Source organism: Hordeum vulgare, chromosome 1H, assembly GCF_904849725.1.
Source record: "Hordeum vulgare subsp. vulgare chromosome 1H, MorexV3_pseudomolecules_assembly, whole genome shotgun sequence".
NCBI classification, from domain to species: Eukaryota; Viridiplantae; Streptophyta; class Magnoliopsida; order Poales; family Poaceae; genus Hordeum; species Hordeum vulgare.
The window spans coordinates 170656350-170728438 of NC_058518.1; positions in this window are offsets into that span (position 1 = coordinate 170656350).

The following is a 72089-nucleotide window of genomic DNA, read 5'->3' on the forward strand; positions in this document are numbered from 1 at the left end:
TGCTGAGTACTTTTGTACTCACGTTTGCTTAATGAATTATTGCACAGGTTGTTAATGACCCTAATGGAGGGTTCTACCTAGGCAACGACGGCGACGAGTAGCTGGTATCCCATCTACGATCTGGCCCTAGGATGGGTCTGTAGATAGTCAGGCCATGTGCCTTTATCTTTCCATATGTCTGTACTCAAACAATTTTAAATCTTCCGCTGGCTTGTAAGAATTGTGTGTATCACTTGTGATGATGGGCCGTGAGACCCCTACCTTGTAATATTATGTGTGATGCTCTTCTGAGCCTTCTAAATAAAGTTTGTATGTTTATGGTTATGTTGTGATGCTATCGATGTACCTATACATATCGGTATGACATGCGTACGTGTGTTGTACTTGATATGTATGGGGTTCGAATACCTAGTCATAGGCTTTAGTAGCACTCCTTACAGGGAAATGCCCCTTTGTGATTCCAACGAGCCATGGTAGTTCGCTACTGCTCCGGACACATTGGTTGACCGACATGTGTTCTTCTTGGCTGCTGTGTCTGTCCCCTTTGGGGAAATGTCACGCGATGTAATGGACTCCTTGTAGCTTGCTACGACTCGTCTACATTCGTTGTTGACCGACACCTGCTTTGCTGGGTCATGTATGCCTGTCCCTGTGCGGAACTGCCGCTTTGGTTTATGGCTAGACATGTCGATCTGGGTTCTTTTTCATTGGATTGCTAGCGACACAATTGCATACGTGAGTCAAAAGGCGCAAACGGTCCCGGCTAAGGTAAGGCTGCAACCGTGGGGATAACCGTGCGTGAGACCGCAAAGAGATGTGATGTGTTACAAGCTGGATTCCTATGGCTTAGGATCAGGGTCCCGACAGCGTTGGTATTAGAGCCTGACTGACTGTAGGATTACTAAGCCAAAATGGTCGAAGTTGAGTCTAGAATTTCTTTAGTTATATATAAGGGAATTGTTTGTGGAAGGCAACGTAATACTCTTGCTTCTCTTCTCAAGTTATTCTATTCTAGTCATCCTCGTCTTTTCTGCGGGGATTAAGGACTAGGTTACTTATCTTCTCTTAGGCTCGTGTTTCTGATCGGTAGATTATAGGACAACGGGTCGAGAGTTACTTCGGGTTTATTTTATCCAATGAAAAGGAAGTAAGTTTTGATGCTCAGAGAATTGAACTTGATAGTTGAGTGGTTATGCTATCCTACTTTTATGGGTTGTCTCAAAATTGTTTTTGAGCATTTACAGCCGTTATGCTGCCCAATTTTGTCTTTAGAGCTCTAATGCTTTTGCATTACTCTCTATTTTCAGATGGCTGGCCGTCCTTCTCGTCAGGTGGTTCGTCTGACTAGGTGCATTGATGTGCCGGGTCATACGGCCATGCTAGTCAGGATGACGTCAGTATCCGGCTACCGCTGGTACCCAAAGTACACAGTGGAGGAGCAGTACCGAGATTTTAATCACAGTCAGTACCTATGCACTGTTAGGGTATTCCCAGATTACCCTGGAGCTGAGGAGCTGATCCATTGGTCTTATGGATTGGGGGTCACTGTTGGCATGGCAGTACAAGATGCTGCCTATTCAATGCTGACCATCATGAGGGCTAGACATGCACTGCTGCAAAATTCAGAGTTCTGCTATGTTCCTGCCTCTTAGCTAGGTGAAGAAGGATACCTCAGTGGGGTCTACTTTGATTCCTCTATGGAGGATCCGCTGCTGCAGTCCACTGCTGAGATGCTAGAGAATAGAGACAGGGATGCTCGTGCCCTTTGTATTGAGCTCTATGCTACACGTGCCCGTCTGTGGACGGCTTTGACACAGCTGGCACCTGTAGTCCAGACAGGGTATGGAGATATGGAGATGCCGAACCCTGTTAGAACCCATCTTCCGGCTCATGTTGACTGGCTTGCTATAGGAGGAGTCACCCCTCTTCGGGGACCTCTACTACCAACAGTTAGGGGACCAAGGCCACACCCGTGTCCTTATGGATCCCAGGGGTCTCAGGCTGGAGTATTTCCTGATCCGCAGGTTGAGCTTCCAGGCCATGGAGGCAATCTTTATGAGATGTTCTATGCGGATGCCTGAACCGTGAGTGGAAGGATAGTATGGTAGTAGCTGTACTTTCACAGTCTTGTGTGACTTGTGAAGTATGCTTGTGTCGTGAAATGAATTCCGGAGGCATAGATAAATAATGTATAGGAAGCTTGGAAGCCTCTGATGAGTAGTTTCATGTTTTCAGTAGTTTGCTCTTCGGTTAAGGTTGTACTGAACTATGTAATGGTGTGTATGAACCATGGTGTATATATAGAAGTTGCTTGTTACCATGCTGTTCGGATATTCATTTCCGCATTCCATGTGTTCAGTGCATTCTTAATCCATAGTTAGTATTGATGTTGATATTGGTCTAAGCTGTGAGTTTGTTTGTCAGGATGGTGTTCACCAGGTTGAACCGTGCCCTTGCTCATGAGCAAGGCAAGGGTAGTCAAGCGTCGCAGGAGGAACTGCCTCACCCGCCCTCTCTGGCGGAAGTTATGCTTGAGGCAGAGAGAAACAAAAGGGAGACCAACCGTCTGTTAGAGCGTATTGAGCAAAATACGGCTCGTCAGCCTAGGAATGCTGCAGTGTCCCTCAATGACTTTGTGAACTTGAACCCTCCAAAGTTCCATCACTCCGTCGATCCCCTCGACGCTGATGATTGGCTGTGCAGTATTTCACGCAAGATTCGCTTTGTGAATGTTTCTGAGGCCGACAAGGTGACCTTTGCGGCGTACTTTCTAGAAGGACCCGACAATCTATGGTTGGAGAACTTTGAAGCTATGCGTCCTGCTGAACCAGCAGCCACATGGGCAGACTTTAGTGCAGCCTTCCGTCTGCACCATATCCCAGAGGGCCTGATGGACAGAAAGAGAGAGGAGTTCTGTGCATTCACCCAGGGAAAGTTGAACGTGGATGCCTATAGTCGCGAGTTCGGTAACCTCGCCCGCTATGCAACAGAGGAGGTGTCTACTGATGCCAAGAAGCAAGCAAGATTCCATAAGGGTCTGAGCCCTGAGCTTAGTCGTGATTTGCGCCTCCACGAATGTACAAGCTTCAAGCCCTGGTCAACAAGGTGATCAGTGCCGAGACTGGTCATACCGACTATGAAGCCACAAAGAAGCACTCCCGTGACTTTGGCTCGTCATCTGGTTCCGCGTTCCCAAAACGCAGGCTGTGGGGTCCAAATAGTTGTGTGCCGCCAAGATACACTCTGAGGGCATCCTATGGGGTGCCTCAGATGAATCAGACCAACCCCCAGCAAAAACCTATGGTGGTCCAGCAAGCAATGCTCCACCACGTGCCAATCAGGTGATCTGTTACAAGTGTGGAGAACCAGTGCACTATTCCCGAGATTGTCCTCAGAATGTGGGTGCCAAGCAACCCGGAAAGTCCGTTGGGCAAGGCAAGTCGGGCAAAGCTTATTATGTGAAGCCAACTCCTGCACGTGGTCGTGTGAACTATGTTTCAGCAAAAGAAGCTGCAGAAGATCCCGACGTCATACTGGGTACGCTCCTTGTTAATCATCACCGAGCGTCTGTTCTTTTTGACACTGGGTCATCTCATTCCTGCATTTCAGAAAGTTATGCACAGTTGCATAACATGTCTTTTTGTGATATGCCAATCCCATTGGTTGTCCAAACCCCTCGTAGTAAGTGGAAAACCTCCAGGATAACCTATGACAATGAAATTCTAGTAGACAGGCTAGTTTTTCTAGCATCCTTGATAGCCTTGAAATCTTCGGATATCAGTATCATCTTGGGTATGGACTGGATGTCAGCTCGCTATGCCAAGATTGATACTCATTCTAGAAATGTTCAGCTTACCCATCCCTCGAGTGAGATAGTCAATGTCCCTACTCGAGTTGCCAAATGCCAACTCTATTCCCTTAATGCCAATCCTCTTCCGGAACTTGAAGGCATTCCGGTAGTCTGTGACTATCCGGATGTTCTTCTAGAGGAACTGCCAGGAATTCCACCTGACAGAGATGTAGAGTTTGTGATAGATCTTGTTCCGAGAACTGTTTCAATAGCCAGAAGACCTTCTAAGATGGAACCCCTGGAGCTAGCCGAACTTAAAAAGCAACTAGATGAGGCCTTGAATAAAGGTTTCATTCGTCCTAGCTCTTCATCTTAGGCTTGTCCCGTCCTCTTCGTCAAGAAGAAAGACAGAACGGATGGGATGGTTGTAGATTACCGACCAGTTAACCTGGTCACCATAAAGAACAAATATCCGCTCCCCAGGATCAACGATCTATATGATCAGCTCGCTGGATCGTCAGTCTTCTCAAAAATGGATTTGAGGTTGGGATACCATCAAATCAAGATCAAGAACAGGGACATTCCAAAAACGGCTTTTGTCACTCGTTATGGCCAATACGAGTACACCGTCATGTCCTTCGGTTTAACTAATGCCCCAGCCACCTTCTCTCGCTTGATGAATTCAATCTTCATGGAGTATTTGGATACATTCGTCGTAGTATACCTCGACGATATTCTCATCTACTCGAAGAACGAACAAGAACATGCCGAGCATCTAAGGCTAGTATTGATGAAACTTCGAGACCATCGCCTTTATGCCAAGTTTTCAAAATGTGAATTTTGGTTACCAGAAGTGACCTATCTAGGTCACATAATCTCTGGTAAGGGTATTGCTGTCAATCCCGAGAGAGTTCAAGCTGTCCTTGATTGAACTCAACCTGAAACGGTTAAGCAAGTTAGGAGTTTTCTTGGTCTAGCGAGCTACTGTCGCCGCTTTGTCGACAATTTCTCCAAGGTGGCAAAGCCTCTAACTGAAGTCCTCAAGGAAGATAAAAGGTTCGAGTGGACACCACAGTGTGAGCATAGTTTTCAGGAACTGAAAAGACGCCTGACTTCAACACCTATGTTCCTACCACCAGATTTCTCTAAGGACTTTGTTATCTACTGCGATGCCTCGCGACAAGGATTAGGTTGCATTCTCATGCAAGACCGTCATGTGATTGCATACGCATCTCGACAGTTGCGTCCACATGAGGATTATTATCCCACACATGATCTTGAGCTTGCAGCTGTAGTCCATGCACTTAAAACCTGGCGACATTACCTTCTTGGTAATTGTTGCAAAATTTTCACCGATCACCAAAGTCTGAAATATATCTTCACCCAGCCGGATTTGAATCTCAGGAAATTAAGTGGGTTGAGTTGATCACGGATTACGACTTAGGGATAACTTACACCCCGGGGAAGGCCCTGATGCACTAAGTCGTAAGTCTTATTGTAACAATTTGATGCTACAACGAGGTCAACCACATCTCTATGAGGAATTTCGGAAGTTAAATCTTCATATTGTTCCTCAAGGATTCCTTTCTACCCTGGTGGCGAAGCCTACTCTTAAGGATCAAATCATAGCTGGACAGAAGCGTGATAAGGGTATATCACGGATCAGGGAGAATGTTATTAGCGGAAACACTAATGAAATCTCCATGAATGATCAAGGTGTTGTGTTCTTCCAGAATCGTCTAGTGGTTCCTAAGAATCCACATCTAAGGCAGTTAATCCTTAAGGAAGCTCATGATTCTCCTCTCACCATTGATCCTGGTAGTACTAAGATGTATCAGGACCTACGCCAGAGGTTTTGGTGGACTAGGACAAAGAGAGAAATTGTTGAGTTCGTTGCTAACTGCGACGTTTGTCGTCAAGTTAAGGCAGAATATCAAAGGCCTGCTGGCACCCTTCAACCCTTAGCTATTCCTGAATGGAAATGGGATAAAGTCAGTATGGATTTCATAACCGGATTTCCCAAGACCAAGAAAGGAAATAATGCTATCTTTGTGGTCATTGACCGTCTCCCCGAAGTAGCTCATTTTCTTCCATTTCGTGAGAGTATAACAGCTAGCCAGCTAGCAGAGTTATATCTCTCTTAAATAGTGTCTCTTCATGGTGTTCCCCTGGAGATTAACTCAGACCGTGGAAGTATCTTTACTTCTCGCTTCTGAGAAAGTTTTCAGAATGCTATGGGGACTCACTTATCTTTTAGCACTACTTTCCATCCTCAATCAAGTGGTCAAGTAGAAAGAGTGAATCAAGTCCTAGAAGATATGCTACGAGCTTGTGTTATATCGTTCGGTATGAATTGGGAGAAGTGCCTTCCATTCGCTGAATTTTCTTATAACAATAGTTATCCATCAAGCTTGGGCAAAGATCCTTTTGAAGTTCTCTATGGACGAAGATGTCGAACACCTCTTAATTGGTCAGAAACCGGAGACAGGCAACTCTTTGGCCTAGATATGATCCAGGATGCAGAACAACAGGTTCGCATTATTCGTGAATAGTTGAAAACATCCCAGTCTCGTCAAAAGCGCCAATATGATCGTCATCATAAGGCTGTGACCTTTGAAGTTGACGAGAAGGCTTATCTTCGGATTAAACCTTTGAAGGGTACCCATCGATTCGGTATCAAGGGCAAGTTGGCTCCTCGTTACATTGGTCCTTTTCGCATTCTTGCCAAACGAGGAGAAGTTGCTTACTAGTTGGAACTTCCTCCGCATCTTTCCAAGGTTCATGATGTTTTCCACGTCTCACAACTCAGGCGTTGCTTTTCGGATCCTATCCGTGAAGTGGACCACGAAACGCTTGATCTCCAAGATAACCTTTCATACCGAGAATACCCTATGCGTATTCTTGATCAAGCTGAGAGTACCACTCGACGTCAAAACCTCAAGTTTCTTAAAGTTCAATGGTCAAATCATTCCGAAAAGGAGGCAACATGGGAAAGAGAGGATCATGTCCGACTTGAGTATCCCACGCTATTCCCGACGACTTCTAAATCTCCGGACGAGATTCTTTTGAGTGGGGGTGAGTTGTCACATCCCTGGATCCCTAACTAGGGTTTAGCATTTGTGCTCATGTCTTTTTCCATTGCATTCAAGAAGTTGAAATAAAATCAAAGGAAGTGGTGAAACTCAAACCAAAAACCCTAGCCACTTGTTATTCAAAGGAAATTCAAATCTTGCCAAAATCAATGAACCCAAAATGGCCTTCTTAAAAGTTCAATATTTCTGATAAATATTGAAAACAAATTATCAGGGGAGAAAACTATTTTCAAAACACCCTTGGCATTTTATTTAAAATCAGAAAGTCCTTGAATTCAACCTTATATTTGAATTCAAAAATATTCAAGTTTTCAAAAATATTGAAAACTTTAGCAGTAGTTGGGAATATTCCAACTAACACTCAGGGCTATTCAAACTAATTTTTGAATTGCTTTTTGAAGCAAAAATAAATGGCAATCAATACCAGCAAGTAAAACAGAAAACAAAAACAGAAGAAAAAGAAAAAGCCTATCCTACGCTCACCTGTAGAGGCCGAGCCAACATGGGCAGGGTCGTCTTCTTCCTCTGCCTTCTGGCAGAGGAGAGATCGACCACGTCGGCCCCCTCTACCTCCCGCTTCGCCGTGGCGCTCCCCGGTGCCCCCAGGACAGCGCGACAACGAGGATGAGTTCCCCGAGCGCTCCCTTATCCTCTCTCGCTCTCCATTCTTCCCCTACTCTCGGTTCTCTTCCCCTCTCCTCCTGCCGCGATTAACACGAGCTTGAGCTCGAGCCAACCGAGCTCTCTGGCCACAGGGAAGCCTCCCCGAGTACTCCATCTTCTCCGCCTCATCGAGCTCGACGCGCACGCCAACGGAATCGACCTCCCCAAGCTCTGCAACGCCCCTTTGCCGTTGTCTTCAACCTCCGACCGCCGACAAATCGACGGTGGATCGCCGGCTACAACACCTCGCTGAGCCGTCTGAGCCCTCCATCGTCTCCACCATGAGCACAAGAGCATTTTCCCCCTATTTCCACCAGTTCTCCTGCACTCTAGCCACGAGCCCGACGAGCCCGAGCTCCGGCAGCCGCCTCGTCTCATCGCCGGCGTCCTCTGGCCACCCTTAGCCCCTCCTGATGCCTGTAGTGGATGAGGCCGAGCCTGGGGATCATCCCGGTGCTCTCGGCACTCAATTCCGAGCACCACAGCAAGCTCTGGTGCATCTTCGGTGAAGATCCGCCGTGGATCTGGTCGCCGCCGGTCAGTCTCCGGCAGGGGACGACGTGGCCGGCCTAATCCCCGTTAGTTAGCACTAATTAGTCACTGATAGTGGGCCCTAGCAGTGGGTCAAACGCACTTAGGGGCTGGTTAGCGCGGGATTATCTCCAGTGTCGCTGACCAGTGGCCCCCACCTGTCAGGTTTGACCTCACCAGGTCGGTTGACCTGCTGACGCAGTGTTGTCGTAGTTATGACGCAATTAAGAGATTTTCTGATTTAAAAGAATTCGAGAAAATGTCCAAAACTTCTAAAAAATCATAGAAAATAATATGTAACTGCAATGAAAATAATTTATATATGGAAAAGGATCAGAAAAATCCAAGGAATATGATTTTGATATTTTCAAACATGTTTGAAAATTTTAACATCACCAAACAGATAAAATGATGAATAGGATAACCTTATTAAATAATTTGGAGTTGGAATTTGAAATCTATTTGTATTCCACTTCAAATATTATGACCAAACCATGATCAAGCACAACCAGCAGCCCAACATACCATCATCATGCATGCTAAAACAAGATTACCTGAGCATCAGGTCGAATCAATTAAAAGGGTATTTGAAAATACCTTGTTTGTAGTGATATTTGAATCTTAATTCAAATCAACTTCAACTTAAGAAATGGTAGCTAGATTAGCCTACCACTTTTCATTTTCATGCCATGCTTGTGCATCATCTTGTTGCCTATGATTGTTATTGATTGATATTGTTTTTACCGGTAGGCCCCGCTCCTCCGGATTCCACCGAATATCCGACTCACGGATATTGTCCCTCTGCTGAGCAACAAGGCAAGCAACCATTTTGATCATCCCTATAAATCCCATGTTCTCGCTCCTGCTCTTACTTATTGCATTAGGTCAAAATGCTTTCATTGCTTTTACCATGTTAGTTGAACCCACTTCCTTTGCATGACTTGTCCTTGTCACAGTAAATAGTTGAACCTTGCAACCTAGCATACCTGGTAGATGCTTGAGCCAAGATGTGCCTTATCCTGCTATGCATGCTATGCTTAGAGTTGTGTATGGTCTGTCATCTGGGTGATGAACAGAATTGTGGAAATGTGATTCAGTAAGTAAAGGTTGTGTGTTGAACCTGTTTTGGTAAAGGTACCGGTGAAAGGCTGTGTAGGAGTACATGGCGGGTTGTTTCATTGGAACCGTCCTTAGGAACTCAGTTCTGTGTATGTAATCCAAGACGAGATACTACCACATGCTGGGCCCTGAAATATGACCCCACTCGACTTATTAATCGCTTAGTACTCGGTCCAGGAGTTGCAAGTAGTTTCTGGTGTTTATAGTCATGCCGGAGGCCGTGCGTAGCGCTGACCTTAGAGGTGGGCTATGATGCGGTAGGCAGTGGCACGGTGTACCAAATGGCACCCGGATGGTGGACTTGGGAACCCTGCGCACATCGTTTGGGGCCGTGGCGGAAACCTTGGCCGGACTTCCGTGCGGGTTACCCTCAGATAGGCGATAGACCTAGACTAAGTATTAGCGTGGTTAACGGTCGTGGCCGACTCCCTCGCTGGGCTTCCGCTTGAAGGTTGCCGAGGTGCATGACATGCACATGGCGATAAGTGGTGAGATCGTGTGTGAAGAAGTACACCCCTACAGGGTTATGATCTATTCGAATAGCCGCATCCACGGATATGGATTACTTGGAAGAATATGTTGTTCATAGATAACTATAATGGCTACTCATAAAATTGTCAAGATAAGCGTGAGTGTCGTGGACGGCATTTCCGTATGGAGATGGAATGATTCCACGATGGAGTATTGTTGTGGTGTTAGTGGACTCGTGTGCGAGAAATCAAAGTTGTCAAAACTATTTAAAAATGCAAGTTGTCTAGCCATGAGTCAAATGCTGGCTTTCTGCATGAAACCCCACAACTCCTTGTTGATACCTTGCATGAGTAGATAGTTTATCCTAAAGTCTTGCTGAGTACTTTTGTACTCACGTTTGCTTAATAAATTGTTGCAGAGGTTGTTAATGACCCTAATGGATGGTTCTACTTAGACATCGACGACGACGAGTAGCTGGTATCCCAGCTACGATCTAGCCCTAGGATGGGTCTGTAGATAGTCAGGCCATGTGCCTTTATATTTCCATCTGTCTATACTTAGACAGTTTTAAATCTTTCGCAGGCTTGTAAGAATTGTTGGGGAACGTCGCATGGGAAACAAAAATTTTCCTACGCGCACGAAGACCTATCATGGTGATGTCCATCTACGAGAGGGGATGAGTGATCTACGTACCCTTGTAGACCATACAGCAGAAGCGTTAGAGAACGCGGTTGATGTAGTGGAATGTCCTCACGTCCCTCGATCCGCCCCGCGAACAATCCCGCGATCAGTCCCACGATCTAGTACCGAACGGACGGCACCTCCGCGTTCAGCACACGTACAGCTCGACGATGATCTCGGCCTTCTTGATCCAGCAAGAGAGACGGAGAGGTAGAAGAGTTCTCCGGCAGCGTCACGGCGCTCCGGAGGTTGGTGATGACCTTGTCTCAGCAGGGCTCCGCCCGAGCTCCGCAGAAACGCGATCTAGAGGAAAAACTGCCGTGGAAAAGTCGTCTCAAATCAGCCCTAAAACCTCCGTATATATAGGTGGGAGGGAGGGAGCCTTGCCTTGGGGCTCAAGGATCCCCAAGGGGGTCGGCCGAGTCCAAGGGGGAGGACTCTCCCCCCCCAAACCGAGTTGGACTAGGTTTGGTGGGAGGGAGTCCCCTTTCCTTCCCACCTCCTCCTTTTTTTTCTTTCTCTCTTGATTTTCTTCTCCTTGGCGCATAGGGAACTTGTGGGCTGTCCCACCAGCCCACTAAGGGCTGGTGTGGCTCCCCCAATGCCTATGGGCTTCCCCGGGGTGGGTTGCCCCCCCGGTGAACTCCCGGAACCCATTCGTCATTCCCGATACATTCCCGGTAACTCCGAAAACCTTCCGGTAATCAAATGAGGTCATCCTATATATCAATCTTTGTTTCCGGACCATTCCGGAAACCCTCGTGACATCCGTGATCTCATCCGGGACTCCGAACAACATTCGGTAACCAACCATATAACTCAAATACGCATAAAACAACGTCGAACCTTAAGTGTGCAGACCCTGCGGGTTCGAGAACTATGTATACATGACCCGAGACACTCCTCGGTCAATATCCAATAGCGGGACCTGGATGCCCATATTGGATCCTACATATTCTACGAAGATCTTATCGTTTGAACCTCAGTGCCAAGGATTCGTATAATCCCGTATGTCATTCCCTTTGTCCTTCGGTATGTTACTTGCCCGAGATTCGATCGACAGTATCCGCATACCTATTTCAATCTCGTTTACCGGCAAGTCTCTTTACTCGTTCCGTAATACAAGATCCCGCAACTTACACTAAGTTACATTGCCTGCAAGGCTTGTGTGTGATGTTGTATTACCGAGTGGGCCCCGAGATACCTCTCCGTCACACGGAGTGACAAATCCCAGTCTTGATCCATACTAACTCAACTAACACCTTCGGAGATACCTGTAGAGCATCTTTATAGTCACCCAGTTACGTTGCGACGTTTGATACACACAAAGCATTCCTCCGGTGTCAGTGAGTTATATGATCTCATGGTCATAGGAATAAATACTTGACACGCAGAAAACAGTAGCAACAAAATGACACGATCAACATGCTACGTCTATTAGTTTGGGTCTAGTCCATCACGTGATTCTCCCAATGACGTGATCCAGTTATCAAGCAACAACACCTTGTTCATAATCAGAAGACACTGACTATCATTGATCAACTGGCTAGCCAACTAGAGGCATGCTAGGGACGGTGTTTTGTCTATGTATCCACACATGTAAATGAGTCTTCATTCAATACAATTATAGCATGGATAATAAACTATTATCTTGATACAGGAATTATAATAATAACCATATTTATTATTGCCTCTAGGGCATAATTCCAACAGTCTCCCACTTGCACTAGAGTCAATAATCCAGCCCTCACATCACCATGTGAATTACATTGTAATAAATCTAACACCCATACAGTTCTGGTGTCGATCATGTTTTGGCCGTGGAAGAGGTTTAGTCAGCGGGTCTGCTACATTCAGATCCGTGTGCACTTTGCATATATTTACGTCCTCTTCCTCGACGAAGTCGCGGATGAGGTTGAAGCGTCGTTTGATGTGTCTGGTCTTCTTGTGAAACCGTGGTTCCTTTGCTAAGGCAATGGCACCCGTGTTGTCACAGAACAAGGTTATTGGATCCAGTGCACTTGGCACTACTCGAAGATCCGTCATGAACTGCTTCATCCAGACACCCTCCTTAGCCGCCTCCGAGGCAGCCATGTACTCCGCTTCACATGTAGAATCTTCTACGACGCTTTGCTTGGAACTGCACCAGCTTACTACACCCCCATTAAGAATAAATACGTATCCGGTTTGCGACTTAGAGTCGTCCGGATCTGTGTTAAAGCTTGGATCGACGTAACCTTTTACGGCGAGCTCTTCGTCACCTCCATACACGAGAAACATCTCCTTAGTCCTTTTCAGGAACTTCAGGATATTCTTGACCGCTGTCCAGTGATCCACTCCTGGATTACTCTGGAACCTACATGCCATACTTATGGCCAGGCTAACATCCGGTCTAGTGCACAGCATTGCATACATGATAGAACCTATGGCTGAAGCATAGGGGACGGAGCGCATATGCTTTCTATCTTCATCAGTTGCTGGGCACTGAGTCTTACTCAATCTCGTACCTTGTAAAACTGGCAAGAACCCTTTCTTGGACTGTTCCATTTTGAACCTCTTCAAAACTTTATCAAGGTATGTGCTTTGTGAAAGTCCTATCAGGCGTTTTGATCTATCCCTATAGATCTTAATGCCTAGAATGTAAGCAGCTTCTCCTAGGTCCTTCATAGAGAAACTTTTATTCAAGTAACCTTTTATGCTCTCCAAAAGCTCTACGATGTTTCCAATCAGTAATATGTCATCCACATATAATATTAGAAACGCCACAGAGCTCCCACTCACTTTCTTGTAAATACAAGATTCTCCAACCACTTGTATAAACCCAAATGCTTTGATCACCTCATCAAAACGTTTGTTCCAACTCCGAGATGCTTGCACCAGTCCATAAATGGATCGCTGGAGCTTGCACACCTTGTTAGCACTCTTAGGATCGACAAAACCTTCGGGTTGCATCATATACAACTCTTCCTTAAGGAAACCGTTAAGGAACGCCGTTTTGACATCGATGTGCCAGATTTCATAATCGAAAAATGCAGCTATTGCTAACATGATTCTGACGGCCTTAAGCATCGCTACGGGTGAGAAAGTCTCATCGTAGTCAACTCCTGGAACTTGTGAAAAACCCTTTGCCACAAGTCGAGCTTTATAAACGGTCACATTGCCGTCAGCGTCCGTCTTCTTCTTAAAGATCCATTTGTTCTGAATAGCCTTGCGGCCCTCAGGTAGTATCTCCAAAGTCCACACTTTGTTCTCATACATGGATCCTATCTCGGACTTCATGGCTTCTAGCCATTTGTTGGAATCTGGGCCCACCATTGCTTCTTCATAATTTGCAGGTTCATTGTTGTCTAACAACATGATTGATAAGACGAGATTACCGTACCACTCTGGAGCAGCGCGTGATCTCGTCGACCTGCGTGGTTCAACATAAACTTGAACTGGAGTTTCATGATCACCATCATTAACTTCCTCCTCAACCGGCGTCTCAACGACAGAGGTTTCCCCTTGCCCTGCGCCACCATCCAGAGGGATGAGAGGTTCGACAACCTCGTCAAGTTCTATCTTCCTCCCACTCAATTCTCTCGAGAGAAACTCCTTCCCGAGAAAAGCTCCGTTCTTAGCAACAAACACTTTGCCCTCGGATTTGAGATAGAAGGTGTACCCAACTGTCTCTTTTGGGTAATCTATGAAGACGCACTTTTCCGCTTTGGGTTCCAGCTTTTCAGGCTAAAGCTTTTTGACATAAGCATCACATCCCCAAACTTTAAGAAACGACAACTTTGGCCTTTTGCCATACCTCAGTTCGTATGGTGTCGTCTCAACGGATTTTGATGGTGCCCTATTTAAAGTGAATGCAGCTGTTTCTAATGCATAACCCCAAAATGATAACGGCAAATCAGTAAGAGACATCATAGATCGCACCATCTCTAACAAAGTACGATTACGACGTTCAGACACACCATTACGCTGTGGTGTTCCAGGCGGTGTTAACTGTGAAACAATTCCACATTGTCTTAAGTGAGCACCAAACTCGAAACTCAGATATTCACCCCCACGATCAGAACGTAGGAACTTGATCTTCTTGTTATGATGATTTTCCGCTTCACTCTGAAATTGCTTGAACTTTTCAAATGTTTCAGACTTGTGCTTCATCAAGTAGACATAACCATATCTACTCAAATCGTCAATGAAGGTGAGAAAATAACGATATCCGCCGCGTGCCTCCACGCTCATCGGACCACACACATCGGTATGTATGATTTCCAACAAGTCACTTGCACGCTCCATTGTTACGGAGAACGGAGTCTTAGTCATCTTGCCCATGAGGCATGGTTCGCACGTGTCAAGTGAACCAAAGTCAAGTGACTCCAAAAGTCCATCAGCATGGAGTTTCTTCATGCGCTTTACACCAATATGACCCAAGCGGCAGTGCCACAAAAATATGGCGCTATCATTGTTTACTCTAACTCTTTTGGTCTCAATGTTATGTATATGCGTATCGCTATCAAGATTCAATATGAACAATCCTCTCACATTCGGTGCATGACCATAAAAGATGTTACTCATAGAAATAGAACAACCATTATTCTCAGACTTAAAAGAGTAACCGTCTCGCAATAAACAAGATCCAGATATAATGTTCATGCTCAACGCAGGCACTAAATAACAATGATTTAAGTTCATCACTAATCCCGATGGTAGCTGAAGTGACACTGTGCCGACGGCGATTGCATCAACCTTGGAACCATTTCCTACGCGCATCGTCACTTCGTCTTTCGCCAGCCTTCGTCTATTCCGCAGTTCCTGCTTCGAGTTGCAAATGTGAGCAACAGAACCGGTATCGAATACCCAGGCACTACTACGAGAGCCGGTTAAGTACACATCGATAACATGTATATCAAATATACCTGATTTTTCTTTGCCCGCCTTCTTATCTGCCAGATACTTGGGGCAATTGCGCTTCCAGTGACCCATACCCTTGCAATAGAAACACTCCGTTTCAGGCTTAGGTCCAGCTTTGGGTTTCTTCGACGGATTGGTAACAGGCTTGCCACTCTTCTTCGAATTGCCCTTCTTGCCTTTGCCGTTTCTCTTGAAACTAGTGGTCTTATTCACCATCAACACTTGATGCTCTTTGCGGAGTTCAGACTCTGCGACTTTCAACATCGCAAACTACTCGCCGGGAGACTTGTTCATCCCTTGCATGTTGTAGTTCAACACAAAGCCTTTGTAGCTTGGCGGCAGTGACTGAAGGATTCTGTCAGTGATAGCTTCTTGCGGGAGTTCAATCCCCAGTTCAGCCAGACGGTTTGAGTACCCAGACATTTTGAGCACATGTTCACTGACAGACGAGTTTTCCTCCATCTTGCAAGCATAGAATTTATCGGAGGTCTCATACCTCTCGATCCGGGCGTTCTTCTGAAAGATAAACTCCAACTCCTGGAACATCTCAAATGCTCCATGATGCTCAAAGCGACGTTGAAGTCCCGGTTCTAAGCCATACAAGACTGCACATTGAACTATTGAGTAGTCCTCCTTACGTGCTAACCAAGCGTTCTTAACATCCTGATCAGCCGTAGCGGGTGGTTCATCTCCTAGCGCAGCATTAAGGACATAATCCTTCTTCCCAGCTTGTAAGATTAGCTTAAGATTACGAGCCCAGTCTACAAAGTTGCTTCCATCATCTTTCAACTTAGCTTTCTCTAGGAACGTATTAAAATTCAGGATGACTGTCGCGTGAGCCATGATCTACAACACAAATATATTCAAAGTGGACTTAGACTATGTTCAAGATAATTAGAGTTCAACTTAATCAAATTATATGCTAAACTCCCACTCAAAAGGTACATCTCTCTAGTCATTTGAGTGGTTCATGATCCACTTACACTATCCCAAGTCCGATCATCACGTGAGTTGGGTATAGTTTCAGTGGTAAGCATCCCTATGCTAATCATATCAACTATATGATTCACGATCGACCTTTCGGTCTCATGTGTTCCGAGGCCATGTCTGCACATGCTAGGCTCGTCAAGCTTAACCCGAGTGTTCCGCGTGCGCAACTGTTTTCCACCCGTTGTATGTGAACGTTGAGTCTATCACACCCGATCATCACGTGGTGTCTCGAAACGACGAACTGTAGCAACGGTGCACAGTCGGGGAGAACACAATTTCGTCTTGAAATTTTAGTGAGAGATCACCTCATAATGCTACTGTCGTTCTAAGCAAAATAAGGTGCATAAAAGGATTAACATCACATGCAATTCATAAGTGACATGATATGGCCATCATCACGTGCTTCTCGATCTCCATCACCAAAGCACCGGCACAATCTTCTTGTCACCGGCGCCACACCATGATCATCCATCAACGTGTTGCCATCGGGGTTGTCGTGCTACTTATGCTATTACTACTAAAGCTACATCCTAGCAAAATAGTAAACGCATCTGCAAGCACAAACATTAGTATAAAGACAACCCTATGGCTCCTGCCGGTTGCCGTACCATCGACGTGCAAGTCGATATTTCTATTACAACATGATCATCTCATACATCCAATATATCGCATCACATCGTTGGCCATATCACATCACAATCATACCCTGCAAAAACAAGTTAGATGTCCTCTAATTTTCTTGTTGCATGTTTTACGTGGTGACCAAGGGTATCTAGTAGGATCGCATCTGACTTACGCAAACACCACAACGGAGATATATGAGTTGCTATTTAACCTCATCCAAGGACCTCCTCGGTCAAATCCAATTCAACTAAAGTTGGAGAAACCGACACTTGCCAGTCATCTTTAAGCAAAGGGGGTTACTCGTAACGATGAAACCAGTCTCTCGTAAGCGTACGAGTAATGTCGGTCCAAGCCGCTTCAATCCAACAATACCGCAGAATCAAGAAAAGACTAAGGAGGGCATCAAAACGCACATCACCGCCCACAAAAACTTTTGTGTTCTACTCGACAAGACATCTACGCATGAACCTAGCTCATGATTCCACTGTTGGGGAACGTCGCATGGGAAACAAAAAATTTCCTACGCGCACGAAGACCTATCATGGTGATGTCCATCTACGAGAGGGGATGAGTGATCTACGTACCCTTGTAGACCATACAGCAGAAGCGTTAGAGAACGCGGTTGATGTAGTGGAATGTCCTCACGTCCCTCGATCCGCCCCGCGAACAATCCCGCGATCAGTCCCACGATCTAGTACCGAACGGACGGCACCTCCGCATTCAGCACACGTACAGCTCGACGATGATCTCGGCCTTCTTGATCCAGCAAGAGAGACGGAGAGGTAGAAGAGTTCTCTGGCAGCATGACGGCGCTCCGGAGGTTGGTGATGACCTTGTCTCAGCAGGGCTCCGCCCGAGCTCCGCAGAAACGCGATCTAGAGGAAACACCGTGGAGGTATGTGGTCGGGCTGCCGTGGAAAAGTCGTCTCAAATCAGCCCTAAAACCTCCGTATATATAGGTGGGAGGGAGGGGGCCTTGCCTTGGGGCTCAAGGAGCCCCAAGGGGGTCGGCCGAGTCGAAGGGGGAGGACTCTCCCCCCCCCCCAAACCGAGTGGGACTAGGTTTGGTGGGAGGGCGTCCCCTTTCCTTCCCACCTCCTTCTTTTTTTTTCTTTCTCTCTTGATTTTCTTCTCCTTGGCGCATAGGGCACTTGTGGGCTGTCCCACCAGCCCACTAAGGGCTGGTGTGGCTCCCCCAATGCCTATGGTCTTCCCCGGGGTGGGTTGCCCCACCCGGTGAACTCCCGAAACCCATTCGTCATTCCCGGTACATTCCCGGTAACTCCGAAAACCTTCCGGTAATCAAATGAGGTCATCCTATATATCAATCTTCGTTTCCGGACCATTCCGGAAACCCTCGTGACGTCCGTGATCTCATCCGGGACTCCGAACAACATTCGGTAACCAACCATATAACTCAAATACGCATAAAACAACGTCGAACCTTAAGTGTGCAGACCCTGCGGGTTCGAGAACTATGTAGACATGACCCGAGAGACTCCTCGGTCAATATCCAATAGCGGGACCTGGATGCCCATATTGGATCCTACATATTCTATGAAGATCTTATCGTTTGAACCTCAGTGCCAAGGATTCGTATAATCCCGTATGTCATTCCCTTTGTCCTTCGGTATGTTACTTGCCCGAGATTCGATCGTCAGTATCCGCATACCTATTTCAATCTCGTTTACCGGCAAGTCTCTTTACTCGTTCCGTAATACAAGATCCCGCAACTTACACTAAGTTACATTGCCTGCAAGGCTTGTGTGTGATGTTGTATTACCGAGTGGGCCCCGAGATACCTCTCCGTCACACGGAGTGACAAATCCCAGTCTTGATCCATACTAACTCAACTAACACCTTCGGAGATACCTGTAGAGCATCTTTATAGTCACCCAGTTACCTTGCGACGTTTGATACACACAAAGCATTCCTCCGGTGTCAGTGAGTTATATGATCTCATGGTCATAGGAATAAATACTTGACACGCAGAAAACAGTAGCAACAAAATGACACGATCAACATGCTACGTCTATTAGTTTGGGTCTAGTCCATCACGTGATTCTCCCAATGACGTGATCCAGCTATCAAGCAACAACACCTTGTTCATAATCAGAAGACACTAACTATCATTGATCAACTGGCTAGCTAACTAGAGGCATGCTAGGGACGGTGTTTTGTCTATGTATCCACACATGTAAATGAGTCTTCATTCAATACAATTATAGCATGGATAATAAACTATTATCTTGATACAGGAATTATAATAATAACCATATTTATTATTGCCTCTAGGGCATAATTCCAACAAGAATTGTGTGTATGACTTGTGATGATGGGTCGTGAGACCCCTACCTTGTAATATTATGTGTGAGGCTCTTTCGAGCCTTCTAAATAAAGTTTGTATGTTTATGGTTATGTTGTGATGCCATCGATGTATCTATATATATCGGTATGCCATGCGTACATGTGTTGTACTTGATATGTATGGGGTTCGAATACCTAGTCGTAGGCTTTAGTAGCACTCCTTACAGGGAAATGCCCCTTTGTGATTCCAACGAGCCATGGTAGTTCGCTACTGCTCCGGACACATTGGTTGACCGGCATGAGTCCTTCTTAGCTGTTGTGTCTGTCCCCTTTGGGGAAATGTCACGCGATGTAATGGAGTCCTTGTAGCTTGCTATGACTCGTCTACATTTGTTGGTGACTGACACCTGCTTTGCTGGGTCATGTATGCCTGTCCCTGTGCGGAACTGCAGCTTTGGTTTATGGCTAGACATGTCGATCCGGGTTCTTTGTCATTGGATTGCTAGCGACACAATTGCATACGTGAGTCAAAAGGCGCAAACGGTCCCGGCTAAGGTAAGGTTGTAGCCATGGGGATAACCGTGCGTGATACCGCAAAGAGATGCGATGTGTTACAGGCTGGATTCCTATGGCTTAGGATCGGGGTCCCGACATGATTCTTGTTTCCGATTTGCTTCGTCTCGATAGAGTTCCGATCCGCTTCGGAGTGTGAGGATCCGTTCGACTACGTCGGCTCGTCTACTTCACGGAGTCATTCTTCTTCCAAGAGGGATCACAGACAAGATGATCATTTCCCTAGATACCATTACTATCATTGACATGCTAGTTGTCTTGTTCTTTCACTATGTCTCGCTGCCTACTACCTGTTAAATACCAGCCTCCCAATATTGCCATCAAAACCTTCAACCTTTCTACAACCTAGCAAACCACTGTTTGGCTATGTTACCATTTGCTTAACCATTGGATACCGTTGCTAGTTGTAGGTGCAGTTGCTTCCATGTGCAAACATGGGTTCCTTGTTATATCACCATATTATTTCTAATTAATTTAATGCACCTATATACTTGGTAAAAGGTGGAAGGCTCGGCCTTTCTAGCCTGGTGTTTTGTTCCACGTTTGTCGCCTTAGTTTCGGCTACCGGTGCTATGTTCCATAAATGAGCGCTCGTAACATGCTTGGGGGTTTTATGGGGACCCCCTAGATCCTTGTTTTGGGATAAAGCTCGTCTGGCAAGGCCCAACATTGGTACTATATTTGCCCAACGTAATAATTCTGTTAATACTGAAAAACATAGGGCTTCATGAACCCGAGGAGTAATTCAACGTAATACAGGGAGGGCCAGTGCTGATGGTGCTGGTCCAAAATAGAACACCGTGCGGGGCCAACCCGAGGCAACTCGGGAGATGTCTATCAGGCCACCGTACATTTCGCTTATCCGTCGTGTCCTTAGAACGAGATACACAGCTCCTATCGGGATCGTCGACACGCCGGGTGGCCTTGTTGGACTTGTTTTACCTTTTTCGAGTGTCTTGTGCGAGGGATTCCGAGGATACTTTGGGCTATCTCAGGAACCCGAGGAGTTCACGGGTTTTCCCTGATCGATGTCTTTTTTCATAGCATGTGGTGGATTGTGATGGACTAGTTGGAGCACCCCTATAGGGTTAAATCTTTCGGAAAGCCGTGCCCATGGTCATGTGGCAACATGGAAACTTTGTTTAGCATCCAGTTCTAGATAACTTGAAGTAAACTTAATAAAAACTTCCCAACTGAGTGTGTAACCGTGACTATCTCTTTCGTGAGCTCCTTCTCTGATCGAGGACACGGTGGTGTTATGTATGACGTAAGTAGGTGTTCAAGTTCATTCATTTGATCATTATTACTTCACGCCCGCTTATGCATAGATCACCCCCCTCTTATTCTTGTACTCGTAAGTTAGCCACCTCAAATAAATGCTAGTCGCTTGCTGCAGCCTCACCACTTAACCATACCCAACCATTAAGCTTTGCCGGTCTTGATACATTTCGAAATGAGATTGCTGAGTCCCTTGTAGCTCACAGATTACTACAACACCAGTTGGAGGTACATGTAAAGAGTTATTTTGACGTGTGCGCGCTGATTGTGCTATTTGGAGTTTCTTCTTCTTCTTGTTCATCGATCTAGGATGGGTTCCAGGCCGGTAGCCTGGGATAGCAAGGATGGACGTCGTTCTTTTATCGTTTGTTTTCGTCCGTAGTCGAATCCTGCTCTTCTTCATGATGTCTGTATATCGATGTATTGATGTGATATTGTTGTAGCTTGTGGCGAGTGTAAGCCAACTCCTTATACTCATCTTTTCAGTACATGTACTTATAACGATATCCATTCTTGCGAAATGAAGAGATGCGTTTCTATCACTGTCAAGGCTTGGGCGTTACAATAAATCACACATAACAAAGTTCAGAAAAGACTCAATTACTTTCAATAATCTGATAAAAAACCACAATTCATCGGATCGCAAACAACACACCGCATAAAAGAGTTCCAACAAATAAATCTCCAAAGAGAACATGGTATTGAAGATCAAAGAGAGAGAAGAATCCATCTAAATAATCACTATGGACTTGTAGGTCTGTGGTAGACAACTCACACATCATCATGGAGGCATCAAGGTTGATTAAGATAGCCCCATGATTGATTCCCCCATCTGAAAGAGTACTGGAAAAGGCTTCCAAATGGGATCGCGGGATAACAAAGACTTGCGGTGGTAGAAAAATTGTTTCAGATCTTTCTCTCTTTTTGGAATATATGGGATTTTAGAGTGTTGGAATTAGGTCATACGGAGCCATGAGGGGCCCACAAGACATCAGGGCGTGTGATACGTCTCCAACGTATCTATAATTTTTGATGGTTCCATGCTATTATCTTGTCAAACTTTGGATGTTTTGTATGCCTTTTTTTATCTTTTTTGGGACTAACTTATTAACTCAGTGCCAAGTGCCAGTTCCTGTTTTTGTGTGTTTTTGACCCTTTTCAGAGGAGAATTTTAAACGGTGTCCAAACGGAATAAAACTTCCAAAAAGCTTTTTTCCGGAATAGAAGATACGCTGGGGACGTGAGAACCAAGGCAGAGGCCACCAGGGGAGGCCACAAGCCCCCTAGGTGCAGCCAGTGGGGGCGCCTAGCAGGCTTGTGGCCCCCCTGTGGCTCGTCTGCCCTACCTCTTCCGCCTATAAATTCCCGAAAAATCCAAAACTGCGCAGGAGATCCACGAAAATACTTTTCCGCCGCCGCAAGCTTCTGCCTCCGCAAGATCCCATCTGGGGCACGTTCTGGTGCCCTGCCGGAGGGGGATTCGGATACGAAGGGCTTCTTCATCAACACCATGGCCTCTCCGATGATGCGTGAGTAGTTCACCATAGACCTTCGGGTCCATAGCTAGTAGCTAGATGGCTTCTTCTCTCTCTTGGATCTTCAATACAAAGTTCTCCCTGATCTTCATGGAGATCTATCCGATGTAATCTTCTTTTGCGGTGTGTTTGTTGAGATCCGATGAATTGTGGATTTATGATCATATTATCTATGAATCTTATTTGAGTTTCTTCAGATCTCTTATATGCATGATTTCATATCCTTGTAATTCTCTTCGAGTTGTGGGTTTTGTTTGGCCAATTTGATCTATGATTCTTGCAATGGGAGAAGTGCTTGGTTTTGGGTTCATACCGTGCGGTGACCTCACCCAGTGACAGAAGGGGTGGAGAGGCACGCATCGTGTTGTTGCCATCAGGGGTAAAAAGATGGGGTTTACATCATTGCTTTGAGTTTATCCCTCTACATTATGTCATCTTGCTTAAGGCGTTACTCTGTTCGTCATGAACTCAATACACTAGATGCATGCTGGATAGCGGTCGATGTGTGTAGTAATAGTAGTAGATGCAGAAAGTATCGGTCTACTTGTCTCGGACGTGATGCCTATATGTATGATCATTGCCTTAGATATCGACATGACTTTGCGCGGTTCTATAAATTGCTCGACAGTAATTTGTTCACCCATCGTAATATTTGCTATTTTGAGAGAAACCTCTAGTGAACACTATGGCCCCCGGGTCTACTTCACATCATATTTTCAGCCCTACACTTTTACTTCGTTGCACTTTCCGCCTTCAGATCTCACTTTGCAATCAATCTTGAAGGGATTGAAAACCCCTTTATAGCGTTGGGTGCAAGCTCGTTTGTGTTTGCGCAGGTACTCTGGACACTTGGATTGATTCTCCTACTGGATTGATACCTTGGTTCTCAAACTGAGGGAAATACTTACTACTATTATGCTGCATCACCCTTTCTTCTTCAAGGGAAAAACCAACGCAAGCTCAAGAGGCAACATAAGGATTTCTGGCGCCGTTGCCGGGGAGGATCAAGTCAAGAATAGTCTCCCGTCAACGTGTCAATCTCTGGCACCGGGGATTATTCTATGTGAAGTTCATCCAAGTAAGTGTCGCAAAATCATCTCTTGCATTTACTTTTTTGTCTCTCGTTTTCCTCTCCCCCACTTCTGAAAAACAAAAATTTACAAAAATATTTGCCTTTTTTGTTGGCCCTTTTCTCCCGCTTGCTTTCTGTTCGCTTGTGTGCTCGTTTGCTTGCTGAAGTCACCATGACTGAAAACACCAAACTTTGTGACTTCTCGAATGCTAATAATAATGATTTTATTAGTACCCCGATTGCTCCCGCCACTAGTGCGTAATCATATGAAATCAATGCTGCTTTGCTGAATCTTGTTATGAAAGAGCAATTCTCCGGACTTCCTAGTGAACATGTTGCATCCCATCTTAATACCTTCATTGAGCTTTGCGATATGCAAAAGAAGAAAGATTTGGATAATGATGTGATTAAATTAAAGCTTTTTCCGTTCTCGTTGCGAGATCGAGCAAAAACTTGGTTTTCATCTTTGCCCAAAAATAGTATTGATTCTTGGAACAAGTGCAAAGATGCTTATATATCCAAGTATTTTCCGCCGGCTAAGATTATCTCTCTCCGTAATTATATCATGAATTTTAAGCAACTTGATCATGAACATGTTGCACAATCTTGGGAGAGAATGAAATTGATGATTAGAAATTGTCCTGCTCATGGCTTGAGTCTCTGGATGATTATACAAATCTTCTACGCTGGCTTGAATTTCGCTTCTAGAAATATCTTGGACTCCGCCTCAGGTGGAACGTTCATGGAAATCATATTAGGAGAAGCCACAAAACTCCTAGACAATATCATGACAAACTACTCTGAGTGGCACACTGAAAGGTCACCTACTAGTAAGAAGGTACACACTATAGAAGAAATTAACTCATTGAGTGCTAAGATGGATGAGTTAATGAATTTGGCTGCTAGTAGAAGTGCTCCTTTAGATCCTAATGATATGCCCTTGTCTTCCTTGATTGAGAGTAGCAATGCGAGCTTGGACGTTAATTTTGTTGGTAGGAATAATTTTGGCAACAACAATGCTTTTAGAGGAAACTATGTTCCTAGGCCTTTTCCTAGTAATCCCTCTAATAACTTTGGAAACTCCTACAACAATACTCATGGAAATTACAATAAATTACCCTCTGATCTAGAGAGTAATATCAAAGAGTTTATCAACTCGCAAAAACATTTTCAATGCATCCATAGAGGAAAAACTACTCAAAATTGATGACTTGGCTAGGAGCGTTGATAGAATGTCTATTGATATTGATGCTTCGAAAGTTAGATGTGCTCCTCCCAAGATCAATCTGGATGAAACTTTGAAAGCTATGCGTGTTTCCATGAATGAGAGCAAAGAAAGAACCGCCCAAATTCGTGCTAGACATGAATGGCTTAAAAAGGCGTGTTCTCGTGATAAGAATCACGAAGATCTTAAAGTGCTTGGTGTGACTCCCATTGAATCCTTGTTTTGTAGTGTCAAACCTAATGATGATGGAGCTGGATATGAATCCACTTTGGTTGAAAAACGCCCCAATGATTCGGGGTCTATCTATCTTGATGCTAAAAGCATTGAAAGTGGAGTAGAGGATGTCAAAACTTTGAGTAGTAATGAAACTACTACTTTGGATTTCAAGGAATTCAATTATGATAGTTGCTCCTTGATTGAATGCCTTTCCTTGATGCAATCCATGCTAAACTCTCCACACACTTATAGCCAAAACAAGGCCTTTACCAATCATATCGTCGATGCTATGATAAAATCTCTTGAAGAGAAGCTTGAGTTGGAAATCTCTATTCCTAGAAAGCTTCATTATGAGTGGGAACCTACTATCAAAATCAAAATAAAAAACTACGAATGCAATGCTTTGTGTGATTTGGGTGCTAGTGTTTCCGTGATTCCAAAGTCTTTATGTGATGTTCTAGGCTTTAATGAGATTGAGGAGTGTTCTCTTAATTTGCATCTTGTGGATTCTACTGTCAAGAAACCCATGGGAAGGATCAATGATTTTCTTATTATTGCAAATAGGAACTATGTACCCGTGGATTTACTTGTGCTTGATATTGATTGCAATCCTACATGCCTTATCATTCTTGGTAGACCTTTCCTAAGGACTATTGGTGCTATCATCGATATGAAGGAAGGGAATATTAGGTTTCAATTTCCTTTAAAGAAGGGCATGGAGCATTATCCTAGAAAGAAAGTAAGATTGCCTTATGAATCCATGATGAGGGCTACTTATCGTTTGATCACCAAAGATGGCGATACGTGATTCTATCGCCTTATGCCTAGCTCAGGGCGTTAAGCAATAGCGCTTGTTGGGAGGCAACCCAATGAATTTATCTTTTTCCTTATGTTTTGTTGCGTCCACACCATCATAATTCTGTTATGATTGTGTTTTTTGTGTTTCTTTTTTGTGTTTGAGCCAAGCAAAACCTTTATGATTAGTTTGGTGATGGTTGTTTGATCCTGCTGGAAAAAGACAGAAACTTTTCGCTCACGAAATTATTTTTCATTTTTATCCAGAAAGAGCTTTTGAGTTTCTTATTTTTGATGCTAGTTTATATGCCTTTTGCCCAGGCTGTCGTAAGTTTTCAGAATTTTTGAGGTACCATAAGTGTACGAAGTATACAGATTGCTACAGACTGGTATGTTTTTGACAGTTTCTGTTTTTGTTGTGTTGGTTGCTTGTTTTGATGAAACTATGGATAGTATCGGGGGGTACTAGCCATGGAGAAGTGATAATACAGTAATATAACACCAATATAAATAGAAATCAAGATTCCTACAGTACCTAAAGAGGTGGTAGTTTGTTTTCTTTTGCTAATGATATCACGAGTTTATGTTTAAGTTTTGTGTTGTGAAGTTTTCAAGTTTTGGGTGATGTTCTCATGGACAAAGGGATAAAGAGTGGAAATATCTCAAGCTTGGGGATGCCCAAGGCATCTCAAGCCAAATTCAAGGACACCAAAAAGTGTAAGCTTGGGGATGCCCCGGGAAGGCATCCCCTCTTTCGTCTTCAATCCATCGGTAACATTACTTGGAGCTATATTTTTATTCACCACATGATATGTGTTTTTCTTGGAGCGTCTTGTATCATAGGAGTATTTTCTTTTTGTTGTGTCACAATAATCCTTGCTGCACACCTTTTGAGAGAGACATGCACTCATCGTGAATTTGCTTGAATACTCATTGTGCTTCACTTATATCTTTTGAGCTAGACAATTTTGCTCTATGTGCTTCACTTAGATCTTTTAGAGCAGGTGGTGCGTAACTTGGTAGTTGGCTTGTGCTATGAAACTAGTCCCAAAGGCGATAGGTACCCAAAGAGGATACAATAAAACTTTCATCTTCATGTGCATTGAGTAGAAAGATAAATTTGATTCCTCTCAATTAGTTTTGAGACGTGGATTTGGTAATATTAAGAGTTATGTTAGTAGGGTGTTGTGAATCTAGAAATACTTGTGTTGAAGTTAGTGATTCTCGTAACATGCACGTATGGTGAACCGCTATGTTAGGAAGTCGGAGCATAATTGATCTATTGATTGTCATCCTTTGTGTTGCGGTCGGGATCGCGCGATGGTTAACACCTACCAACCCTTCCCCTAGGAGTATGCGTTTAGCACATTGTTTCGATTACTAATTAAACCTTTCGCAACAAGTATGTGAGTTCTTCATGACTAATGTGAGTCCATGGTATAGATGCACTTTCACCTTCCACCATTGCTAGCCTCTCTAGTACTGCGCAATTTTCGCCGGTGCACAAACCCACCATATGCCTTCCTCAAAACAGCCACCATACCTACCTACTATGGCATTTTCATTGCCATTCCGAGATATATTTCCATGGAACTCCCACCGTTCCGTCTCATGACTTGTGCCGTCACTCTCATATTGCCATTTCATGATCGTAAGATAGCTAGCGAGATGTTTCAACGTCATACACCAAGCTAGATCGTTGCACATCCCGGTACACTGCCGGAGGCATTTCCTATAGAGTCATCATCATTCTAAGCTTTGAGCTATGAGTAAATAAAAGTGTGATGATCATCATTATTAGAGCATTGTCCCATGTGAGGAAACAAAAAAAAGAGGCCAAAGTTGCCCACAAAAAAAAATTGATATGGAAAGAGGCCAAAGAGCCCAAACAAAAGAGAGAGAGAGAAAAAGAGAAGGGACAATGGTACTGTCTCTTTCCACACTTGTGCTTCATAATAGCACCATGTTCTTCATGATTGAGAGCCTCTCGTTTTTCACCACCATATGCTAGTGGGAATCTTTATTATATAACATGGCTTGTATATTCCAATGATGGGCTTCCTCAAAATTTCCCTACATCTTCGTGAGCAAGCAAGTTGGATGCACACCCACTAGTTCTCCTTTTAAGCTTTCACATACTTATAGCTCTAGTGCATCCTTTGTATGGCAATCCATACTCATTCACATTGATATATATTAATGAGCATCTCCATAGTCCTTTGATACGCCGAGTCAATGTGACCATCTCCTCCTTTTTGTCTCACAACCTCCACCACACTCTATTCCACCATAGTGCTATATCCATGGCTCACGCTCATGTATTCGTGAGAGTTGAAAAAGGTTTGAGAAAGTAAGGGTGTGGAAACAATTACTTGGACAATACCGGGGTTGTGCATGATTTAAGTTAGTTGTGTGGGGATGATGGAGCATAGCCAGACTATATGATTTTGTAGGGATAACTTTCGTTGGCCTTGTTATTTCGAAAGTTCATGATTACCTTGCTAGTTTGCTTGAAGTATTATTGTTTTCATGTCAATAGCAAACTATTGTTTTGAATCTTACGAATCTGAACATTCATATCACATGAAAGAAGTTACAAAGAACAACTATGCCAGGTAGCATTCCACATCAAAAATTCAGTCTTTATCACTTCCCTACTCGAGGACGAGCAGGAGTTAAGCTTGGGGATGCTTGATACGTCTCCAACGTATCTATAATTTTTGATGGTTCCATGCTATTATCTTGTCAAACTTTGGATGTTTTGTATGCCTTTTTTTATCTTTTTTGGGACTAACTTATTAACTCAGTGCCAAGTGCTAGTTCCTATTTTTCCGTGTTTTTGACCATTTTCAGAGGAGAATTTTAAACAGTGTCCAAACGGAATAAAACTTCCGAAAAGAATTTTTCTGGAACAAAAGATACACAGGGGACGTGAGAACCAAGGCAGAGGCCACCAGGGGAGGCCACAAGCCCCCTAGGCGCGGCCAGGGGGGCCCGCGCCTAGAAGGCTTGTGGGCCCCTATGGCTCGTCTGCCCTACCTCTTCCGCCTATAAATTCCCGAAAAATATGAAACTGCATAGGAGATCCACGAAAATACTTTTCCGCCGCCGCAAGCTTCTGTCTCTGCAAGATCCCTTCTGTGGCACGTTCGGGTGCCCTGCCGGAGGGGGGATTCAGATACGGAGGGCTTCTTCATCAACACCATGGCCTCTGCGATGATGCGTGAGTAGTTCACCATAGACCTTCGGGTCCATAGCTAGTAGCTAGATGGCTTCTCTCTCTCTTGGATCTTCAATACAAATTTCTCCATGATCTTCATGGAGATCTATCCGATGTAATCTTCTTTTGCGGTGTGTTTGTCGAGATCCGATGAATTGTGGATTTATGATCAGATTATCTATGAATCTTATTTGAGTTTCTTCTGATCTCTTATATGCATGATTTCATATCCTTGTAATTCTCTTCGAGTTGTGTGCTTTGTTTGCCAACTTGATATATGATTCTTGCAATGGGAGAAGTGCTTGGTATTGGGTTCATACCGTGCGGTGACCTAGTGACAGAAGGGGTAGCAAGGCACGCATTGTGTTGTTTACATCAAGGGTAAAAAGATGGGGTTTACATCATTGGTTTGAGTTTATCCCTCTACATCATGTCATCTTGCTTAAGGCGTTACTCTGTTCGTCATGAACTCAATACACTAGATGCGTGCTGGATAGCGGTCGATGTGTGGAGTAATAGTAGTAGATGCAGAATGTATCGGTCTACTTGTCTCGGATGTGATGCCTATATGTATGATCATTGCCTTAGATATCGTCATGACTTTGCGGGGTTCTATCAATTGCTCGACAGTAATTTGTTCACCCACCATAATGTTTGCTATTTTGAGAGAAGCCTCTAGTGAATACTATGGCCCCCGGGTCTACTTCACATCATATTTTCAGCCCTACACTTTTACTTCGTTGCACTTTCCGCCTTCAGATCTCACTTTGCAATCAATCTTGAAGGGATTGACAACCCCTTTATAGCGTTGGGTGCAAGCTCGTTTGTGTTTGCGTAGGTACTCTGGACACTTGGCTTGATTCTCCTATAGGATTGATACCTTGGTTCTCAAACTGAGGGAAATACTTACTGCTACTGTGCTGCATCACCCTTTCCTCTTCAAAGGAAAAACCAACGCAAGCTCAAGAGGCAGCAGCGTGCTACCCATAGAACGCGCCATGTTGTCTTGTCGTCTCCTTTTAGGTCTTTTGGTCCTCCGCCGAAGCTTCTCAGTGTATTTTGGTCTAGAGATAATCATCAATAAATTTCGTACCATTTGGACTCCATTTGGTATTGACTGTGTGAAAAACAACATAAGAGGCAAAAAACAATAACTTGCAATGGGCACTAAGTTAATAAGTTAGTACCAAAAATGATAAAAAAAATTGTATATTAAGTGTCAAAGATTGATAAAATAATACACCCTCTGTCCCAAAATAACTGTCTCAACTTTGTACTAACTCTAGTACAAAAGTGTACTAAGCTTAAGACACTTATTTTGGGACGGAGGGAGTAGCATGGAACAATAAAAAATTATAGATATGTTGGGGACATCAGCATCCCCAAGCTTAATTCTTTATCGTCCTCGAGTAGGTGAATGAAAAAAAACAGATTTTTTTATGTTGAATGCTACCTAGCATATTTATCGTGTAATATCTTTTATGCGGAATGAATTTTTGAGAAACAATGAAGTAATTGATATGAACATAATAATATGCATGAACATTAGAAAATAATCATTAGTATTCAAAATATACGATGCTTAACGAATGTTATCCTTACTCATTGGATTATGCAAGCATGACATGCCTCCATCTTCCTAACATAAGTATAAATAATGAGCACCATGGTGTCAAGTCAAGCAACTGTATCATACATATTCACGCGCTTTAGCATTTCTAACTTCACTCAATATATGAGCATGAGCCATGGACATACAACAAGGCTGGAATAAACTGTGGTGATAAAGATAATAAGGGAAGACAAAAGTGGAGAAGGTCTCACATCAATTAAGCAGATCAATGGGTAATGGAGAGGCCTATTAATCTATACTAATGTCAGGATTCCCTTAGCATGCATTCGAGTGAGTCTCTAGAACAAGTTTTAAGCATCTATGATGTTCAACTCACTCCTCAAGTGACAGAATACTTTCTCATCAAGTGGCTTTGTAAAGATAGTTGCAATACATCTCCAATGTATCTATAATTTCTGATTGTTCCATGCTGTTATATTATCATTCTTGTATGTTTTATATAGATTTACTAGCAACTTTATATCATTTTCGGAACTAACCTATTAACTTAGTGCCTAGTGCCAGTTGCTATTTTTTGCTTGTTTTTTACTTTGCAGAATATCAATACCAAACGAAGTCCAAATGACACGAATTTTTTTGGAGATTCTTTTTGGAAAGAAGAGACCCTGTAAGCTTCTGGAGGCCATGAGAGGAGGCCCGTGGGGTCCACTAGGCACCAAGGCATGCCTAGGGACTCCGGCGCGCCCTGGTGGGTAGTGGAGCCCACAGGAACCGCCTTAACCTACCTTCGACTCTATAATACTCTAAAAGGCCAAAAACCCTAGAGGAGTCAACGAAATAATTTTATCGATGTTGTAAGTTCCAGAACCATGAGATCCAATCTAGAAACCTTTTCCGGCACTCTGCCGGAGGGGGAAACAATCACATAGGGGTTCTTCATCATCCTTGCCGCCCCTCCGATGATGCATGAGTAGTTTACCACTGGCCTACGAGTTCGTAAATAGTAGCTAGATGGCATCTTGTCTATTTTTGATCACCAATACAATGTTCTCCTCGATGTTCTTCGAGATCTATTTGATGTAACTCTTTTGCGATGTATTTGTTGGGATTCAAGAAATTGTGAGTTTATGATTTGATCTGTCCACAAATATTATTTGAGTCTTCTTTGAACTCTTTATGCATGATTGTTATGGCCTTGTATTTCTTCCCCGATTTATTGGTTTGGTTTGGCCAACTAGATTAATTTATCTTGCCATGGGAAGAGGTGCTTTGTGATGTGTTTGATCTTGCGATGCTCAATCTTACTGACAGAAAAATACATGACACACATGTATCATTGCTATTAAGGGTAAGAAGATGGGTTTATTCATACGCGAATTTATCTTGTCTATATCATGTCATCCTTCTTAATGCAGTACTCTGTTTTTCCATGAACTTAATACACTAGATGCATGCTGGATAGCGGTTGATGTGTGAAGTAATAGTAGTAGATGCAAGCAGGAGTCGATCTACTAATCTTGGACGTGATGCCTATATACATGATCACTACCTTGGATATTGTCATGATTATTCGATTTTCAATCAATTTCCAAACAGTAATTTGTGTACCCACCGTATGCTATTTTCTTGAGAGAAGCCTCTAGTGAAAACTATGGCCCCCAGGTCTATTTTCTATCAATACTAAACCAAAAATACCTTGCTACAATTTTGTCTGTGTGTTTTGGTTATATTGATTTATCAAATCCAATGCAATTTAATCTATCTTAATACCGTAGAGGGATTGACAACCCCTTTACGTGTTGCGTTGCAAGTATTTTTTGTTTGTGTGCATGTGTTGTTTACATAGTGTTGCTTGGTTCTCCTGTTGGATTGATAATCTTGGTCTCATAACTAAGGGAAATACTTATCTCTACTGTACTCCATCTTCCCCTACTCTTCATGGAAATCCCAGCATAGCTCACAAGTAGGAGCAAGAATTTCTGGCGTTGTTGCCGGGAAGATATCATCAACATCTATCAACTACCTACGCATAAACTTTCGTCTACTTGCATTTACTTTATTTGCCATTTGCCTCTCGTTTTCATCTCCCCAACTTCTAAAAAGTTCTTACAAAAATTACAAAAAAATTCGTTTGCCTTTTTCTTGCTTGCTTGCTTCTATTGCCTTCATTTCAACACTCGAAAAGAGAAAAATAAACAGGAAAAGTAAAGACATATGGGTCCTCATACACTTTTTAATATTTTCAAGAGATCTAATCATTTTGAACAAATTGCTAGTGACTTGAGTGCTCTTGATTATTTTTATGATGTTTTGCTTGATAATCATGAATCTGAATATTGTGATGAAGTGCTAAAAGAAGAAATTTATAAAGTGATTCATGATATCTCCTTGAACGAAAAGCATGATTGCAATGATGTTATTATAAATTATGTTAATGTCAATTTTTCTAATAATTTGCAAAACTACAAGCTTAGGGATGGCAATTTTGTCATCTACACTACTCATTGTAATGATCATGATTGGGGTGATGCTTTTTATGATCTTTAAATTTTATTTAATACTGATGATGAATACGATATTTGTAATAATGTTTGCAATAATATTGAAAGTGAGTTTGTAAGAGTGTCAACTTCAGGTAATAATGATCCCACTATTTTGGAGAATTATCTATCTCGTGAATTTTTCGATAAAAGTGGGTTTGGAGAGGTCATGACTTTATTTATTATTAATCCTGCTATCTTGGAAGATTATAAGACTTTTATACATGTGGGTCATGAAGAGAATATTTTATGTGATAGCTATATTGTGCACTTTGAATATGATCATGCATGTAATTATTATGAGACATGGAAATATGGTTATAGAAATATTCATATTACTAAATTACCTCTCTTCATGTTGAGATTGATATTGTTTCTTTCTTCTTCCATGCACATGTTAGATATTTCTTGTCTTGATAATTTGTTTGCTTAGAAAATTCCTATGCATAGGAAGTATTTTAGAATTAAATTTGTTTGTCTTATGCTACATGAAACTCTCTTTGGGTTTCAACTACTATCTTTCATGTGACCATCAATAAAATCTCAAGAATATCTTAATGGCTCTATGGAAAGAGTTTCTTGGGAGACAACCGAATAGTTACTTTTTATGTTTTATTGTGCAGAAATAATTTGCTACCCATGGTGGTAGCTACAAATAGCCTCAATTTTTATCTCTACTTCGATTGGTAAATTATTTTGGACTATGAAAAGTAACTCTATAGCAAAAATATCGTGACTTTGGACCTGTCACGCAAGAAAACATGCAATTATCCCAAAAAGGCAAGCAAAAAGATTGAGAGAAGTGAGGAACGCCCTTTATACACAACAAAAAGACACTTGTGTCAAAAAGGTAATAAAAAATAAAAAGAGTAGTGATAAAACGTCATTTCTATACAACAAAAATGCACTTGTTCCATTGCCATTGAAACCTGACACTTCGTACATAAAAAAACACAATTATACCAAAGGTGTGTAGCTACCACCATGCATAGGAAATCACCTCTATTTTATTGTGTTAACACTATTATGCTCGTGTTATGATTTTGTTTTCATGTTTTAATTAGTGTTTGTGCCAAGTAAATCCTTTAGGATTGTGGTGGATGATAGTTGATTTGATCCTGTTGAAAAATAGAAAATTCTGCGGCGAGTACTGGAATTTTGCAAATTCATAGAAATTTAATTTTGCTTTGAATTTTTAGACATGATTGATATACAAATTTCCCACCTTTTCCCATTTTCAGAATTTTTAGAGTTATAGAAGTATGGTCAAAGTTTAGATTACTACAGACTGTTTTGTTTTGACAGCTTCTGTTTTCGTTGCATTGTATGCTTATTTTCATGAATCTATGGATTGTATGAGGGGCTATAAGCCATGGATTGTGTCAGGTGGTATAAGCCATGGTAAAGTTGGAATACAGTAGGTATAATGCAATAATAAAATGTGAATGGGTTTTCAACAATACTTGAGTGGCAATTTGCTTTATTATACTAATGGATCTCACGAAGGTTTTGTTAAGTTTTGTGTGATTGAAGTTTTCAAGTTTTGGGTGAGATCACGATGGATGAAGGAATAAGGAGTGGAAAGAACCTTAGCTTGTGGACACACATGTCACCCCAAGCTAATGTTCAAGGACTACCAAGCAACTATGCTTGGGGGTGCCCTAGAAGGCATCCCCTCTTTCTTCTAACGACCATCGGTAATTTTACTTGGGGCTATATTTTCATTCGCCACATATAATGAGTTTTGCTTGGAGCATCTTGTATTATATGAGTCTTTGCTTGTTTTGATTTTTCGTTTGTTACAATCATCCTTGCCAAACACACTTGTTTGAGAGAGCCACCCGCATATCATGATTTTCTGGAATACTCTACACTACTAGAAAAACAGTTATAGCCAATATGGACACTAATGGTGCACTATACATATGGTGCGCCATTACTGAATAGTAATAGCGCACCATGTGTAGGTGCGCCATTAGTAACCAAAATAGTAATGACGTACAAGGTGAAAAGTGCGCCATTACTAAGTTTGACCAAGGTTTGACCGAGTCATACACATAGTCATGGCGCACTTTGTATAGGTGCGCCATTACTAAGTTGACATAGTAATGGCGCACCTCTACAAAGTGCGCCATAACTATGTGTATGGCTGGGTCAAACCTTGGTCAAACTTAGTAATGATACACTTTGTAGAGGTGCGCCATTACTATGTCAACTTAGTAATGGCGCACCTATACAAAGTGCGCCATTACTAACTTTGACCAAGGTTTGACCAAGTCATACACATAGTAATGGCGCACTTTGTGAATGTGCGACATTACTAATGCACACCCCCCTGTGGACCGCCTTTTCAGTTTAAAAAAATAAAAGAAAATGATGGAAATGTCAAAAAATAAAAGAAAATAAGTTTACCATGTGATATGTGGTCTAGCTATTGGGAATATTTACAAATATGAATTTCGACTTTATTTGCAAAATCTCTCTGGAATTTAGTAAAATGGGCATAACTTTTGCATACGAACTCGGATTAAAAAGTTTTTTATATGAAAATCATCTACTCGAAAAGTTACATTTGCATTCAACCGGGGGAAACCCATTGAAGATTTTTAGAATCCCCAAAAACCTAACAGAATAAAAGATACGGGGCTTTTAAGATCTAGAGGGGGGAAAATGAAAAAAATCAAACTTAGTAATGGCGCACCATTTGCTAGGTGCGCCACTAGTAACAGAAAAAAATGGTTTTGAATTTTTTTTTTTGAAAAAATGTTCAAAATATGATACGTAATATGACCGGGAAGTTTGAAATATTTTTTCAAAATTTCATCACACTCATAACATGAACAAAGTCCTATACATCAACAAGGTTTAATAGGATTGATATGATAGATATATCAAGAAGTGTATGTTAAGTGAGCTGGTGCTGGGGTTGGATATGGAATGCGATTTGACGTGAGATTAAGCCATAGTGACCCCAGATTAAGAAAAAAAGGAAAAACAAATTCTGGAAAAAAAATTGTATAATAACTTTCTGAATTTTTTTTGAAATTTTTTTGTTAGTAATGGCGCAATTCTATGTGGTGCTCCATTACTAAGTCAGATAGTAATGGCGCATTGTTAGACATAGTAATGGCGCACCAAATGTGATAATAGTGGTGCACCTATAGTGCGCCATTAATACTGGCGCACAATTACTAATGGCGTGATAATAGTGGCGCACCTATAGTGCGCCATTAATAGGCAAAATAGGTGCGCCACTAACAGCCTTTTTTCTAGTAGTGCTATGTGCTTCACTTATTTTTTTGACCTAGACAGCTTCTCTAGTACTTCACATATATATTTTTGAGCACGGATGTGGATATATTTTAAATAAATATGCTCTCATGCTTCAATTATATCAATTTCAGAGTTAGTAAAATTTCAAAGAAATGCACTCTCATGGTTCACTTAAATTATTTTTGAGAGTTGATTTGATAATTTTTGAAGAAATATTTATGCTCTCGTGCTTCACTTAGATCTTTTTGAGAGTTAAAGAATAGTAATGATAATTCGCACGAGATATGCGTTTGGTCCCAAAGTGATAGATATTCAAGAGGTACATAATAAACACTTTCATGAAGATCAATGGATGTTATAAACTTGATTCCTTGCAATAGTTTTAAGATATAGAGGTAGTAAATGTGAGTCATGTTGGTGAGTAATTATGCTTTAGTAAGAATATTAGTGTTAAGGTTTGTGATTCCCCATGACAGCACGAAAGTCGATAGTTATGCAGCAAACTTACATCCTACTTGTGGTGCATTATTCAGTGTTAGTTATGTTTAATGCTTGTTTATGATTGTTTTCGTTTCTTGGTTGGTCGTTTCTCAATCTATTTGCTAGCTTTCATTTGTACTAAGCGGGAATACTGCTTGTGCCTCCAACTACTTAAACCCAAAGTTGTGCCAAATGAGTCCATCATACCTACCATATGCGGTATTTCCATGTCATCCCAAGTAAATTTGTATGTCCTAACTCAAATTTTCAAAATTAATTTCCTTTTTGTGTGTCTGTATCGCTCATGAAGCGGAGGAGGTGGTTAATATTTCCATACTAGGTATATTATATTCAAGTTGAGTGTTTATTCACTTGTCATTGCAAGAGAGTGTGGCAATTAATAGGGATGCCCAGTCCCGAAATAAAAATAACTTTATTTATATTGTTCAATTATAAAATCCTTGGTAAGTGCTCGTATGGAGTGTTGGGGAACGTTGATGGGAAACAAAAATTTCCTACGCACACGAAGACCTATCATGGTGATGTTCATCTACGGGAGGGAGATCGGATCCAAATACCCTTGTAGATCGCTAAGCGGGAAGCGTTAAGAAACACGGTTGATGTAGTGGAACAAATTCGTGATACAAATCACCGTCGTCCCACGATCCGTCCCGATCTAGCACCGAACGGACGACAACTCCGCATTCAGCACATGTACAGCTCGATGATGATCTCTGTCTTCTTGATCCAGCAAGAGATACGGGGAAGTAGATGAGTTCTCTGGCAGCGTGACAGTGCGCCGGTGATGGTGATGATCTATTACTGCAGGGCTCCGCCCGAACTCCGCAGAAAACCGATCTAGAGGAAGAACTATGAAGTAGAGGTTTAGGGTTGCACGTGGCAAAGTTGTGTCTCAAAACCCCTAAAACCTCTAGTATATATAGGAGGAGGGGAGGGGCTAGCCTTGGGGATCAAGAGAGCCCCTAGTGCGTCGGCTGAGTGGAGGAGGAGGGACTCCAACTCCAATTCGGTTTGGGAAGGAGGAGTCCCTTCCTTCCTTCCCACCTCCCTCTTTTTTTTTCTTTTCTCCTTTGATTTTTCCTCTTGGCCAAAATAGCTCTATTGGGCTGGCCTCATCAACCCACTAAGGTCTGGTGCGCCACCCATGGGCTATTAGGTTCACTCCCGGGTGGGTGGCCCCCTCCCGGTAAAAACCCGGAACCCACTCGTCACTCTCGGTACACTGCCGGCAATGCCCGAAATCTTTCCGGAAGCCAAATGAAACAATCCTATATATAAATATTTATTTCCGAACCACTCCGGAAACCCTAGTGACATCCATGATCTCATCCGAGACTCCAAAAAATCTTTTTTCACCAACACCTATAACTCAACTATACCGAAACGTCACCGAACCTTAAGTGTGTAGACCCTGCGGGTTCGAGAACTATGCAGACATGACCTGAGACACTTCCCGGTCAGTATCCAACAGTGGGACCTGGATGTCCATATTGGATCCTACATATTCTACGAAGATCTTATCGGTTGAATCTCTATGCCAAGGATTCATATAATCCCGTATATCATTCCCTTTGTCCTTCGCTATGTTACATGCCCGAGATTTGATCGTCGGTATCCCTATACCTATTTCAATTTCATTACCGGCAAGTCTCTTTACTCGTTTCGTAATACAAGATCCCGTGACTAACACTTTATCCACATTGCTTGCAAGGTTTATATGTGATGTTGTATTACTGAGTGGGCCCCGAGATACCTCTCCGTCACACGAAGTGACAACCCAGTCTTGATCCATGCTAACTCAATGGACACCTTCGGAGATACTTGTAGAGCACCCTTATAGTCAGCGAGTAAAGTTGCGACGTTTGATACACACAAGGTATTCCTCTGGTGTCAGTGAGTTACATGATCTCATGGTCGTAGGAATGAATACTTGACACTCATAAAACAATAGCAACAAAATGACACGATCACATGCTACGTTTATAGTTTGGGTCTTGTCCATCACATCTTTCTCCCAATGATGTGATCCAGTCATCAAGTGACAACATTTGCATATGGTTAGAAAACCTTAACCATCCTTGTTCAACTGGCTAATCAACTAGAGGCTTACTAGGGACATAGTTTTGTCTATATATCCACACATGCATTTATGTTTTCATTCAATACAATTATAGCATGGATAATAAACGATTATCTTGAAACAAGAAATATAATAATAACTATTTTATCATTGCCTCTAGGGCATATTTCCAATAGTCTCCCACTTGCAGTAGAGTCAATAATCTAGTCTCACATTGCTATGCGATTTACATTGGAATGAATCTAACACCCATACAATTCTGGTGTTGATCATGCTTCGCTCATGGAAGAGGTTTAGTCAGCGGATCTGCAACATTCAGATCCATGTGCACTTTGCAAATATTTATGTCCTTTCCTTTGACATAGTCGTGGATGAGCTTGAAGCTTCGTTGGATGTGTCTAGTCTTCTTGTGGAACCTTGGTTCCTTGGCTAGAGCAATGGCACCAGTGTTGCCACAGAACAGAGTTATTGGATTTAGTGCGCTCAGCACAACTCCAAGATCCGTCATGAACTGCTTCATCCAGACACCGTCCTTAGCCATCTCCGAGGCAGCCATGTACTCCACTTCACATGTAGATTCTATTATGACGCTTTGCTTGGAACTGCACCAGCTTACCGCACCCCCATTAAGAATAAACACGTATCCGGTTTGAGACTTAGAGTCATCCGGATCAGTGTCAAACCTTGCATCGACGTAACCCTTTACGACGAGCTCTTTGTCATTGATATGTCCATTTTGCATCATGCTTTTATGTTGATATTTTTCGCTTCTTGGGCTGTTATTTCACTTCAAGGTACAATACTTATGCCTTTTCTCTCTTATTTTGCATGGTTTACGTCAAGCGGGAGAATGCCGGCAGCTGGAATTCTGGCCTGAAAAAGGAGAAAGTTTGAGATACCTATATTGCGCAACTCCAAACGCCGTAAAAATCAACGAGGATTTTTTTCGGGATTCATAAAAAATACTGGGCCGAAGAAGTGCCAGAGGGGCGCCAGCACGTGTCCACAAACCAGCTAGGCGCGTCCACCCCCTGGCCGCGCCTAGGGGGCTTGTGGGCACGCAGCTGGCCCTCTGGCTCCCCCCTTCTGCTATATGAAGGGTTTCGTCCGGGAAAAAATCAGGAGGACGCTTTTTCAAGGATTCGCTGCCGGCACGAGTTGGAACTTGAGCAGAAGCAATCTAGAGGTCCGGTAGGGCGATCCTGCCGGGGAAACTTCCCTCCCGGAGGGGAAAATCATCGCCATCGTCATCACCAACACTCCTCTCATCGGAGGGAACTCATCACCATCAACATCTTAATGAGCACCATCTCATCTCCAAACCCTAGTTCATCACTTGTAACCAACCTCCGTCTTGCGACTCCGATTGGTACTTGTAAGGTTGCTACTAGTGTTAATTACTTTTCGTAGTTGATGCTAGTTGGATTACTTGGTGGAAGAGTTTATGTTCAGATCCTTGATGCTACTCCATACCTCTCTGGTCATGAATATGATTATTCTTTGTGAGTAGTTACTTTTGTTCCTGAGGACATGGGATAAGTCATGCTAATAGTAGTCATGTGAATTTGGTATTCGTTTCGTATTTTGATGTGTTGTATGTTTTTTTTCCTATAGTGGTGTTATGTGAACGTCGACTACATAACACTTCACCATTATTTGGGCCTAGAGGAAGGCAATGGGAAGTAGTAAGTAGATGATGGGTTGCTAGAGTGACAGAAGCTTAAACCCTAGTTTATGCGTTGCTTCGTAAGGGGCTGATTTGGATCCACTTGTTTAATGCTATGGTTAGACTTTGTCTTAATTCTTCTTTCGTAGTTACAGATGCTTGCGAGAGAGGTTAATCATAAGTGGGATGCATGTCCAAGTAAGGGCAGTACCCAAGTGCCGGTCCACCCACATATCAAACTATCAAAGTAACGAACGCGAATCATATGAACATGATGAAAACTAGCATGACAAAAATTACCGTGTGTCCTCTGGAGCGTTTTTCCTCCTATAAGACTTTGTCCAGGCTTGTCCCTTGCTACAAAAGGGATTGGGCCACTTTGCTGCACCGTTGCTGCTTTTGTTACTTGTTGCTTGCTATGAATCATCTCACCGCACAATCACTTGTTACCGAAAATTTCAGTGCTTGCAGATTTTACCTTGCTGAAAACCACTTGTCAGATCCTTCTGCTCCTCGTTGGGTTCGACACTCTTACTTATCGAAAGGACTACGATTGATCCCCTATACTTGTGGGTCATCAGTCACATCCATAAACGAGAAACATTTCCTTAGTCCTTTTCAGGTACTTCAGTGTATTCTTGACCGCCGCCCAGTGTTCCACTCCTGGATCACTTTGAAACCTACCTGCCATACTTATGGCGAAGCTGACGTCCGGTCTTGTGCACAGCATTGCATACATGATAGACCCTATGGCTGAAGCATAGGGGACAATACTCATCTTTTCTCGATCTTCTGCAGTTACTGGACACTTAGTCTTACTCAACTTCATACCTTGTAACACTGGCAAGAACCCCTTCTTGGATTGCTCCATTTTGAACTTCTTCAAAACCTTACCAAGGTATGTGCGTTGTGAAAGTCCTATTAGGCGCCTCAATCTATCTCTATAGATCTTAATGCGTAATATGTAAGCAGCTTCTCCTAGGTCTTTCATTGAAAAACATTTGTTCAAGTAATCCTTTATGCTCTTTAAAAACTCCACATTGTTTCCAATTAGCAATATGTCATCCACATATAATATTAGAAATCCTACAGAGCTTCCACTCACTTTCTTGTATATACATGATTCTCCAACAACTTTTATAAACCCAAACGCCTTGATCAACTCATCAAAGAGCTTATTCCAACTCCGAGATCCTTGCACCAGTCCATAAATGGATCGCTGGAGCTTGCATACTTTGTTAGCATTCTTTGGATCGACAAAACCTTCGGGTTGCATCGTATACAACTCTTACTTAAGAAAACCATTAAGGAACGCTGTTTTGACATCCATCTCCCAGATTTCATAATCGAAAAATGCAGATATTGCTAACATGATTCGAACGGACTTAAGCATCGCTACCGGTGAGAAAGTCTCATCGTAGTCAACTCCTTGAACTTGTGAAAAACCCTTTGCCACAAGTCGAGCTTTATAAACGGTCACATTACCGTCCACGCCCGTCTTCTTCTTAAAGATCCATTTGTTCTGAATAGCCTTGCGACCTTCAGGTAATACTTCCAAAGTCCACACTCTGATTTCATACATAGATCCTATCTCGGATTTCATGGCCTCTAACCATTTGTTGGAATCGGGGCCCACCATTGCTTCTTCATAATTCGCAGGCTCATTTTTGTCTAACAACATGATAGATAAGACAGGATTCCCGTACTACTGAGGAGCAGTACGTGATCTTGTCGACCCGCGAGGTCCGACAGTGACTTGACCCGAAGCTTCATGATCATCATCATTAGCTTCCTCCTCAATGGTGTTGCCTCGACATAGATTTCTCTCTGCCCTGCACCACCATCCTGTTGGAGCAGAGGTTCCACAACCTCATCAAGTTCTATCTTCCTCCCACTCAATTCTTTCGAGAGAAACTCTTTCTCAAGAAAAGCACCGTTCTTCACAACAAACACTTTGCCCTCGGATCTGAGATAGAATGTGTACCCAACTGTTCTTTTGGGTAACCTATGAAGACGCACTTTCCCGCTTTGGGTTCCGGCTTTTCAGGCTGAACCTTTTTGACATAAGCATCGCATCCCCAAACTTTAGGAAACGACAACTTTGGCCTCTTTCCATGCCATAGCTCATATGGTAGCGTCTCAACGAATTTTGATGGCGCCCTATTTAAAGTGAATGCAGTTGTCTCTAATGCATCACCCCAAAACAATAATGGAAAATCGGTAAGAGACATCATAGATCGCACCATATCTAACAAAGTACGATTACGACATTCGTACACACCATTACGTTGTGGTGTTCCAGGCGGTGTCAACTATGAAACGATTCCACATTGTCTTAAGTGAGCACCAAACTCGAAACTCAGATATTCGCCCTCTCGATCAGATCGTAGGAACTTGTTCTTCCTCGTACGATGATTTTCAACTTCACTCTGAAATTGTTTGAACTTTTCAAACATTTCAGACTTGTGCTGCATCAAGTAGATATATCCATACCTACTCAAATCATCAGTGAAGGTGAGAAAATAACGATATCCGCCACATGCATCCACACTCATTGGTCCGCACACATCAGTATGTATGATTTCCAATAAATCACTTGCACGCTCCATTGTTCCACAGAACGGAGTCTTAGTCATCCTGCCCATGACGCATGATTCGCACGTGTCAAGTGATTCAAAATCAAGTGACTCCAAAAGCCCATCAGCATGAATTTTCTTCATGCGCTTTATACCAATATGACCTAAGTGGCAGTGCCACAAAAAGGTGGCGCTATCATTGTTAACTCTACATCTTTTGGTCTCAATGTTATGGATATGTGTGTCCTCACAATCAAGATTCAACATGAAGAAACCCCTCACATTGGGTGCATGACCATAAAATATATTACTCATAAAAATAGAACAACTATTATTCTCTAACTTAAATGAGTAACCGTCTCGCAATAAGCAAGATCTAGATATAATGTTCATGCTTAACGCAGGCACTAAATAACAATTATTTAAGTTCATAACTAATACTGATGGTAACTAAAGTGAAACCATGCCGACGGAGATTGCATCAACCTTGGAACCATTTCCCACGTGCATCGTCATTTCATCCTTCGCCAGCCTTCGTTTATTCCGCAGTTCCTACTTCGAGTTGCAAATGTGAGCAACAGAACCGGTATCAAATACCCAGGCACTACTACGAGTGTTGGTTAGGTACACATAAATAACATGTATATCACATATACCTGGTTTGGCGTTGGCCGCCTTCTCATCAGCCAAATACTTGGGGCAGTTGCGCTTCCAGTGAACCATCCCCTTGCAACAATAGCACTCAGTTTCCCGCTTAGATCCAGCCTTGGGTTTCTTCATCGGAGGGGCAACAATTTTGCCGCTCTTCTTCGAGTTACCCTTCTTGCCTTTGCCGTTTCTCTTGAAACCAGTGGCCTTATTGACCATCAACACTTGATGTTCTTTCCGGACTTCTGACTCTGCGACTTTCAGCATTGCAAATAACTCGCCGGGTGACTCATTCATCCCTTGCATGTTATAGTTCAACAAAAAGCTCTTGTAGCTAGGTGGCAGTGATAGAAGAATTCTATCAGTGATAGCCTCTTGTGGGGGTTCAACTCCCAGCTCAGCTAAACGGTTTGAGTACCTAGATATTTTGAGCACATGTTCACTGACAGACGAATTCTCCTCCATTTTGCAAGCATAGAATTTATCAGAGGTCTCATACCTCTCGACCCGGGCATTCTTCTGAAAGATAAACTTCAACTCCTTGAACATCTCATAGGCTCCATGACGTTCAAATCTTCGTTGAAGTCCCGGTTCTAAGCCATACAAGACTGCACATTGAACTACTGAGTAGTCCTCCTTATGTGCTTGTCAAGCGTTCAAAACATCTTGTTCAGACGTAGCGGGTGGTTCATCTCCTAGCGCTGCATAAAGGACATAATTCTTTTTCCCATCTTGTAGGATAAGCCTCAGATTACGAGCCTAGTCTACAAAGTTGCTACCGTCATCTTTTAGCTTAGCTTTCTCTAGGAACATATTGAAATTCAGGGTTGCTACTGCGTGAGCCATTGATCTACAACATAAAATATTGCAAAGTGTACTTGGACTATGTTCAAGACAATTGGAGTTCAGCTAAACATATTACTAATAAACTCCCACTCAAATAGACATCCCTCTAGTTACTTGAGTGTGGCATGATCCAAATTCACTAACTCAAGTCCGATCATCACGTGAGTTGAGTGTAGTTTTATTGGTAAACATCTCTATGTTAATCATATCTACCATACGACTCATGCTCGACCTTTCGGTCTCTTGTGTTCCGAGGCCATGTCTGTAGATGCTAGGCTCGTCAATTTTAACTCGAGTGTTCCGCATGTGCAACTGTTTTGCACCCGTTGTATGTGAACGTTGAGTCTATCACACCCGATCATCACGTGGTGTCTCGAAACGACGAACTGTCGCAATGGTTCATAGTCGGGGAGAACACAATTTTATCTTGAAATTTAGTGAGGGATTACCTTATAATGCTACCATCGTTCTAAGCAAGATAAGGTGCATAACAAGATTACCATCACATGCATTTCATAAGTGACATAATATGGCCATGATCTTGTGCTTCTTGATCTCCATCACCAAAGCACCGGCATGATCTTAATCGTCACCGGTGCCACACCATGATCTCCATCATCGTGCCGTCATCGAGGTTGTCGTGCTATCTATGGTATTACTACTAAAGCTACAACCTAGCAATATAGTAAACGCATCTGCAAACACAAACGTTAGTTTAAAGACAACCCTATGGCTCCTACCGGTTGCCGTAGCATCGACGTGCAAGTCGATATTTAACTATTATTACATGATCATCTCATACATCCAATATATCACATCATGTCTTGGCCATATCACATCACATGCATACCCTGCAAAAACAAGTTAGACGTCCTCTAATTTGTTGTTGCATGTTTTACGTGGCTGTTATGGGTATCTAGTATGATCGCATCTTTCTTACGCAAAACCACAATGGAGATGTGCAAATTGCTATTTAACCTCTCTCCAAGGACCGCCGCGGTCAAATCAAATTCAACTAAAGTTGAACAAACATACACCCGCCAGTGATCTTTATGCAACAAGTTGCATGTTAGTCGATGAAACCGGTCTCTCGTAAGCGTACGAGTAAGGTTGGTACGGGCCGCTTCAATCCAACAATACCGCCGAATCGAGAAAAGACTAAGGAGGGCAGCAAATCGAACATCAACGACCACAAAAGCTTTTGTGTTCTACTCGAGATTACATCTATGCATTAACCTAGCTCATGATGCCACTATTGGAGAATGTTGCATGGGAAACAAAAAAATTCCTACGCAGACGAAGACCTATCATGGTGATGTTCATCTACGAGAGGGAGATCGGATCCACATACCCTTGTTGATCGCTAAGCGGGAAGCGTTAAGAAACGCGGTTGATGTAGTGGAGCAACTTCGTGATTCAAATCACCGTCGTCCCATGATCCGTCCCGATCTAGCACCAAATGGACAACACCTCCGCGTTCAGCACACGTACAGATCGATGACGATCTCCGCCTTCTTGATCAAGCAAAAGAGAGGGGGAAGTAGATGAGTTCTCTGGCAGCGTGACAACGCCGGTGATTTTGATGATCTATTCCTGCAGGGCTCCGCGCGACCTCCGCAGAAAACCGATCTAGAGGAAGAACTACGAAGTAGAGGTTTAGGGTTGCACGTGGCAAAGTTATGTCACAAAAACCCTAAAACCTCTAGTATATATAGGAGGAGGGGAGGGGCTAGCCTTGGGGATCAAGAGAGCCCCTAGGGCGTCGGCCGAGTGGAGGAGGAGGGACTCCAACTCCAATTCGGTTTGGGAAGGAGGAGTCCCTTCCTTCCTTCCCACCTCCCTCTTTTTTTTCTTTTCTTCTTTGATTTTTCCTCTTGGCCGAAATAGCCCTATTGGGATGGCCTCACCAGCCCACCAAGGGCTGGTGCGCCACCCATGGGCTATTAGGTTCACTCCCGGGTGGGTGGCCCCCTCCCGGTAAAAACCCGGAACCCATTCGTCACTCGTCGTACACTGCCGGCAATGCCTGAAATCTTTCCGGAAGCCAAATGAAACAATTCTATATATCTATCTTCATTTTCGGACCATAACGGAAACCCTCGTGACGTCTGTGATCTCATCCGTGACTCCGAACAAACCTTCGGTCACCAACACCTATAACTCAACTGTACCGAAACGTCACCGAACCTTAAGTGTGCAGACCCTGCAGGTTCGAGAACTATGCAGACATGACCTGAGACACTCCACGGTCAATATCCAACAGAGGGACCTGGATGTCCATATTGGATCCTACATATTATACAAAGATGTTATCGGTTGAACCTATGTGCCAATGATTCATATAATCCCGTATATAATTCCCGTTGTCCTTCGGTATGTTACTTGCCCGAGATTTGATCGTCGGTATCCCTATACCTATTTCAATCTCGTTACCGGCAAGTCTCTTTACTCATTCTGTAATACAAGATCCCATGACTAACACTTTAGCCACATTGCTTGTAAGGCTTATATGTGATGTTGTATTACCGAGTGGGCCCCGAGATACCTCTCCGTCACACGGAGTGACAAATCCCAGTCTTGATCCATGCTAACTCAACGGACACCTTCAGAGATACCTGTAGAGCACCTTTAGAGTCACCCAGTAACGTTGCGGCGTTTGATACACACAAGGTATTCCTCCGGTGTGAGTGAGTTACATGATCTCATGGTCATAGGAATGAATACTTGACACGCAGAAAACAATAGCAACAGAATGACATGATCACATGCTACATTTATAGTTTGGGTCTTGTCCATCACGTCATTCTCCCAATGATGTGATCCAGTCATCAAGTGACAACACTTGCATATGGTCAGAAAACCTTAACCATCCTTGATCAACTAGCTAGTCAACTAGAGGCTTTCTAGGGACATAGTTTTGTCTATATATCCACACATGCATTTATGTTTTCATTCAATAAAATTATAGCATGGATAATAAAAGATTATCTTGAAACACGAAATATAATAATTACTATTTTATCATTGCCTCTAGGGCATATTTCCAACATGGAGGGCACCTGTGGATACGGCTAGCCATGGATTGTGTGAGAATGGTGGAAAAGGAAATAAACTTTATTTCATATTTGGTAACCGCCTATGATTTATATAGTATGCAAGATATTGGGAATTGGCGGTCATTTTCGTTGGTGCGAAAAGCATGCTGCTCAAAACAATTTATACTATAATTTGTTTACGCACCGTATGCTATTTTCCCGAGAGAAGCCTCTAGTCAAAACTATGCCCCTCGGTTCTATTTTCTACCATATATTAAAACCAAAATACCTTTTTGCAATTTTCTTTTATTTATTTAATTTTTTGTTTTAGTTATATTGATTTATCATATCCTATGCAATTTAAGTATATCTCAATACAGTTGAGGGATTGACAACCCATATACACGTTGGGTTGCAAATATTTGTTGTTTGAGTGCAGGTGTTGTTTACATAGTGTTGCTTGGTTCTCCTACTGGATTAATAACCTTGGTTTCATAATTGAGGAAAATACTTATCTCTACTATACTGCATGATCCCTCCTCTTCGTTGAAATCCAAATGCATCTTAGAAGTAGCAAGCTGCCAATCGCTTGTAGGTACGAACATATTTGAGTTTAATATCTGCTTTAGCAATATGATCACGGATAAATGATGACGAACTTGAATATGTGATACTTGTGATCTCTTTTGGGTTTTTCGTGAAGAGGAGTGGGTGATGCATCACAATATGGATAAGTATTTCCCTCTGTAGAGAACCATGGTTTATCAAACCAATAGGAGTACCAACCAGCCCCATCTTCTGCGACTACACATAGAGAAGCAAACACTTGAACCCAACACGGGCAAGAGGGTTGTAAATCCCTTGGACTCATTATTTTGAAGAAATTAAAGTGTGTAGATGAAAGTTGAAAATTGCAAAGTAAATAAAGGCAACAAGGTAATTGTAGCATTTGTAAACTTATAAGTAAATAGACCAGGGGCTGTAGTTTTCCCTAATGGCATCTCTCATGTAGTAGGCACTGAGTGGGTAAACAAATTACTGTTGGGCAATTCATAGAAAAGCACATAGTTATGTGATGTTCATGTATATATAGGCGTCACATCCATAAGCAAATAGGTCGACTCCAGCATGCATCTATTACTATTACTCCACCCTTCGATCGCTATCCATCATGTATCTAGAGTATTATGTAAAACATAGTTATGCTTGGAGAATAATGACATGGTGTAGAGAGAGAACTCAATCAATATGAATTAAACCCATCGTTTTATCCATAGTAGCAACAGTACAAAGATGTCTCCTTGTCCCTTCCTGTCACTAGGATATAGAACTCTGCCAGATTGAACCCACTACAACGCATCCCTCTCACTGAAGAAATATCAATCTAGTTCGCCAAACTATTTCAGTTGGCGCGAGAGATTCACAAAGCTATAATAATCATGCAAATAAGAATGATTAATGGAACTAAGAGAAGATTCAAATCTTTATCATGAATAATCTAAACATAGACCCACAATTCATCGGATCATGACAAACGCACCACAAAAAAGAAGCACATCGGATAGATCAAAGCAAAGATGCAATGGTCATTGTATTGAAGATCAAGAGAGAGAGATAGCAATATAGGTACTAACTACGAACCCATAGGTCTCTGGTAAAGTACTCACAAATCACCATGGGAGCAGCAAGGTGCATGTAGAGGCCCTTCATGATCGGTTCCCCCTCCGAGAGGGCACCGAATTATGGCTCCAGATGGGCACACGGCACGACAAATACTTGCAATGGAAGAAAAGGTGTTTCTGGTGGCTCTTGTAGGGTTTTCGGATATTTTAGGATGTATAGGACAAACAGGGTCGTCGGGGGGCACACGAGGGGGCAGCCCACATCAGGGCTCGACCACCCCCTAGGCACGCCCAGTTGGGTGCTCCCTGCCTTGGGCAGCGTCTGGTCTCCTCTCAAAGCTTCTAGGTCTTCTTTTGGTCGAGAAAAAATCATAATTGTTTTTGTGGCAATGGGACTCCGTTTGGTACTGTAAACCTAAAAAGCCAAAAACATGCAGAAAACAACAAGTGGCACTTAGTGCTCAAAAATAATATTAGTTGGTATATAAACACCCTAAAAGCATCCTAGAATGATAATATTGTAGCACGGAACAATAACAAAATTATAGATACTTGTAGACGTATCAACATCCCCAAGCATAATTCCTGCTCGTCCTCGAGTAGGTAAATGATAAAAATGGAATTTTTGATGTGTCATCCTACCCAATATGTTATCTATTGCAGGTTTGATCATTGAGAAATGATGAATTAAGGGCCTGTTTGGGACTGCTCTGCTCCTTAAAATTCAGCTCTGCTCCAGAAAAGACAAGCCAAATGGGGTACCTCCACGATATGCCGCTCTGCAAAAAAACTAGAATCTGGGATATAACTTCAAAGTTTTTATGAAGATTCTGAGAGGGTGCTCCAAAAAACTCTAGAAGCTAGAGTTGGGAGGAAATTACCCACCACTGCCACCAGTAAGTGGATACCCCTTCGTTTATTTCCCCTCAGCCAATCAAATAGATTGTTTCCATCAGATTTTCTATTTTTGAAGCTGGAGCTAGATGGAAGCCAAACATTCTCTTAATAGTGCTATAGCTTCTGTATGAAACTGCTTCAAAGTGAATTTGACGAAGTGAAGCTGATTTTGATGACTGGAATCAGTCCCAAACAGGCCCTAATAAACATCAATATAGTAATATTCATAAACATAAGCAACATAATCATCAAATTTCAAAATATACGATCCTTAAAGAATGTTCACCTCCTATTCATTTTATCATATAAGCATAGCATGGCTCCATATTCACCACATAAATACAAATGTTAAGCACCAATGTGTCAAGTGAGGCAATTGGATCGTACTTTTTAACGTGCTTTAGCTTTTTATTACTCACTTAATATATGAGTGTGAACCATGGATATAGCATAATGGTGGAACAGAATATGGTGCTAGGTTTCAAAGGCATGGAAGTGTAGAAGAAATTCTCGCATCACATAGGTGTATCAATAGGCTATGGAGATGCCCATCAATGGATATCAATATGAGGACTAGGGATTGCCGTGCAATGGATGCACTAGAGGTATAAGTTTATGAAAGCTCAACTGAAGCTAAGTGCGTGTGCATCCAACTTGCTTGCTCATGAAGACCTTGGGTAATTGAGGAAGCTTGTCATTGCAATATACAATGCAAGTTATATAATGAAAAATTCTCACTAGCATATGGAAGTGACAAAACAAGAGACTCTCTATATGTAGAACATGGTGCCACTTTGAGGCACAAGTGTGGAAAAAGGGTTTGTAGCATTGTCCCTTCTCTTTTTTCCCTCATTTTCCCTTATTTTCTCTTTGTTTTTTTGGCCGGGAGTCTCATCCCGACTTGTGGGGGAATCATTGTCCCCATCATTCTTTCCTAACTGAGAGTATGGATACAACAAAGTATGGATAAGTATTTTTATCAATAGAGAACCAAGGTTTATCAGACCAATAGGAGTAACAGCCAACCGCAATCTTCATCGACTGCACACAAAGAAGCAAACACTTGCACCCAACGCGGGCAAGAGGGTTGTCAATCCCTTTGACTCGTTATTTTCAAGCAAGTAAAGTGTGTAGATGAAAGTTGTAAATTGCAAACTAAATAAAAAGTAATGAAGGCAGTGAGGTAATTGTAGCATTTCTAAACTTATAAGTGAATAGACCTGGGGGGCACAGTTTTCCCTAGTGGCATCTCTCATCTAGTAGGCATACGTTGGGTAAACAAATTAATCTTGGGAAATTGATAGAAAAGTGCATAGTTATGAGATATTCACGACAATGATCATGTATATATAGGCATCATGTCCATAAGTAATTAGGTCGACTCCTGCCTGCACCTATTACTATTACTCCACCCATCAACCACTATCAAGCATGCATCTAGAGTATTAATTAAAACAGAGTAATGTTTGGAGAATAATGACTTGATGTAGACAAGGAGAACTCAATCACTATAAATTAAGTCCATCGTTTTATCCTTAGTAGAAACAATACAAAGACATGTCCTTGTCCCTTTCTGTAACTTGGATATCGAACTCCACCAGCTTGAACCCACTACAACACACCCCTCTCGCTCAAGAAATATCACTCTAGTTGAACAAACTACTTCAATAGATCAGAGATATCTATGAAGCTACAATAATCATGCAAATAAGAATAATAAATAGAATTCACAGAAGACTCAAATATTAATCATGAATAATCTAAACATAAATGCACAATTCATCGGATCCCAACAAACACAAAACACAAAAGAAGTACATCGAATAGATCAAGGGGAAGATAGGATGACCATTGTATTGAAGATCAAGAGAGATAGACATAGCCATCTAGGTACTAACTACGGGCCCGTATGTCTGTGGTAAACTACTCACACATCACCATGCGAAAAAGCAAGGTTGATGTACAGGCCCTCCATGATCGATCCGCCCTCCGACAGGGCACCAGAACATGACTCCAGATGGGCACACGGCAGAATAGAGACTTGCAGCAGCGGGAAAAGTGTTTCTGATGGCTCTCGTAGGTTTTTTGGATATCAGGATTTATAGGACAGAGAGGGACGTCGGGGGCAATATGAGGGGGGCATCACACATCATGGTGCGGAGAGCCCCTCGGTGTGCCCTATTATGTGCTCCCTCCCTCGTGAAGCGTCTGGTCTGCTCCCGAAGCTTCCATGTCTTGTTTTGGTCCAGAAAAAACATAAAATAGTTTCGTGGTAATTGGACTCTGTTTGGTACTGTAAACCTAAAAAGCCAAAAATGTAGAGAAGAATATCTGGCACTCGGCACTTGGTTAATAGGTTAGTGCTCAAAAATAGTATTAATTGGTATATAAACACCCTAAAAGCGTCCTAGAATGACAATATTATAGCATGAAACAATCAAAAATTATAGATGCATTGGAGATGTATCAATATGCTTAGTTTAAGAATATTGCATGGGGTTGTAAGCAATCTTAATAGCACTATCATTTTCACAAAACAATGGAACATGTTTCACATTTATTCCATCATCTTTAAGAGTTTGAGTCATCCATAGTAATTGCGCACAACATGATCCGACGACAATGTATTCCGCTTTGGCAATAGATAGAGATACCAAGTTTTGTTTCTTGGGTGACCAAGACATAAGAGATCTCCCAAAGATTTGACAAGTATACAATGTGGGTTTTCTATCAACCATATCTCTGACATAATCCAAGTCGGAATAGCCCGTAAGATTAAAAGAAGACCCCTTGGGACAACAAATGCCAAAGTTTGGTGTATGTATCAAGTATCCTGCAATTCTTTTCACGGCCATAAGATGACGCGCTTTTGTTGCCACTTGACATCAGGCACACAAGCACACCCTTAGCATGATATCGGAGCGGTAGGCACAAATATATAACAATGAACCGATCATTGATCGATGAACTTTTTGATCAATCAGTTTGTTCTCCTTGGTGAGGTCAACATGTCCACTTGTAGGCATGTGAGTTTTCATAACTTTGCACTCTTGTGTGTTGAACTTCTTCAACAAGTCCTTGGTTAACATGGCTTTCAAACCAAGCAAAAATTTAGCTCACACATGATAGACATCTCATAATTCTTGGACATCAACCATCCAACATTCTCACTACAATGTGGATTATTATATCCAAAGATAATATCATGCATGTAAATTTGGCACATAAATTTTAACGCCCAAGATGCAATACTATCATCATCCGGGCTCAAGGGCCTTGATAGGGATAAAAGGGCATCTCATCATTTCGCAAGAATGCATATCATTACAAGAAAATATAGAGAGGAGAAAATTATATGGAATTGGCTTACATTCGCCACAGCTAAATCATGATCATATTAATAAAACAATACAATCAATCACCATATAGAAGAGTAGGGTCTGACTACGGACGAAAGCAAACGATAAAAGCGACATCCATACTTGCTAATATTCTAGGTTGTCGGCCTGGAACCCATCCTATGATCGATGAAGAAGAAGAAGTACTCCAAATCAAACAAGCATCACTCTCACGTCAAAGCATATCATTGCCTGTAACTGCAACTGTTGTTGTAGTAATCTGTGAGTCACGTGGACTCAACAATCACATCTCCAAAGGTATCAAGACTAGCAGAGCTTAATGGGTGAGGTATGGTTAAGTGGTGAGGCTGCATCAATCACTAAGCATTTATTTGAGGTGGCTAACTTACGAGTACAAGAATAAGAAGAATGATATATGCATAAACGGATGTGAACTAGCAATGAGCAAGAAGTGATCGTCAACACCTACTTACGAGTCAATCGTAACCAGACGATGTTCCCTTCTTGGTTCAAACCTTGCAAGAAGAAACGTCATGATTACTCACACGGTTGGTGTATTTTATTTGAGTTTACTTCAAGTTTTCTAGGACCGTATGTTCAACAAATTTCCAAGCTGCCACATAACCGCGGACACGGCTTTCCAAAAGATTTAACCCCGCAGGGGTGCTCCAACTCATCATCACAAACTATCCACGGGCTGCGTGGGAAACCTCAACCATGGAAAACGTGTAGTCTCCTCGGAATCCCAGTGGAAAACCTCAACCTAGAGATATCCCAAAGTATCCTCGGAATCCCGGTGCACAAGACGTTCAAGAAAGGTAAAACAAATCTAGCAAGGCCACGCGATGTGTCGATGAACCCGATAGGATCCGCGTATCTCGTTCTCAAGACACGACCAGATGAGCACATCGTATAGTGGCCTGATAGAAATTTCCCGAGTTGCCCCAGGTTGGTCCCGGAGATGACTCTAGTTTGGACCAATAATACGTCTCCAACATATGTATAATTTTTGTTTGTTCCATGCTGTTATATTATCATTCTTGGATGTTTTACAATCATTTTAATACAACTTTATATTATTTTTTGGGACTAACCTATTAATGGTTGCAAAATTGCACAAATTCTTGTTTCACACTATTATTTATCGGAATTAATTAAAAATTGTCCAAAAAACGCAAAAGGAGCCTTGTTTGAGGAGGACTCTGACTCTCGTGAAATATGTCCAAAAACAGTTTTTAGAGATCATCAGTTAGCCACCCGAAGAAGGCGTCATATTGAATAAGCTAAAACAAGAAACGTTTGGGGTATTTTATGCCAATGATTCAGGACTACCAATTCGTCCAAAACGGAGTTCGTATGCGATCTGGAGACACGTTTTACGGAAGGAAAATATCTGATTACGGGATCACGAGAATTGTTGACGTGATTGAGTCTAACTCTTAACATATATGATATATTCGGCCAATCCACTACTTTGCAGACTCGTGAGGGCTGTGAGGAGCCCCTAGGAAGGTTCTAGAGGTGCCCGAGAGCCATTGGATCAAGGGTCCATCCATCGGAGGGCCATAGAGCACCATAGAGACACATATAAGGAGAGAAAAACCCTAATTTTGATAGAGCCACCAAGAGCAAAGAATTTGCCACTCCCTTGGCAGCCGCCAAGAAGGGAAGATTGCAGCACTAAATCCAAGGAAGAGGCAGGGGCAAGGGGCCTCCTCTTGTCAACGTTGCCGTGGCCGTCATTGCCTCCATCTCCTCGGGGCTGCACCTCTCCATCAACAAATCTCTCTTTCTCACCATGATAATGTGTGAGTAATCCTCCTCGTGGCTGAGGGTATGTACTAGTAGCTATGGGTTCAATCTCTCACTCGTGTTCTTGAGATGGCACGATCTTGATGTATCACAAGCTTTATTAATATAGATGAATCATATGGAGTTTTTCACCTCTCTATCTTCTTGTGATGAATTGAGTTTTCCCTTTGAAGTTTTCTTATCGGATTGAGTCTTTAAGGATTTGAGAACACTTGATGTAAGTCTTGCGATGGGATATCCGTGGTGACAATGGGATGTTCTATTGATCCACTTGATGTATGTTTTGGTGATCAACTTGCGGGTTCTGTGACCTTGGGAAGCTATGCATAGGGGTTGGCACACATTTTTGTCTTGACTTTCCGGTAGAAACTTTTGGGCACTCTTTGAAGTTCGTTGTGTTGGATTGAACATGATGAATCTTAAATTGTGTGATGCATATCGTATAATCAACCCATGGGTACTTGTGGTGACATTGGATATCTAGGTGACATTAGGATTTTGGCTGTTGTGTATCTTAAGGTGTTATTTTAGTACGATCTCTAGGGCTGTTCGTGACACTTATACGAATAGCTCATATGATTGATCGGAAAAGATAACTTTGAGGTGGTTTGACACCCTACAATAATTTCTTCGTTTGTTCTCCACTATTTGTGACTTTGGAGTGAACTCTTTGTCACGCTTGAGGGATTTATATATGATTCAACTATGTTAGTATTGTTGAGAGAACTTGCACTAGTGAAAGTATGGACCCTAGGCCTTGTTTCCAAGCATTTATACAGTGTTTTGCTCGATGTTTACTATTTATTACCTTGCTGTTTTTATATTTTCAGATTATAAAAACCTATATCTACCATCCATATTACACTTGTATCACCATCTCTTCGCTGAACTAGTGCACCTATACATTTTACCATTGTATTGGGTGTGTTGGGGACACAAGAAACTCTTTGTTATTTGATTGTAGGGTTGCTTGAGAGAGACCATCTTCATTGTACACCTCCCACAGATTGATAAACCTTAGGTCATCCACTTTAGGGGAACTTGCTATTATCCTACAAAACTCTGCGCTTGGAGGCCCAACACGGGTCTACAAGAAGAAGGTTATGTGGTAGACATCAAGCTCTTTTCTGGCGCAGTTGCCGGGGAGGTTAGGAAAGCGGCACTCAAATCTCGTCAACAAAGTTCTTTTCTAGCACCGTTGCTGGGGAGGCGAGTGCTTGAAGGTATATCTTTAGATCTTGCAATTAAAACTTTTAGTTTCTTGTTTTTCACTAGCTTGGTTTTATAAAACAAAACTACAAAAACTGGAAGTGAGGTTGCCTCATATGATTCATCTTTTCAATGTATTTTGTGAAAATGATGGAAAGGAAAATTGTGCTCAACTGTTAAAAGAAGAAGTTATTAAAATGTTTGGCACTAAATCTTTGTATGATGAGCATATTTGCAATGTTGTTAGTATGAATTCCTTGAATATTCATGATGCTAATGATATGCAAAGCAACAAGCTTGGGGATGCTATGTTTGATGAAGATGATATGTTTAGTCCCCCATGTTTTGATGAGAAAATTTATTATGATGAAAGAATGACTCCTATTTATGATGATTATTGTGATGACATGTATGCTATGAAGAATAATGATAACCATGAAACCTATCATCATGATTTTAATTTTTAATTGGATTATGCTTCACATGATAGTTATTTTGTTGAGTTTGCTCCCACTACTATTGATGTGTATAAATTTTCTTATGTGGTGAGTAGTAAAATTTCTATGCTTGTAGATCATGAAAAGAATGCTTTATGTGATGGTTATATTGTGGAATTCCTTCATGATACTACTGAAAATTTTGATGAGGGAGGAACATATGCTTGTATGAATTCCAATAATATCAAGTTTCCTCTCTATGTGCTCAAAGTTTTGAAGTTATGCTTGTTTTTCCATGCTAGTTGATTCTTGCTCCTATAAATTCTTTGTTCACAAATTCCCTATGCATAGGAAGTGGGTTAGACTTAAATGTGCTTTTCATGAGATTCAAGATGCTCTTTTGCATGTTATAATTATTATTCCTATGCGAGCATCATTCAAATCATCATGCCTAGCTAAAAGGCTTTAAAGAAAAGCGCTTGTTGGGAGACAACCCAACACTTTTACTTTATGTTTTGATGTGTTCACATGATTAAGCTACTGTATTAATCATCTTTTATATCTTTTGTTTCAATAAAGTGCCAGGTAAAGCCTTTGGGATAGTGTGGAGGATAGTTGAGTTGATTCTGTGCCAAAACAGAAACTTTTGTTCTCAGTCCAGGAATTTTGGAAATTCGCTGGGCACTTTTGATCTGAATTTTTTACACATGATTTATATACAAATTACCTGGATTATACTTATTTTTAAAAATTGTTAGATACAGGGAAGTATGGTTACACTACAGATCTTCACAGAGTGTTCTGTTTTTGACAGATTCTGTTTTGCATGCATAGTTTGCTTGTTTTAGTGTTCCCATAGCTTATATTCAGTGATATAAATTATGGGAATAGTATAATAGAGTAGGTATCACATGGGAACAATTATGAATCTTGTCTTGACAGTACCTAAGTGAATGATCATTAGTTATTATACTAACCGATCACACGAAGTGCCGTTAAGTTTTGTGTGATTGAAGTTTACAAATTTTGGGTGAGACACCGATATGAGGAGAATAAGGAGTGACAAGAACCTAAGCTTGTGGATTCCCAATGCACCCCAAGGTAATATCCAAAGATGACTCAAGCGCCTAAGCTTGGGGATGCCCCGGAAGGCATCCCCTCTTTCGTCTTTAACATTATCGGTATATCTTACTTGGAGCTATATTTTTATTCGTCACATAAAATGAGTTTTTCTTGGAGAGTCATTTTATTTTGTTTTTATTTATTAGGTGTTATTTATAATATTGTTTTCAATAAATGTTCCAAGAATTGCATTACGATGCTTGCATTGCATACTTTGATTGGTGTTGTGTAAACAAAGGAACTCGTGCAGTAGTGTTTCAATTTTCTTATTTTACTGGAACGTGGAAAGTTTCTGAAATTTTTACATAGGTTTTTCATATAAATTTTATAGCATGTACTAAATGTTCATAATTTTTTGAGTTACATAAGTGAAATGTTTTCATAAATTTCTACAGACTGTTCTATTTGGACGGGTTGTTGTCATAGTTCTGTTATCTACTTATTCTATAGTTTCCATAGCCTATATTAATAGATATAAAGTGTGGAAATGATAGTAAACAGTAGATTATGTTTGCAATTATTATGCAACTTATCTTGGTAGTACATAAAGAGTTGATTTATTATTATGTGCACTAACCTATCTTACGATTTCTTTTCAAGTTTTGTGTGGATGAAATTTTTGAGAATAGGTGAAACCAGGAGACGAGAGGATTGAAAATAATACAAAAGCTCAAGCTTGGGGATGCCCAAGGCACCTCAAGTAAATATTTCAAGAACTCTCAAGCATCTAAGCTTGGGGATGCTACACATCCCACCTCTCTTTGTCAACTATCGATTAGCCTATGTTGAGCCTAAATTTTTATTCGTTCACATGATGCGTGCTATTCTTGGAGTGATATTTTTCTTTTGTTTTATGTTTAAATAAAATACTCAGATCTGAAAATATTTTTTTGAGGGAGAGAGAGTCCTCACATAGATCCTTAATTGTTTGACTACTCATTGATATTCACTTATATCTTTTGTGTGTAGCTTGTCATTTCCTCTCATGCTTCACTTATACCTTTTGGAGGGATGAAACCTTTATACTCTAGTGCTTCCTTTAAACTGGTTTGAGCATGTCGAAAGGTTAATAGCAATATCTGAAACTAGTCCCAAAGTAATAGATATCCAAGACGGATATAATAAAAACTTTCGTGAAGATCATGGGACAAATTATACTTGATTCTTTGTAATAGTTTTGAAACATGATGATAGTAATATGTGAGTCATGTTAGTGAGTAATTATGCTTTAAGTAGGAATATTTGTGTTAAGGTTTGTGATTCCCTATGCATGCACGAAAGTCAATAGTTATGCAATGAAATTACATCCTACTATGGTGCATTATTCGGTGTTTCTTATGACTCAATGCTCACTTATGTGAATTTTCGTTTCATGGTTTGATTGCTTCCCAGTCTATTTGCTAGCCTTCATTTTTACTAAGTAGAAATAGTACTTGTGCATCCAAAATCCTTAAACCAAGTTTTCCCTCATGATTCCATGATACCTGCCTATATGCGGTATTTCCATGCTGTTCCAAGCAAATTTGTATGTGCCATCTCTCAATTTTCAAAATATTTTTTCTTTTTTGTGTGCTCGTACTGCTCATGAAACGGTGGGGAGTATCCAATATTTTTCCATGCTAGGTGGGTTATTCTCACGATATGTGTTGATTCACTATCATTCACGAGAAAGTGGCTGCTATTCGGGAAGCCCAATTCCATGCTCAAAAATCAAATAAAATATAAAGAAACAAAACTCCCCCAGGAATGTTCTTGGTATGGACGGTACCCGTGGATTTGGCTCCCGTGGAGTGTGATTGATTGGTGGAGGGGGATTGAAAACTTTACCATTTTGTTTGGAAACCGCCTATAATGTATCTTGCAGTGAAAATATTGTGAGCTACTTTGTCGTTTCCGTTGACAGGAAAAGCATGCTACTCAAAATAATTTTTCTCTCTGAATTTAATCCTTGAGCTCTGGCACCTCTACAAATCCCTAGTTCCCTCTATGAAGGGCCTATCTATTTACTTTATGCAATTTTTATTTTTGCTTTTGATTCTCCATGTTCTCTTATAAGCACCAACTAGGGAACACTACGATCGTACTTGAGCATTGGGCATAGCTAATATTTGAGTGTGTTTCATGAATGGATCAATGATTGAGCATGATGGGCTAGGGATAACTTTCTTTAGTGTTGAGATTTTCAAATACATGGTTTCTTGTTGACATGCTTGAGTATTGAAGTCATTATGTTAAAACTAGACTATTGCTTTGAATCACTTACAAGTCCAAATGTCCATGCTATACAAAGAAGAAAATAATTTGATGAACATGTTACGAAGCATTTCACATAAAAAATTCTGTTTTTATAATTTACCTACTCGAAGACGAGCAGGAATTAAGCTTGGGGATGCTGATGAGTCTCCAATGTATCTATAATTTTTAAAGCTTGGGGATGATGATACGTCTCCAACGTATCTATAATTTTTGCTTGTTCCATGCTGTTATATTATCATTCTTGAATGTTTTACAATAATTTTACTACAACTTTATATTATTTTTTGGGACTAACCTATTGATGGTTGCAAAATTGCACAACTTCTTGTTTCACACTTTGATTTATAGGAATTAATTAAAAATTGTCGGAAAAAACGCAGAAGGAGCCTTGTTGGAGGAGGACACTGACTCTCATGAAATCTGTCCACAAACAGTTTTAGAGATCGCCAGTTTCATCCACGAATACAGCGTCAAATGGAAAACAATAAAACTAGGAAAGTGAGGGGAATTTTATGGCAATGATTCTGGACTACAACTTCATCCAAAACGGTGTTCGTATGCGATCTAGAGACCCGTCTTACTGAATTGTTGACGCGATTGAGTCCAACTCTTAACATATCTGATATATTCGGCCAAATCACGACTTTGGAGACTTAGGACGGCTGTGAGGAGCCCCTAGGAAGGTTCTAGAGGTGCCCGAGAGCCATTGGATCAAGGGTTCATCCATTGGAGGGCAATAGAGCACCAGAGGGACACATATAAGGAGAGAAAAACCATAATTCTGATAGAGCCACCAAGAGCCACGAATTTTCCTCTCCCTTGGCAGTCGTCAAGAAGGAGAGAGGCTTCCTCCATTGCAGCACCAAGACCAAGGAAGAAGGAGGGGCAAGGGGCCGTCGCCGATGCCGAGGCCCCCATTGCCTCCATATCTTCGGGGCTGCACCTCTCCATCTAATCTCTCTTTCTCACCATGATAATGTGTGAGTAATCCTCCTCGGGGTTGAGCATATGTACTAATAGCTATGTGTTCAGTCTCTCTCTCGTGTTCTTAAGATGGCACCATCTTGATGTATCGCGAGCTTTATTAATATAGATGAATCATATGGAGTTTTTCCCCTCTCTATCTTCTTGTGATGAATTGAGTTTTCCTTTTCAAGTTTTCTTATCAGATTGAGTCTTTAAGGATTTGAGAACACTTGTTGTATATATTGCGGTGGGATATCCATGGTGGCAATGGGATGTTCTATTGATCCACTTGATGTATGTTTTGGTGATTAACTTGCGGGTTTCGTGACCTTGGGAATCTATGCACAGGAGTTGGCACACGTTTTGTCTTGACTCTCTGGTAGAAACTTTGGGGCACTCTTTGGAGTTCTTTGTGTTGGAATGAACATGATGAAACTGAATTTGTGTGATGCATATTGTATAATCAAGTCCATGGGTACTTGTGGTGACATTGGAGTATCTAGGTGACATTAGAGTTTTGGTTGATGTGTATCTTAAGGTGTTATTTTAAGCTGGTTTTATACCCTATAATATTTCTTCGTTTGTTCTCCGCTATTTGTGACTTTGGAGTGAACTCTTTGTCACACGTGAGAGATTTATATATGATTCAACTATGTTAGTATTGTTGAGAGAACTTGCACTAGTGAAAGTATGGACCCTAGGCCTTGTTTCCAAGCATTTATACAACGTTTTGCTCGCTGTTTACTATTTTTACCTTGTTGTTTTTATATTTTTAGATTAGAAAAACCTATATCTACCATCCATATTACACTTGTATCACCATCTCTTTGCCGAACTAGTGCACCTATACAATTTACCATTGTATTGGGTGTGTTGGGGACACAAGAGACTCTTTGTTATTTGATTGCAGGGTTGTTTGAGAGAGACCATGTTCATCCTACGCCTCCCACGTATCGATAAACCTTAGGTCATCCACTTGAGGGAAACTTGCTACTTTCCTACAAAACTCTGCGCTTGGAGGCCCAACACGAGTCTACAAGAAGAAGGTTATGTAGTAGACATCAACCAACACTCATGAGGGGCACTCGCCCGTGGGTTGATTCATTATCCACGGGGTCCAAAAAGTCCCTATCCAAATTTTATCCAAATTTTATTGTTGGGGACACAAAAGTCCCTATCCAAAATGTAGTACCAATGTCGGGCCTTGCTAGAAGAGTTTTATCCCAAAAAAAAAATCAAGGGGGTCCCCATAACAACCGCAGGCATGTTAGGAGCACTCAGTATGCAACATAACACAGGTACACAGGTAACAAGGGCAAAAAAGGTGGAACAAAACACCGAGCAAAAGGCCAAGCCTTGCAACTTTTACAAAATATATGTGTGCATTAAATTAAATAGCAATACTATTGTGATATCCCAAGATATCCATGTTTTCACATGGAAACAACTCAACCTACAACTAACAACGTTATAAGAAGGGACGAGGAAGCGGTAATATAGCCAAACAATGGTCTGCTCGGATGTAGAGGGGTTAGAGGCTTTTCATGGCAATGTTGGGAGGCTTGAAATTCAGGGATAGGTAACGAGACATAACGATAGAAGCGAAACAACTAGCATAGCAATGATAGTAGTGGTATCCAAGGAAATGGTCATCTTCCCTGGATCACGTATGTAAGAAGAACGAATTCGTGAAGTAGACGAACGGGCGAAGTCGAATGAATCCTCACACTCCAAATCAGTTTTGGAACTCTATTGAGAATAAGTGATAAGTCTCCGTCGTATCTATAACATTTGATTGGTGCATGCCAATATTCTACAGTTTCATATTCTTTTGGCAATATTTCGTATTATTTTTGGGATTAGCTTACTTACCGAGTGCATAGTTCTTGTTTTTCGTGTGTTCTTTGTTTTGTGGAAATTCCATATCAAACAAAGTCCAAATGTAATAAAAATTAACGGAGATTAGTTTTGGAATATATGTGAATTTTGGGAGTTGGAATCAACGCAATACGATGCCCTAGGGCCCCACAAGCCAACAGGGTGTGGCCCGGGGGAGGGCTGATGGCTTGTGGCCAGCCCTTAAGTCGGTTGGAGCTCTCCTTTGGTCGCAAGAAATATATTTTCATGATAACAACCCCCTCTAAATTTTAGCACAATCGGAGTTTTGGATCTCCGAATATTTAAGAAATTGTCAAGGGATTGAAAACAGCGGCGAAAACACGAGAGAAACTTGGAGAGAGAGATCCAATCTCGGAGGGGCCGTTGCCCTCCGTGAGCCATGGCAGCCATGGACCAGAGGGAAAACGCTCCTCCCACCTAGGGAGGACGCCAAGGAAGAAGAAGCAGGAGGGGGGATCTCCCCCCTCTCTCCCGGTGGTGCCGGAGCGCCGCTGAGGCAACCATCATGACAACGATCTACACTAACAACTTCGCCGCCGTCACCACCAACGCTCTCCATCTCTATGCACCAGTGTAAAACCTCTTATTCCCGTTGTAATATCTACTTGAACATGGTGCTAAATGCTAGCTATCCTATGATGTTTGAGTATATTTATTTTGTCCTACCGGTTAATTGTAATATGATATTATTGATATGAGTTGTGTGTTGAGAGGGTGTTGTCCTAAGGTGCCTTCCGTGAGGCGCACACGTGAAGGATTCACGCTGGAGGGTTTGCAATATGTTCATGATTCGCTTATAGTGGGTGGCTAGAGTGACAAAAGCTTACACCCGAGTAAGGGAGTTGTGTGTGTGTGGGAGTAAAGAGGAATTGTTGTTTAATGCTATGGTTGGGTTTACCTTAATGATTTCTAGTAGTTGTGGATGCTTGCTAAAGGTCCAATCGTAAGTGCATATGATCCAAATATGGAAAGTGTGTTAGCGTATGCCTCTCCGCCATTGCATATGATAAGTATCTATCATGTTATATTCAACTAGTGAATTGCCGGTGTGTTGGCATGGGGTATAAATATTTCATGCACATTAAGCAACATTTGTTTTTCTCCATTGATTTTTTCATCGTCGTCGTCCCCCTCTCCCTCTTCACCCACTACTGCCTCCCCACTCCCTACTCTAAGCTCACTACCACCATTAGTGGAGCATCCCGCTCAGTATCATCGAACCTTCCACATCCACACAATAGATTTCGAAGGATTATTTTGCCGGTTTCTTCCCCTTTTACAATCGTCAAACAATAATATTAACATAGAAGTACTTAGAGTAAAACACCAAAGTTCTCTATGCCTACACACGGCCACCATGACCTCCTATGTCTCCCCTCCATAATGTGTTCCACTCCCAAAAGTGATGTTTCGGTCTCGAGCTCATGTGAGGTAGGGTGAACAGTAAAACCAAAAAAACTAACTATTTGTAGGAAGCATTTATTAATGTTTTCACTGCTTGCAAAGTTTTAATACCGGATGACATTCGTGGAAAACATAGCAAAAAAATTGATGCTCCAGAATGCTTTTGAAAATGACATTTTGGACCATCAATTCTGGCTTTTTTGCCACGTCTATCATAAATGTCATCCAATGATGAAACTTTACAAGTAGTCAAAAGATTTGTCAATGTTTGGCACACAAAAAAACATTTTTTGAATTTATCCTCCATTTTTTACTGTTCACCCGAGATCACATGAGCTCAGGATCAGAACAGTCGTGTCGATGTCTGCTCCCCCTTCTCCAGTTCTAATGAATTAATATTGTACCCTCATTAAGGAGAAATTGGTATAGTGCACATGAACATATGTGGAGATAGTTACGATCTAACACTATAGAGGAAGAGCAACATGACAAAGAAATGATCATGCTTCTCAACTTCAGACTTCTATCTTTCCTATCTGAAAATGAGCAAGGTTCCCGTTTCATTTTGATGTAAAACGATATATTATCCTCTCAGCCGACACACAATTAGTCTATTTTACATTCAGCATGTTATAATAATTTGGTAATCTTGGAAGAAGTTTTGTGCACCTTTCTCTTCTCTATGGCAAACCACAATACCCCATTCATCTCGAGGCCTTTCGATTACTTAGTTGGTGTTGTGCATGTGACAAATCGGGTCTACCAAATGGGAGTTACAAATATGGAAATGAGGATTCAATACCTATTGTAATTGCAAGTCCACTGAAAATAGAGAATAAAACGTATATAAAGTTTAGAAAGTGGATGTTAATTATCCAGGTAATGAAAAACATGACCTCCCGACAACGACTCTAAAGTTGAACCTACAATGACAAATAATTAGTTTTAAAAACTTGTACAAACATATGGTGCTCTTTAGAGACAAAAGTTTTGCTTACTGTCCGGCAACCAATAGATGTAACTATGACAATGTCAACACCACCAGAAACCATTCTAGAGTCTTCAATGAATACCTAGTTCAGAATCTATAAGAGCAAATAAGTCAAGGAACAAAGTCGAGTGTTTTGGATGTAATTTAGCAAATCATATATGGTATTATATGTAATGCAAGCATGAAAGAACGATAAGAAAGGTGGCTCCAATTTAATTCACTTCCCTTTTCATCGCATCAAGAACCATGGAAATGAGCGAGAAGATTATTAGGTCGAGATTAACTTTAGAAATAGGGAAAAGGTAACAATAGTTTAAGGATGACCAACAAACAAAAAAGATGACTTATTTTTTTCACTCCTTATAGAAAAAATGTTTAGTCTTAGAAAATCTGAAATTATATATTTACAGAAAAATAATGAAAAAATAGTTCAGAGACTTAATATACATAACTGTGGCACCACTAATTTGAAGCCACGACAAACTGGGGGCATCATGCATCCCTTCTTGCCATAGATACGGAATGTAGCACATATGATTGAGTCATAAAATTGCAACGCAATTTAAACAAATTGTGTGTATCACTCGAATTTAATCTCTGAATTTACATGCCAAACTACTGAACAAACTATGTGCGCCTTCAAATCGGCACAAACAATTGGGTAAAATGCATATGCAATACTGGAATCAACACTAATATACTACCTCGGGAGGAAACATCAAGCATTGAAGCTTGAGGATTATTCCCATTCCCTATTCTTATAATACACTTACATGAGGAAAGTTATTATATGTAAGCTGCCATGCATTTGCTATGCAATATGGACATCTGAAGGTTTTCTATCTTAGCTCTATATAGTCCAACAATCTCAAAGGATTCTAGAAAATCAATCTAACCACATAGTCCAACTAGCCAAGTACACACCCATGCATCATTAAGTAGAGGGAAAAAAACCTGAGAGTTGGAGGGATCAGAGTTGATTTGATCACGGAGTACCACAACCATCCCTTGTATGATATATTCCCAAAATTATCTCTATTAAACATGTATCAACAATCAACTCCCTAATATGTGACAAACATGATTCAGGAAATAAATGCCAGTTAGGTTCCTCATTCGCTAAAATCTGTGCAGAACATCGTCCTCAAATCAACTACTAAGCTGAGTGGGAGACTGGGTGGAGAGTTTGTGGCGAAAACTATTTCTCACTTTAACCAGATTCCCTTTGTTGTCTTTGCTCTCTCTGTTCTTTCCTCAACTAGAACTTCACTTCAAAAGGTTAGATTGTCTCCTTCCATCATCTACACAAAGCAGTCTTCCAGTGCATCAAATCTGTGTCTCGAGACAGAATGATGTTGGGGGGCTAGTTGTAAGCTTTCCAATACTCCTTTTATCTCCTCTTTGTCCTATACAAATATGGATCAAGAAAACAGAATCAATACTCCTTTTATCTCCTCCAATGCAACCGTTGGCTGCCGTCACCAGAGGGGAGGGTGGGATGCAAGTAGTGTTGGGGAACGTCGCATGGGAAAGAAATATTTTCCTACGTGCACGAAGACCTAACATGGTGATGTCCATCTACGAGAGGGGATATTCCATCTACGTACCCTTGTAGATCACACAGCAGAAGCGTTAAGAAACGCGGTTGATGTAGTGGAACGTCCTCACGTCCCTTGATCCGCCCCGCAAACCGTCCCGCGATCAGTCCCACGATCTAGCGCCGAACGGACGGCACCTCCACGTTCAACACACGTACAACTCGACGATGATCTCGGCCTTCTTGATCCAGCAAGAGAGACGGAGAGGTAGATGAGTTCTCCGGCAGCGTGACGGCGCTCCGCAGGTTGGTGATGATCTTATCTCAGCAGGCCTCCGCCCGAGCTCCGCAGAAACGCGATCTAGAGGTAAAACCGTGGAGATATGTGGTCGGGCTGCCGTGGCAAAGTTGTATCAAATCAGCCCTAAAACCTCCGTATATATAGGGGAAGAGGGGGAGCCTTGCCTTGGGGTCCAAGGACCCCCAAGGGGTTCGGCCGAGCCAAGGGGGGGAACCCTCCCCTTCCAAACTGAGTCCAACTAGGTTTGGAAGGAGGAGTCCTTCCCCCTTTTCCCACCTCCTCTTTTTTTTCTCTTTGATTTTCTTCCTATGGAGCATAGGGCCTTCTTGGGCTGTCCCGCCATCCCACTAAGGGCTGGTGCGCCACCCCCAAGGCCTATGGGCTTCCCCGGGGTGGGTTGCCCCCCCCCCCCCCCGGTGAACACCCGGAACCCATTCGTCATTCCCGGTAACTCCGAAAACCTTCCGGTAATCAAATGAGGTCATCCTATATATCAATCTTCATTTTCGGACCATTCCGGAAACCGCGTGATGTCCGTGATCTCAACCGGGACTCCGAACAAAATTTGTTAACCAACCATATAACTCAAATACGCATAAAACAACGTCGAACCTTAAGTGTGCAGACCCTGCGGGTTTGAGAACTATGTAGACATGACCCGAGAGACTCCTCGGTCAATATCCAATAGCGGGACCTGGATGCCCATATTGGATCCTACATATTCTATGAAGATCTTATCGTTTGAACCTCAGTGCCAAGGATTCATATAATCCCGTATGTCATTCCCTTTGTCCTTCGGTATGTTACTTGCCCGAGATTCGATCGTCAGTATCCGCTTACCTATTTCAATCTCGTTTACCGGCAAGTCTCTTTACTCGTTCCGTAATACAAGATCCCGCAACTTACAGTAAGTCACATTCCTTGCAAGGCTTGTGTGTGATGTTGTATTACCGAGTGGGCCCCGAGATACCTCTTCGTCACACGAAGTGACAAATCCCAGTCTCGATCCATACTAACTCAACGAACACCTTCGGAGATACCTGTAGAGCATCTTTATAGTCACCCAGTTACGTTGCGACGTTTGATACACACAAAGCATTCCTCCGGTGTCAGTGAGTTATATGATCTCATGGTCATAGGAAGAAATACTTGACACGCAGAAAACAGTAGCAACAAAATGACACGATCAATATGCTACGTCTATTAGTTTGGGTCTAGTCCATCACGTGATTCTCCTAATGATGTGGTCCAGTCATCAAGCAATAACACCTTGTTCATAATCAGAAGACCGTGACTATCTTTGATCAACTAGCTAGCCAACTAGAGGCTTGCTAGGGACAGTGTTTTGTCTATGTATCCACACATGTATATAAGTCTTCATTCAATACAATTATAGCATGGATAATAAATGATTATCTTGATACAGGAATTATAATAATAACTATATTTATTATTTCCTCTAGGGCATAATTCCAACAGTCTCCCACTTGCACTAGAGTAAATAATCTAGCCCTCACATCATCATGCGAATTACATTGTAATAAATCTAACACCCATACAGTTCTGGTGTTGATCATGCTTTGCCCGTGGAAGAGGTTTAGTCAGCGGGTCTGCTACATTCAGATCCGTGTGCACTTTGCATATATTTACGTCCTCCCCTTCGACATAGTCGCGGATGAGGTTGAAGCGTCGTTTGATGTGTCTGGACTTCTTGTGAAACCGTGGTTCCTTTCCTAGGGCAATGGAACCCGTGTTGTCATAGAACAAGGTTATTGGATTCAGTGCGCTTGGCACCACTCCAAGATCCGTCATGAACTGCTTCATCCAGACACCCTCCTTAGCCGCCTCCGAGGCAGCCATGTACTCCGCTTCACATGTAGAATCTGCTACGACGATCTGCTTGGAACTGCACCAGCTTACCGCACCCCCATGAAGAATAAATACGTATCCGGTCTGCGACTTAGAGTCGTCCGGATATGTGTCAAAGCTTGCATCGACGTAACCTTTTACGGCGAGCACTTCGTCACCTCCATACACGAGAAACATCTCCTTAGTCCTTTTCAGGTACTTCAGGATATTCTTGACCGCCGTCCAGTGATCCACTCCTGGATTACTCTGGAACCTACCTGCCATACTTATGGCCATGCTAACGTCTGGTCTAGTGCACAGCATTGCATACATGATAGAACCTATGGCTGAAGCATAGGGGACGGTGCTCATATGCTCTCTATCCTCATCAGTTGCTGGGCACTGAGTCTTACTCAATCTCGTACCTTGTAAAACTTGCAAGAACCCTTTCTTGGACTGTTCCATTTTGAACCTCTTCAAAACTTTATCAAGGTATGTGCTTTGTGAAAGTCCTATCAGGCGTTTTGATCTATCCCTGTAGATCTTAATGCCTAGAATGTAAGCAGCTTCTCTTAGGTCCTTCATAGAGAAACTTTTATTCAAGTAATCCTTTATGCTCTCCAAAAACTCTACGTTGTTTCCAATCAGTAATATGTCATCCACATATAATACTAGAAACGCCACAGAGCTCCCACTCACTTTCTTGTAAATACAAAATTCTCCAACCACTTGTATAAACCCAAATGCTTTGATCACCTCATCAAAGCGTTTGTTCCAACTCCGAGATGCTTGCACCAGTCCATAAATGGATCGCTGGAGTTTGCACACCTTGTTAGCATTCTTAGGATCGACAAAACCTTCGGGCTGCATCATATACAACTCTTCCTTAAGGAAACCGTTAAGGAACGCCATTTTGACCTCCATTTGCCAGATTTCATAATCGAAAAATGCAGCTATTGCTAACATGATTCTGACGGACTTAAGCATCGCTACGGGTGAGAATGTCTCATCGTAGTCAACTCCTTGAACTTGTGAAAAACCCTTTGCCACAAGTCGAGTTTTATAAACGGTCACATTGCCGTCAGCGTCCGTCTTCCTCTTAAAGATCCATTTGTTCTGAATAGCCTTGCGGCCCTCAGGTAGTACTTCCAAAGTCCACACTTTGTTCTCATACATGGATCCTATCTCGGACTTCATGGCTTCTAGCCATTTGTTGGAATCTGGGCCCACCATTGCTTCTTCGTAACTTGCAGGTTCTTTGTTGTCTAACGACATGATTGACAAAACGGGATTACCGTACCACTCTGGAGCAGCACGTGGTCTCGTCGACATGTGTGGTTGACAGGAACTTGAACCGGAGTTTCATGATCATCATCATTAACTTCCTCCTCAACCGGCATCGCAACGACAGAGGTTTCCCCTTGTCCTGCGCCACCATCTAGAGGGATGAGAGGTTGGAAAACCTCATCAAGTTCTATATTCCTCCCACTCAATTATCTCGAGAGAAACTCCTTCTCGAGAAAAGCTCCGTTTTTAGCAACAAACACTTTGCCCTCGGATTTGAGATAGAAGGTGTACCCAACTGTCTCTTTTGGGTAACCTATGAAGATGCACTTTTCTGCTTTGGGTTCCAGCTTTTCAGGCTGAAGCTTTTTGACATAAGCATCACATCCCCAAACTTTAAGAAATGACAACTTTGGTCTTTTCCCATACCACAGTTCGTATGGTGTCGTCTCAACGGATTTTGATGGTGCCCTATTTAAAGTGAATGCAGCTGTTTCTAATGCATAACCCCAAAACGGTAACGGCAAATCGGTAAGAGAAATCATAGATCGCACCATCTCTAATAAAGTATGATTACGACGTTCGGACACACCATTACGCTGCGGTGTTCCAGGCGGTGTCAACTCTGAAACAATTCCACATTGTCTTAAGTGAGCACCAAACTCGAAACTCAGATATTAACCCCCACGATCAGACCGTAGGAAGTTGATCTTCTTGTTACGATGATTTTCAACTTCACTCTGAAATTGCTTGAACTTTTCAAATGTTTCAGACTTGTGCTTCATTAAGTAGACATAACCATATCTACTCAAATCGTCAGTGAAGGTGAGAAAATAACGATATTCGGCGCGTGCCTCTATGCTCATTGGACCGCACACATCGGTATGTATGATTTCCAACAAGTCACTTGCACGCTCTATTGTTCCGGAGAACGGAGTTTTAGTCATCTTGCCCATGAGGCATGGTTCGCACGTGTCAAGTGAATCAAAGTCAAGTGACTCCAAAATTCCATCGACATGGAGTTTCTTCATGCGCTTTACACCAATATTACCTAAGCGGTAGTGCCACAAAAATATGGCGCTATCATTGTTAACTCTAACTCTTTTGGTCTCAATGTTATGTATATGCGTATCACTATCAAGATTCAATATGAACAATCCTCTCACATTGGGTGCATGACCATAAAAGATGTTACTCATAGAAATAGAACAACCATTATTCTCTGACTTAAAAGAGTAACCGTCTCACAATAAACAAGATCCAGATATAATGTTCATGCTCAACGCAGGCACTAAATAACAATGATTTAAGTTCATAACTAAT